This window comes from Apodemus sylvaticus, chromosome 2 (genome assembly GCF_947179515.1).
Source record: "Apodemus sylvaticus chromosome 2, mApoSyl1.1, whole genome shotgun sequence".
Lineage (NCBI taxonomy): Eukaryota > Metazoa > Chordata > Mammalia > Rodentia > Muridae > Apodemus > Apodemus sylvaticus.
The window spans coordinates 149,519,960-149,592,048 of NC_067473.1; the positions used below are offsets into that span (position 1 = coordinate 149,519,960).

The 72,089-nt window shown below is 45.6% G+C and overlaps 1 pseudogene; it reads right to left on the reverse strand.

The window, feature by feature from the left end:
* Positions 1 to 29,572: 29,572 nt before the first annotated feature.
* Positions 29,573 to 30,621, reverse strand: LOC127677603 (eukaryotic initiation factor 4A-II-like; annotated as a pseudogene).
* Between the last annotated feature and the right edge of the window lie 41,468 nt (positions 30,622 to 72,089).

Here is a 72,089-nt window from a genome sequence, read left to right on the forward strand (position 1 = left end):
TCCCTTCCCTACAGCTTTCTTCTCACCTCTAAAAATCCATGAGCCAACTGGAAAGGAACAAAAGAAAAACTTATATACAGGAAAGCAGGGAACAGAGATGCTGAATTCTCAACATTTTTCCACAGGTTTCAGAGAAAAACACCCCCCAGACCACACACGGTCACAACCACATGGCCCTGTGATTCCCTAGTCTGTTCTCAGTTGGCTTGAAGGAGATTGTTTAGGCCAGTGCTGCTAACTGGTCTGTGACACTATCCACTGCTTCAAAGTGGTAGTCCCAGAATACAGAGAGAAGAAACTCTGACTGAGAATACTCATACTTGGAGGCCCGGCCAACTGTTAGCTCATGTTGGCTAACACATTCCACCTCTAAGATGATTGCTAACAATAATCATGTGGCAGAAATGGAGTGTATGGCCTGAGTTGTAACATTTCATATTAGTAGAGCATGCATTTTTTTTAGATTTACTCATTTATATAAATGAATATTCAATTTGCGCGTATTCCTGCATGACAGAAGAGGGCATCAGATCCCATTATAGATGGTTGTGAGCCACCATGTGGTTGCTGGGAGTTAAACTCAGGACCTCTGGAAGAGCAGCCAGTTCTCTTAACTGCTGAGCCATCTGACCAGTCCATGGAGCATGCACTTTCAAACAGGCTCTAAATTAAGCATTTCACAGCCATTAGTACATGCCTATCTCTATGAAATGATCTCTAAGATCATCTGCCTAATGTAGGTGGACTCTTGCTTCTAACCAAGTAGGAAGATTACGGGCTACCCTCTTGTCTGGACCAAAAAAGGTAATGGACCAAATATATTAAATAATTGATTTCAAGACAATGATCCTTATAAGTGGGGTAGCAAATGGCTCCTGTGGTGCCACTCCAGCCACAGGGCATCCATAGCCTCTCCAACCAAAATATGATCTCCTGAAGCTCTAGCTGTGAGGAGACAGGTGGCATGTGTGCTCACATACCACCAAGAGCAGCAGCATGCCCTGTATCGACTAGTTGTATGTCAAGTACACACAAGCTAGAATCCTCTGAGGAGAGGGAATTCAATTAAGAAAATGCCCCCACAAGATTGGTATCTTATCCTACAAGTAAATCTTATAGGTCATTTTCTTGATTAATGATAGATGTGAGAGGGTGCAGCCTACTGTGGGTAGTGCCATCCCTGGGAAGAGGTACTGAATGGTATAAGATAACAGACTGAACAAGCTCCAGAGAGCAAGTCAGTAAGCAGCACTCCTCCATGCACAGACTCTGCTTCCGTCTCTGCCTCCACATTCCTGTCCTGAGTTCCTGTCCTAGCTTCACTTAGTGATGCAATGAGACCTGAGAGTTATGAGATAAACCCTTTCTCCCTAAGTTGCTTTTGGTCACCATGTTTTATCACAATAGAAAAATTTAAGCAGGACAGTTCTGAAGACAGACTGGACAGCCTCTCAATTTTGGGTTTAGGAAGATTGGTTCAGCACTCATAAAGACTTCCTTCCATAGTGGCAAATCATTAGCCCAACATTAAAGCCAGCTCTGTCCCAATATTACAAATATTACAACGCAAGACATAAGAGAACCAAACTATTTCCAAGTAGTTTAATTGCTTCTTGAACAAAGACCAAACATATGGGGGGGGGGCACTGCTGAGATGGCAACTTGTGTGCAATTCCCAAACCCACATGGTGGAAGGACCAGCTCACACTAGTTGTCTTCTGACTTCCACACACAAGCCATGGGACACACCCATACACACATACATAACTGTGATACATGTACATACATAAATGTGATAAAACACAAATAAAGCAGGAAAAAGCTATAGTTCTGTGGTACAGCACTAAGTTCAAATCTTAGGACCACTAAAAATTACAAACTTAGTAAAATAAGATTTGTAAAAAAAAAAAATGACAGAATGCAAAGATATATAGCATACAGTAGAGTGAAATCCACAGTGCCTGGAATCCAAGTGAAACTTAGCAACAGACAAAGAATCACATTATAATGATAAGAAAAATCAGCCAATCAGAATTGTGGTGGTTTGAATATTCTTAGCCCATGGGAAGTGGCACCACTGGAGATATGGCCTTGCTGGAGCAAGTAAGTCACTGTGGGGCTGAGCTTTGAGGTCCTATGCTCAAGTTCTGCCCAGTGTGGAAGAGAGAGCCTTCTCCTGGCTTCCTGGGGGAGAGTCTCTCCTGGTTGCCTTTGGATCAAGATGTAGAACTCTCGGCTCCTCCAGCACCATGTTTGTCTGCAGGCTTCCATACTTCCTGCCATGGTGATAACGGACAGAACCTCTGAGACTGTAAGGCAGCCTCAATTAAATGTTCTCTTTTATAAGAGTCGCCTTGGTCATGTTGTCTCTTCACAGAAATAAAATCCAAACCTAAGAGGGACCTCTGGGTCCTAAGAGAAGCATGGACCCAGAACTGACAAAAGCAAAGATGCTGTAAATTTTTATTAGTCAATTGCCATGTGCTGTTTGAACTCACTAAGAAGCTAACTCTGGATGCAGGGCTGTCGTCCTTCCCCATTTCAGACCCAAGCATGTCTGTCTCAAAGAGTCTTCCAAGGTCCCTTGTATGGGATGCTGGCCCAACTCTGTGATACGGAAGACAAAAAAGAACCCAAGAGTAGATACAGTATCCTTTAGACCAGATAGGAGGTGAACCATTTCCAATAGATGTTATTGATGTTCATGCCATGATATAAATGTATCTAGTAGAAAGAGATGCAGGAAGATCAACCATTAGGAGCTCAGCCATGGAGTGAAATCTCCATCTGACACTCCAGCTTTCTAACCTCAGCTTCCCCAGCTGGTTTCAATTTGGGTGCTACATATTCCTATTTGTTCTTTTGCTTCAACCCTCACCGCAGGAGATACCTGTTCTGCTTGGCACTCTCTATGTTGAGAGCTAGCTGCCCTGAAAGGGTTTCCCAATTGGTTTGCTGGACATTTTGATTGCCTGATTTGATGATGTTTTGATATCTTCTATCTGTTGCATGTAGTTTTGTGATACCCACCTTTGCTCCTGGGTCAGAGTGCTACCAGCCTCCACCCAGTTTCCCTTAAATCCTCCGATAAAAGACACACACAGTTGCCTATTTTCAACTTGCCTTCTTGGTACAATTACTGGGCACTACTATCTCCTGCCTGGAAAAGTGTACCCTTATCAATTCTCTTTACTATCTATGTACCTCCGGCCTGCCCTAAACTTCAGTGGCTGAAGCCCCTGCCAAACTGCCCTGACCACCTACCTGTAGTAGTAGCTGCAGGCCCCAATTCCTCCTGAGACTGCACATGGCTGCTGCGTTCTTCCCCCTCCAAGGCCTGGGAAAAATTCTGTTTTCTGAGTCTCCCCACCTCCTCCAGGGACCCTGAAGTCCTGCCTGTACCTTCTGCCCAGTAGTTGTCCCATGGCTTTCTTTACTGACAGATCAAGAACCAATTGGGGAACAAGACCTTAGCATCAGAACCACCCCCTACATCTATCTGTCTGTCTGCCTATCTGTCTATCTGCCTGCCTGATACTTACTACTTATTATTTTACTTTGGCCTTATGTACACTTAATAAACTCATTCAAAATCAAAATTATGGCTATCATAGTTCATTTCCCAAACCATTCCAAACAGACACTAACACACTTATTATAACTACATTATACATTTTCAAAAGTCACATAGAAAATTAGTTTTAGAATTTCTGAGTTCAGAGTTTGTTGAGCTCTACAATATGTAAATTTATAGTTCTGCTCAAGTTTGGGAATTTCAGTCATTATTTTCAAAATATTATTATTGCCCCACTCTTTGTGTGTTCCATATGTGTATTTTCGTTTTCTTGAGGTGTATTTTAGGTTACTTCTATATATTCATTGTCGCCAATCTTTTCATGCACAGCATCCTGCCTGCTGCTAATCCTGCCCAGTATACTTTACACATCATCTCATCTCTGAGCATCCAACCTCTTCTCTGGAACTAATCTCCCTGCACTCTGTCAGCCACGAAGGGAATTTGTGAGGCAGAAGGAAACTGACACCACACAGAGATCTGGATCCACTCAAGTGGATGAAGAGGATCGAAAATCATAGTCATATATTAGATTTTATTAGTATTAATAAACAATGACAATGTACTCTAGTGCTTACAGCACAGGTAGCCTTAAATGCGTGACCATAGAGCAAGGGGCTGGGGCGGGGGTGGGGGAGGCGGGAGCAGCTGCTCCACTATCCTAACAGTCTGATACTAATGGGAAGGGGCCCAGAGCACTCGGGGCAGACTGGCTGGCCAGTTTGTTCATTCAGCAAATATCAAATAAGCATCATCAAGGATCAGGAACCATTCTAAATGTTTAGATTGCACCAGCAAACAAAAACTACGGTGCACAGCACAGCGGCGCTTCCTTAGCAGCGCCCTGCATTCACAGTGGTTCTGGGAGATTACAAGACAGCTAAAAGAATTCCTAAGCACTCTCACAGTGATGGAAACATCTCAGTCTACCACACGACTTGGAGATTTCTGACGATGCCTGGGTCAACAGTTTCTGCGCTTCCAGACATGTACAGCGGTGCAGGGCTTATGGTGCACGCCTTTAATCCCAGCACTTGGGAGACAGAGGCAAACAGATTTCTAAGTTTGAGGGCAGCCTGGTCTACAGAGTGAGTTCCGGGACAGCCAGGAACCCTGTCTCAAAAAAAGAAATGATCGTGGTTCTGGCTGTGTATTTACTGAACTGCACATTTTGTATCATGTTAGAGTCCACTCCTACTCATTTTAAAAAGAAAGGCTCTAGCAAGTTTAGTAGGCTAGCACGTGCCTGCGCATGCGCAAGGCCCCAGGCTCAGCTCCATAGCACCGAACTGATTAAACCTAACTTTAAAAGAGCCTCGGGAGGATGCTGCAGGAGAATCCCAGCAAAAGAGCTTTGTGATTGTAGAAAGGAAGGCTCCGCCTTATTGCCCTTCCAGTCAGAAGAACGAAAGAGGAAGGTAGTTAACGACAATCCTGACCCTTGTTGACTAAGACAGACATGAACTTGCACTTCACTTAAAAGTAAAAAAATAAGCCGGGCGTGGTGGCACATGCCTTTAATCCCAGCACTTGGGAGGCAGAGGCAGGCAGATTTCTGAGTTCGAGGCCAATCTGGTCTACCGAGTGAGTTTCAGGACACCCAGGGCTACACTGAGAAAGCCTGACTCAAAAAAAAAAGTAAAAAATAAAACTAAAAGAAAATGTGACCACCTATGACGTGTAGCGGAATTGTGCGGTAAGCCGTCCCGTCTAAGTTTGAATAAGTGTGCTCCATGACGTCAGCAGGACAGAAGCACCCGAGGGCGCCTTTCTCTGAGTGTTTGGCTATTGTTGCTGGATTGTGAACCGCTAGCCCTGCCGGTGTCGGAGTATGCAGTGAGTTATAAGCAATGAATGAGCAGAGTTAGAAAGTGCTGAGCACACTGGGAAAAGGAAACTGTGCAGACTGACATTAAGCCACTGCTGAAGGCAGATGTACAACACCAGTGGCAAGCAGACCTCCCCGCTGAACAATCCAACCAGCCCTCAAATCACTCTGCTCACAAAGAACTTCAATATCCAAAGAACCCCTACAATTAAATACAAAGGGGATACATCCAACATGTTTCATGTGTATAGGTGTTTTGCCAGCTTGTATGCCGGTGAACCAGGAGACCAGAAGAGGGCTACAGATTTCATGGAACAGGAAATAATTGTAAGCCACCATCTAGGTGCTAGAAATCGAACCTAGGTCCTCTGGAAAAGCAACCAGTGCTCTTAACCACTGAGTCATCTCTTCCATATCCAAAATCCAATTTGAAAATGAGCAAGTTATTTGAACAGATATTTCACCAAAAACAGTTACAGCATAGCAAATACAAAGCAGTCCCCAAAACATTAATTACTGACGATAAGCACACAGCAGATGCTACAGAGTAGCTGGGATGGCTATGACTAAAGATGAACACCAGAAAGCCCTGGCAAGGACCTGGAGCTCTCAAACATCGCTGGCTGGGATGAAAACAGATGGCCACTCTGGGAATCAAGTTGGAGGTTTCTTAAATGGTAAGCCTAAGCCTGTCCTATGACCCACTGCATATTTTCCCAAGAGAAACCATGATGCCACACATGCAAGTCTCTGCTTTCCAGTCTAAGCCCTAATCTCGATGTGGCAGACTGACCCATGCTAAAAGACTTGTCTCCCAGCTCCAGCACTGCTCAGCCTCACAGTGGTTATCCATCAGTCATCCTCCAACTTATTTGGTTTTTTCCTCTCCAAGGCATTGACATCCCCAGCAGCAGTCACTAGATTCCAAAGGCCTCATATGACCATCTCTGGCCCCAGGAGCCTGAACTGCTGCACCTGCCAGCATGCCTCCTCCCAATACACCTGCCAGGACACTGCCAGCACACCTGCCAGCATGTCTCCTCCCAGCACACCTGCCAGCATGCCTCCTCCCAGCACACCTGCCAGCATGCCTCCTCCCAGCACACCTGCCAGCATGTCTCCTCCCAGCACACCTGCCAGCATGCCTCCTCCCAGCACACCTGCCAGCATGCCTCCTCCCAGCACACCTGCCAGCATGCCTCCTCCCAGCACACCTGCCAGCATGCCTCCTCCCAGCACACCTGCCAGCATGCCTCCTCCCAGCACACCTGCCAGCATGCCTCCTCCCAGCACACCTGCCAGCATGTTTCCTGCCAGCACACCTGCCAGCATGTCTCCTGCCAGCACACCTGCCAGGACACCTGCCAGCACACCTGCCAGCATGCCTCCTGTCAGCACACCTGCCAGCATGCCTCCTCCCAGCACACCTGCCAGCACACCTGCCAGGACACCTGCCAGCATGCCTACTCCCAGCACACCTGCCAGGACACCTGCCAGCACACCTGCCAGCACACCTGCCAGCATGCCTACTCCCAGCCCACCTGCCAGGACACCTGCCAGCACACTGCCAGCACTGTCTCCTTCCGGCACACCATGCCATCACTTTTCAAGGCCTCAGCTTCACACCAAATCTGTCAGTGTCCACCTGCCTAGTGATGTGGTCTTCATCCCTCATCTGCATGGCCCATCTTTACTATCCAGCTTAGGTCACGTTTCTGGGAACCTTGCTGGTACTAAGTATCATGGCACCTTTTCTGGTGAGATTCACAGAACTCTCTGAGAACTGTGTAGAGACAGGGTCTCGGGAACGGCAGGCAGCAGTCACACGTCTAAGGGACCAAAGTTGGACTACATACAGGGTGGCTGCAACAGAAAGCTACAGTGCTGTGAGGTGCTGTGTCTTGAATGGTTGTCTGGTAACCTTCAGACCAGAGATCTGGATCTTTCTGTGTCTTGCCTCATCAAGCAGGTATTAGATGCTGGCTTCCCTGAAGAAGATAGCAGCCCAGGGTAAGGCAGAGGGAATGCGCTGAGAGATATTTAACTGAGAACCATCCGTCCTTACCATGGTCTATTACAGTCTGGAAGGGATGTCTACAACATCCACTCAGCTCGTTTTGTTCTATGAGGAAGCTGTGAGCACAGGAAAGCAATAATTTTACAAGAAGAGGAGAACAAGCACTTGCGAGTGTTTTTTTTTTCCCAGCCTAGGCCTCTTTCCACTGAGCATAGAGAGGGTGTAGAGAGACTCACAAACAAAAGATGATACAATGGCAGGAGGATCCAGGCATCACCCAGCACAAATGTGGGTTTTAATCCGTCACAAGCCACAAAACAGCCCACTACTTGATCAAAATTAATTATCTATTAAGTACTTGTGTGTATATCAGACCTTATTCCAAGCATTGTGTACTTATATGTGTATGTGCATACACATATGCAAATATATACATATATGTATATAAAATTGTGTTCAGGGAACTCTTGGAATAACTTTCTAAGAAAGCACCTTGTACTGGCTAGTTTTGTGTGTCAACTTGACACAGGCTGGAGTTATCACAAAGAAAGGAGCTTCAGTTGGGGAAATGCCTCCATGAGATCCAGCTGTGGGGCATTTTCTCAATTAGTGATCAAGCAGAGAGGGCCCCTTGTGGGTGGTACCATCCCTGGGCTGGTGCTCTTGGGTTCTATAAGAGAGCAGGCTGAGCAAGCCAGGGGAAGCAAGCCAGTAAGAAACATCCCTCCATGGCCTCTGCATCAGCTCATGCTTCCTGACCTGCTTGAGTTCCAGTCCTGACTTTCTTTAGTGATGAACTGCAACGTGGAAGTGTAAGCTCAATAAACCCTTTCCTCCCCAACTTGCTTCTTGGTCATGATGTTGTGCAGGAATAGAAAGCCTGACTAAGACACACCTCAATTATATCATTGCAGATAAGTATGCAGAATATCGAGGTGAGATTAACCTGCCCCGCATTTTCAGAGGTTACTAAACAATCCCATTTCATTATCCTTACCATGGATTTTTCTTAAAGACCAGTTTTTTACTACCTCCTTTTGTACTCTTTGTGACCATCCTTGCTCCTTATGACTGTCCTTGTCCCCAGCATTCACAGTCCTGTCTCCTGTATCTGTCACACAGATCATGGTCCCAGATACCAGGTCTAAAAACCCAATGACCTGGCAAATTTGTCCATATGAGGTGTATGTGTCCAAAGAGATGTATGAATGACTCCAAAAAGTGATCTTACTATGATTTTTCTTCCCCAAAACTCCCTGATCTGTTTCCAATACTAGCAGCAGCACCCAAGTGAGAGCATGGGATTGCCCGGGGTCATTCTTCTGCCATGCTTCCTTCTGCAGGCTAGTAACCCCACTGGCGTCCCATTCAGCAAGAGTAGGGTCACACAGGACAAACTCACCACAGCTATCCCACATTCTGTGCTTCTGATTACCATATCTGGCAACTCCAGCGAGGTCTACAATATTAATTAATAGTGATGATGATGATGATGATGATGATGATGATGATGATAACCTTCCAGGATGAACTCAATCGAGCCAGTTCTCAGGTAATTTTGGTCATCAGCTGGGGCTGGGATGCTGGAAAGGAGACAGCAGTTATAATCAAGACCCACTACCCAGCTGCATATACCCTCAGTCTCAGAACTTGGCACCTCATAGCCAGTGGCATCAGTTGGCACCAGTACAACAAACCTTTGCATGGGGCCAAGATGCCAGGCAAAGCTGGATCTTGGTTTGTTTTGTGACTTTGAGGAGTACTGTGACATGTCAGAATTAAAAATAAATAAAATTAAAGTCAAAAGAACTAAGTTCATCTGCTGCCTTCCCCACTCACCAGCTGTATAAACTTGGAGAGCTGCACTTGAGCCCCGTGATCCCCCTGCATTTATTTTCTTCCCTAAGGAAATGTTTATTGGGGCTTGGGAGATTGCTCAGTAATTAAAGTGCCTGCTGCACAAGCAGAAGGATCTGGGTTCAGATCCCAAGACCCCACATAAAGCCAGAGCTGATGGCCCACATCTCCCCAAGGAGATGGCTGAAACAGGTGCATCGCTGAAGCCAGATGGATAAACAGACTATCCATTCTGTAGCTCTGGGTGAGCCTCTAGTGAGAGGCTGTCTCTAAAAATAACAACTAGCAAAATGAGTCAGTGGCTAAGAGCACGTGAAGGTCAAACCTAGGACCTGAGTCCAACCCTTGGAACCAACTGAGAAAATAGAGAACAACTGACTCCTGGAGGTTTTCTCTGATCTCCACATGCACATGCTCCCACGCATGCAAAAAAGCACATGCACACACATGCATACAGACACACACATATGCATACACACACACATGCATACAGACACACACACATGCATACAGACACACACACATGCATACAGACACACACAGATGCATACAGATACACACACATGCATACAGACACACACATACATACAGAGACATACAAACACCACAATAATAATAAATAATATTTAAAATTAAACAATGTGGAGAGCTTTAGAGAAAGACACCTGATGTTGACCTTTGGTATTTGCATGTATATTCACATATTTGCACTTACACACAAATGCACGCAGACTACATACACATAAACAGTAAAATTTAAAAAGAAATACAAAGGACTAAAGATGATGACTCTGTGGTTAAGAGCACTGGCTCTTCCCCCAAAGGAACAGGATTCAATTCCTATCATCCAGATGGTTGATCACAACTACATACATTCAGTCACAAGGGAACTGAGCCCTCTTCTGGCCTCCACAGGCACCAGGAACACACACACAGTATGACATACTTATAGATAAAATACTCATATTTTACACAATCATGCAAAATAAAAAGAAAAGCAATAAAATAAAAAGAAAAGAGATTTGTTGATTGAGTATTGATTGATGATTGATTGATGGAACAATCAATCAATTTGCATGCCCTTTATTAGTGAGTTCTTTTATTATCCTGGGATAATAGTAGACAAGGTAGGTGTGGTTCTGCTCTCAGGGAAGACACAGATTCTCATGTGAATAGGAACTGTTCAGACAAAAAGTGTCTATGCTGAAAATGTAATGGCTTTTTGTTTGTGTCTTTGAAGATACTACTTAAAAAGCCACTATTGTGCTGAGACATGCTAGATGACAAGAAGTCAAAGGAGCTGGCCATGAGAGGAGCCCGCTCTAGACATCAGAACTGGCAGGAGTCATGAGGCCATGAATATTAATCACCTCTCTTATGCTCTGTACGAAACTTTGCCATCTGGAGTCTTACTGACCCGAGGGCTGCCCATCCCAGGGTTAACCAGTTCCTGTGCGCATCAAACATCTAAGGTGTATGAGGCCTTCTTGTGCAAACCAACCAATGCAGAAGCCACGCCCACAATCCTCCATTATCTGGTTCTGCTTCACTGAACTCCTTGAGGGTTTCCGGGAGGGGTTTGTTTTCAATACCACTTAGATTCTATTCTTTTTTTTATTTTCCTCTTTACAAGCCATGCGTCTTTCTTATCCTTTGTTGTTTATTGCTTTGTGCTAGAACTTCTTGTACAGAGTTGAAGAGAGCCTGCAGTGTGTTCTTGCTTGCCCAGGCTCTCTGATACTCTTCCTCTCTCTGCCAAACCAAGGTTGTCTCTCTTCTATTTCTGCTCTTCTGATAGTTTTGTTGTGAAGAGATACTAGATTTGTGTGTGCATGGTTTTCTTTGTTTCACTTGATGTAATGATGCAATTTTTCAACTTTATCCTGTGTAGAGAGAATATCTTATGTCTGTAGGGATGTGGCACCTGGCAATAATAAATCTGATGGTCTATGGCTTAGGCAGGAAATAGAAGGTGAACCATCCAGATGGCAGAAAGGATTCTGGGACAGAGTGAGGCATGGGAGATTTGCCTGGGGAAGATGTGAGGAGAGGGACTCATGGTACCTGAGCACAGGTAGCCATCCACATCGCAAGATGTAGGTTAAAGTAAACGGATTAAGTTATGACCTAGTCAAAGAAGAGCATCGCTGTATGCAGCAAAGAAGAGCCAAGGTGTTTGTAAATCTACTTTGAGTTTGAGTCTAATTTCTGGGATCATGGGGCTGGGAGGAAAAACCAGACATAACTTCTACAACCAAGAAAAGTAGCATAAGTTGGTTTTGAAATCTTAACTACCATTGTATCCACAAAACGGAGATGGGGGGAAAGGGGTAAGGACTGGAATCACACCTAGCATAGTATATTAACCACATACCTGACATACTCTACAAAAAAGCAGCTTAAGTGGGGAAGGCTTTGGTTTTGGCTCCCGGCTGGAGGAGACAACAGCTCATCGTGGCCTGGAGTATAAGGTAGTCTCATTACATGTCAGGAAGTGGAACCTGGCTACAAAACCTCCAAGTCCGTCCCTAGTTATCCTCTTCTGCCAGAAAGGCCCCACCTCCAAAAGGTTTTACAGCCTTCCAAAACATTGCTACTGACTGGAGACCAAGATTCAGATACACATGCCTTTGACTCTCACACTCAGACCACGCTGAAGAGCTTATAATGCTTTTGCAAACTGCTGAGGTGATTTGCAAATATTTTATACCATGTCTAGTTTGGGTATCAGGTCAGTGTGGTTTTGGGCTACCAGCTTCACAAAGGTGCTGTCGAGTATCCTCTTACGTTTCCCGGGAATGACTGTGTAGAATTGATGTTGAGTCATTCTTCAGCTTTTAGAAGAAGTACCCAACCAAACTCATGACTTGGGGGTTTCTTCAAAGAGTAGTTTAGTTACAAGTTCTATTTTCTTTTGAGTTACAGGAGTAACCAAATTATCTATTTCATGTTTAATGACCTGTGGAAGTTTTGATTTTAAAGAATTGATCTAATTTATGTGTGTAGATACGTTTGGATCATATTGGGGTCTGCAGTCTACTGCGACATACCAGCTTCACTCCTGATATTGGTAATAATTGTATTCATTTATTTTTCTGTCCTGTTAGAATTTCAATTAACTTTATTGATATCAAAGATCTAGATTCTTTGTTTTTGTTTGAGGTTTTTTGTTTTGTTTTGTTTTGTTTTGTTTTGTTTTGTTTTGTTGGTTTGGTTTGGTTTGGTTTCTTTTTTTGTTTTTGTTTTTTCCTAAGAAAAGGTTTCTCTGGAGCCCTGGCTGTCCTGGAATTCACTCTGTAGACCAGGCTGGTCTCAGACTCACAGAGATACACCTGTCTCACCTCCCAAGCGCTGGAATCAAAGGTGCGTGCCACCACTACACAGTGAAGACCTAGCTTCTTTCATAGATTGTTCTTTACTGGTTTTGTTCTTAGCCGCCTGCCATCCACTCTTTCTTCCTTTCCTTGATACAACCTGCTTTCAGAAGTTGCCAAATTCCTAGCCAGAACTTTGTGTCTGACTCCCTTTTTCTGTCCTATGCATGGGAAGCATGGAATTTCCATCACTGCTGTGTTGTGTGGTAGGTGTACCTACAAATTCTCATATGCTCAATTTTCACTCTATCCAATGTTGACCTGAACCCCTTTGAGAGTCCTCTTTGACCCACACATTTTTCCAATATGTGAGTTCCCTCATGTTTGGAATTTTTTTCCTGTTACTTTTCTGACTTAATTATGGTTTTGATTTTGATAAAGCAGAAATAGGACACATGAATTTAATTCCTTTACATTTGTTGAGGTAACTTGGCAGCTTAGGTTATAGTCTATCTGGGTACATAATTGTGGCCCTGTGTTCTGCATGTGTAGCATTTTCTGTAATTGTGCTCAGTGCAGTTGACTGGTGGCCTTATTCCTTTACAGGCTCGCTGGTTATCTGCCTACTCGATGCACTGACTGGTAAGAGAGGAGCACTGAGCTGGGTGGTGATGGCAGTGCACACCTTTAATGCCAGCAGGCAGATCTCTGAGGCCAAAGCCACCCTGATCTACAGGGTGACTTCCAGCACAGCCAGTCTACACAGAGAAACCCAGTCTCCTGTGGCCGGCTGGGGACAGAGGGGTGATGCGACCACTGACTTGCCAACTCCACTTGTGGATGTGACCACTTCCCCTTCTGATTCCATCAGGTTTTACTTCACTCTGTGGTTCTTTTCAGATAACTTTGTTTTCAATTTGTAACCTGTCCCTCTCTGTCTCTGGCCACTATTTTTCTGGAATACACTGCACCTCTTAGCCGTGCTGCCTCCCCTGCTTTCCTTTGATAAATGCTTGTGTAACAAAGCAGTTTTACCTTTGTGGTTCCATTGTATTTGAAGAGAATTTCTTATATACACCACATAGTTAAAGTCCTATTTTGAATCCACTCTGCCAATGTGGTTTTTATTTGCTTCATTGAGATTTCCTGGGTTTGATGTCATTGCCAGCATTACCCGGTTTGATGTCATTGCCAGCATTACCCGGTTTGATGTCATTGCCAGCATTACCCGGGTATGATGTCATTGCTAGCATTACCCGGGTTTGATGTCATTGTTAGCATTACCCAGGTTTGATGTCATTGCTAGCATTACCCGGGTTTGATGTCATTGCCAGCATTACCCGGGTTTGATATCATTGCTAGCGTTGCCCGGGTTTGATATCATTTCTAGCATTACCCGGGTATGATGTCATTGCTAGCATTACCCGGGTTTGATGTCACTGCCAGCATTACCCGGGTTTGATATCATTGCTAGCGTTACCCGGGTTTGATGTCATTGCTAGCATTACCCGGGTATGATGTCACTGCCAGCATTACCTGGGTATGATGTCATTGCTAGCATTACCCGGGTATGATGTCATTGCTAGCATTACCAGGGTTTGATGTCATTGCTAGCATTACCCGGGTTTGACGTCATTGCTAGCATTACCCAGGTTTGATGTCATTGCTAGTGTTACCCCGGTATGATTTCATTGCTAGGATTACCCCGGTATGATTTCATTGCTAGGATTACCCAGGTTTGATATCATTGCTAGCATTACCCGGGTATGATTTCATTGCTAGCATTACCCGGGTATGATGTCATTGCTAGTGTTACCTTGGTATGATGTCATTGTTAGCATGTCAGGGTTTCCAGCTGCTCCATTCATTGTTTTCTGCTTTTCATTGCCCTCCATTCTGTTTAGGATTGCCGTGAGTTACATGAATTTTCTTGTTCTGTGTAGCTTCCTTCTGGTTTTGAGTATCTGCCTGTGTAGCTTTTCTACAGGTGGCTGTTCTTGCATAATCTCACAGATATAAGGCACCACAGCCCTCAGTGCTGTTAGCTCACCAGTCCAAGTGTAGTGTAAGCAATCCTCCCTCAAAGACATTTGTCAGCAAAGTTGCCTCAAGCCACTGCAGCCAGCCCAAGTGGAAAATGAAGTTCACCAAAACCTGGCTCAGATGCTGAGACAGATGGCTCGGCACACCCTCAGAGACAAAACACGAAGTCGTGACACACAGTGGACTTTCCCAGAACACCTAAGAACAGGCTTAGGAAAGCTGGAAAAGGAGTGATCAGGTAAGCAAGGCTTCTTGCCTGGAGCTTGACCTGCAGCCTTTACCTTCCCACCACCAGGAGAAGGCAGGCTTCCTCGCCAGCTTGCCCGGAAGTTGGGAGCAGGGAGAAGAAAACCAGCTGGATTCGACTGTTAGGTCATGATCTCCTCTACATGTGTGTGAAGTTTCTTGTATATTAAATAGATGCTTTCCCATGAACCACTTTAACTCTCTTGCGTCCTGAATGTTTCCTTAACAGATGTGGGTGGATTATAGCCAACTTTTTTAACAGATTTATTTATTTTATGTGTGCTGGTGTTTTTCCTGCATGTATGTCTGTGCGAGGGTGATGCATCACCTGGAACTGCAGTTACAGTCAATTGTGAGCTGCCCTGTAGGTGCTGGGAATTGAACCCCAGTCAGGTCCTCTGGAAGAGCAGCCAGTGCTCCAAACCACTGAGCCACCTCTCCAGCCCTATAACCAACAGTTTAATGTAAAGGTGTAGTTCAAACTAATGCCAACTTAATTTGATACTACATAGAACTCTGCTTCGATGCTGCTCCACTCTTTCCATCTCCTTTGTTGTCATGGAAACAGCAAAAGTCTGTATTCTTTTGCATGCCTATTCACCTACTTCTATAGTTACTGCTTTGCACTCTTTTAAATGAGAAAAACAAGAGAAACACAAAACACAGGCCTTTTGATTTGCATTCCTCTGTTTGTACATTCATATATGGCTGTGTGTGTCTGTGTGTGTCTGTGTGTGTGTATGTCTGTGTGTTTGTGTGTATGTCTGTGGGTATGTGTGTGTATGCCTGTGTGTGTATGTCTGTGTGTGTGTGTGTGTGCTGTTCTCATATGTTTGTGTATGTATGTGTTTGTGTGGTTTTGTATGTTGTTTCTATAATTTTTCTAATTTTTCTATGTTTTCTTTGTGAGACTGTGAGAAGCTACTCTCATTTTCCATCGCAAGCAGGCTTCCATGCACAGTATCTCATTCCTATGTCGGAGTCTTGCAAGCTCACTCACTACCTTATGCTGTCCTCCAAATGGGCCCAGAGTGCTTGATCTAGAGGCTGTCACACAGAAGCTGTGGCATACCCTTGATCAATGGGCAAGCCTCCGCTGTCTAGAAACTGGTGTCCTGTGAGCGCACAGCTCAGAGGGCTGCAGAAAAAGCAGTGCAAGCAAGTGGGCAGAGACCCAACCCAGGAGACAGAAGAGAGAGAGGGCGACAGAGCAAGGCCAGGCCACCCTGACAGACAAGGCAAGCTGCCCCTACAGGCCTTTCATTCCATCCTGAAGACTCCTTGTTTTGATAGGTCCCAGCAGCTTCTGCTTCTCTGGGGCTGATCTAAACCTGCCTCCGTTTTTATTTATTTTTGTTTTGTTTTTTAACATTGTAACAATCATTTTTTTCATTTATTTACTTATTTATTTGCCTTGCATCCTGATAGCAGCCCCCTCCCTCCTCTCCTCTCAGCCCCACTCTCACAAATCCCTTCCCCCCTTATACCCTCCCCTTCTCCTCAGAGAAAGAAAAGCCTCCCCCACCTTGGGTACCCACCCCGCCTTGAGACCTCAAGTCTCAGTGTAGTCATTACATGCGCCTCTCACCTCCATTTTTAAGTGCAATTTTTCCGAATAGGAAATGTTTGGTTGGGGTTTTTCTTCTTTCTACAGCCTGAATATATGTCATCTCACAGTCCCTGCCCCTTCTGATAACACAGCAGCTGTTAGCCAGACTGCCACTTCCTATCACTGCCCTTAAATTGTCTTTGGTTTGGCCGTGTGTATGTGTGTACAGTTTGTGTGCAGGGAGGGAGGAGGGTCTCTGCAGTTATGATACGCAAAGTTTGCTGCGGTTTCTTTAATATGGACAAATATTGTCCATCAGACTTGGGACGTTTTCAGGTAGTATTTCAATTATTCTCTCAGTCCTTTCCCCACTCTCCTCCTGGGACCCCCTTTATTTTGTAGGCTTGGTGGCAACTCCTGGGTCTTTTGAGTTCAGTTCATCTTTATTCCTTTTCTTCTCCACCCCTTCATTGACACATTCTCAGGGGACATCTGCCTGCCACTCCCTGGGTCTGCTGCTGAGCCACTCCTGTGGACTTTTCAATTTGTCACTTTTCAATTTGTCAACTCAAGGACACCTACAGGCTACTTTCCACTGTGACATTCTTTATCTAGTGAGACACATCCCTACACTCTCCCTTAGATGCTTATGTGTGGTCTCCTTAGTTTTATGAACATGTTTTAAATATCTGCTTTAAAACTTAATCATAGGTACAATTATGGCTCTCCTCCAGAACAGTTTTCATTGGCTGTTTACTATGAAAATGGTAATTTGCTGTTTCTTCATGACAAAGCTGGATATTTTAAATAATACAGCCCAGCAGCTCTGAAAAGAAGCCTTTGTTGTGCAACTTGTTGAAGATGGTGCTGCTGTCTGCTTTTTGGGTGACTTTTGTGAGCTCTGTGTGTGACCACAGAACGCTGTTTGGTAAGCTTGGTGAGAGGCCAATGCTCATCCATCCATTTCCTTCACGGCCGGGAGCACTGAGACCATCAGTCTTGATTCTGTGTGCGTCTTGAAAGAAGCCTTCGAATCTCAGCCAAGTGATTGACAGTTTTGCCATAGCCTTCCCTTTTGGGTCCCCAGAATCTCAAGGCCAACCAGAAGCAAAAGATTAGAATTTCTCCAGGTCTTTCTTAAAGATGCACGCATCCTTGAGCATGTGCACAGTCGTGTATGTGCAAGGGGCCTCATAGGCTCCACCAAATGTGCCAGAGCTTTACGAAGGCCCCTACACACACCTCAGTCCTCATTTTCCTTTTCAGTTCTCCTGTTGGCTCCTTCCCCTCACCTGTCGCCATCAGCTCAAGGAGGTGTTCTGCTAGGCTGCCACATGGGTGGCTTTTAACAAATCCCACTAAGAAAAAGACTTTGTGCACTGAGAGCTTAGCTGAATCAGATAAGGACAGCTCTCCTGCGAGCAGGAAGGCATTAACAGGTTAAGCAATTCCTCTAGGGACATTCTTTGAAAGACTGCCAATTCCCTGGAGGAAAGGACAGTTTTCCAAGACAAGCAGTGGCTCCTGGGCTGCCGCTGTGACCTTTATTGTGGCTGTTGATTTTCCAGAAGCTGCAGAGTTGGAAAGAGAAGATGGAAGAAGAGAAGGCAGACAATACTTGATCTTCATTCCAAGTCCATTTGTTTTTCTAGAACATTCCCCAACATTTACTAAATTTTGTGAATTTCCAGAGTAACCAAAGTAAAAAACACAATTAGACACAATCGTAGAACACGGTGGCATGGGAGGACAGAGTTAGGATACTCCAAGTTAAAGGTATATGTATGATGAGAGCAGGTGGGCAGAACACAGCAGGGAGTGCAGGGAGTGGGTTAACCAAATCTAAAGGCACATGAAGAAACCTTGTGCTAGTCCACTGTTCTTTAAGCTGATTTTGCGCGTGTGCGCGCGCGCACGCGCGTGTGTGTGTGTGTGTGTGTGTGTGTGTGTGTGTGTGTGTGTGTGTGTTTGATAGTTTATATATGCTTGGCCCAGGGAATGGCACTATTAGGAAATGTGACCTTGTTGGAGGAGGTGTGTCACTGTGTGTGTGGGCTTTAAGACCCTCACCCTAGCTGCCTGGAAGCCAGTCTTCTCCTAGCAGCCTTCAGATGAAGATGTAGAACTCTCAGCTCCTCCTGTACTGTGCCTGCCTGGATGCTGCCATGCTCAGACCTTGATGATAAGGAACTGAACCTCTGAACCTGTCAGCCAGCCCCAATTAAATGTCCTTATAAAATTGCCTCAGTCATGATGCCTGTTGACAGCAGTAAAACCTTGACTAATACAATCTCTCTCTCTCTCTCTCTCTCTCTCTCTCTCTCTCTCTCTCTCTCTGTGTGTGTGTGGGGGGGGGGGGATCTGTGGGTCTGTGGGTCTGTGTGGGTCTGTGTGTGTCTGTGTGTGTGTGTGTGTCTGTGTGTCTGTGTGGGTCTGTGTGGGTCTGTGTGGGTCTGTGTGGGTCTGTGTGGGTCTGTGTGTGTGGGTCTGTGTGTGTCTGTGTTTTCAGGGCACTCTGCATAGGAGGACAATGCTGCTCCCAGAAGACATGTGTTAGTTAATGAAAATCTCAATGCCCAGTGTGGGAAACCTCTCTGTGAGATTTTAGTTGGAAAGGTTCCAAAGCACCAAGAAACCCAGCCTACTGCCATTGCGCTTGGTTGATCACCATAACTAAATGGTGAGACCTACTGCTGAAAACATTATTTTTTTTATTACAGGACATTGAGAAATCAATCTCAAGCAGATAGAAAAGTCTCTCTGGTCTCTCTGCTGGGTTCCTTTCACAGTGCTGAAGATATAATACAATCTGCTTGTTAAGAAAGGCATCAATAGTCATACTTAGCATTATATAGGACCCACCCTGTATTCTACATGTTGTGTCCACTCATGAAAGGGTGGCATGGCGGGTATGTGGGTAAGCAACCACTTTCTGATTGATCTGAGGCCTGTTGCTCAGGAGGTAAATTTGATACCTGGTACTGTAAACCCAGTCATATCCCATTGCTGGGGAGACCGTAGGCCCCAAAGGGGAACTTACTGATGTTCTTTCACTGCATGGTCATGTTGTCAAACCAGCTCCTTATCAGTTGTGTTTACACTCAGATTTGTGCTGCTTTTCAGGCTGATTCAGAAATCGTCTCTTTATAGCAGTGTGTTGGATGGTAATAAGTTAACTTGACACAGAGTCACTTGGGAAAAGGACCCCTCAATTGAAAAAATACCCCCTCCAGATTGAGCTGTGGACAAACCTGTGATGTACTTCTTAATTAGTGGTTAATGCAGAAGGGCACCACCCACTGTGGGTGACACCACCCCTAGCCAGGTAGTCCTGGATGCTATAAGAAAGCAGGCTGAGAAAGTAAGTGTAGAGAGCCTTACTGAGGTGCCATGCCACCTGGCAGGAACTTGACATTGACCAATATGAAGTTCCTCTCCCAGCCTTTGAGTAGGAACTCCTGTGTGAGCCATAACCCCCTCCACCTAGGGTGAAGTGCTCAGACCAAGGTGAAGCCCATTGTTCTTCAAGGATCTGCAGTTTCCTGAGAAAAACTAGCCACCTGTGGAGCAACGAACTGGGTCTGCTGAGAAGCTTCCAGCCTTTTCCCCTGCCTATATATTTGGAATTCTTCATTAAACTTTGAGGCCTTGAATAGCAGGTATTATTCAAGCTTGGTCTCCGTCTCTTTTTCCCACCTTCCCATACATCCCCAGCAGGTAACCTGTTCGATGTAACTGCAGGCAGTTGTAAGCAGCACCACACCAGGGTCTTGCTCTGCTTGAGTTCCTGCCCCGTCTCCCCAACTGGGACTATTATGCTTACCTGGAAGTGTAAGACAAAATAAACCCTCTCCTCCCTAAGTTGCTTTTGGTCGTGTCTTTATCCCAGAAATAGAAACCCTAACAAAGACAAGCAGGTACTAGTTAGTTAATGCAGACACACACAACTTGTCAAAGTGCTGAGAACTGGTGAGTGTGAGTGCTCAGTTGTAGATGGGCACTCACACTCACACTCATACTCACACTCACACTCACACATGCAGCTAGAGGGTGAGGATAGCTGTGCCTACACAGGGAAGACCTGTCTAAGGCAGCAGCATCCCAGCATGGATAGGGGCGGGGCTCCAGAGCCCCACCCCCAGCTGAGGAACTATTGGCAGTTAATGGTTGGTGAGGATGGGGAAGTCATCTTTTCTTAGGGTTGTGGCTGCTGGTGGATTGCCTGTACCCCATTAGAGAACCCCAACCCCACACCCATTCACCCCAGTCGCATACGGTCAGCAGTGACTGAACTCAATGGGGTTATTAATTAATTACAGTAAAATTTTTAAAAGGACATGAATCCTGAGTGAGGTGGATTAGTGGATCCCAGACAGTTGGTAAGAGGTAGTAGGACGTTGATAAGATCAAACTACTTCATTCACACACATTATGAATTTCCAAAGAATAAATTTTTAAAGTTTTAAATAATTGCTCTGAACATCATCACTTCCTTGAGATTTTCAAAAAGGAGGCAACATTCCCATCACTGGTCCCGAAGACGATGGTGAGAAGCACATGAGCAACTATGTGCTGAGAAAACCCTGTTCTACAGACGCTAATAAAAAGCAATGGCTGTTGCTATCCTGAATGAACAGCTGTGTCCTTACCCATGGAACGCCATTTGCTAGTCCCGAGTTCTTCTACAAGGGACTCTCTCCTCTCCTCCTCTTCTGTGAGCTGTCTCATCAGTTTCGGAGGACACTGGGCAGAGTGGGAGCCACAGAACAGGCTGAGCCTCAGAATAGCTCATGCTAGCGCTCCACTTCCATAATACTGACTTCAGCATAAACTAAGGACCCCCTCGAAGGGGAAAGCAGTTCCCCAAGACACTCAGCAGCCAGGACAACTGTGCCATCTTAGACGGCCTTCTGCAAAAAACACAGTATCTGCAGGGCTGGTGTGCTTCCCGACACTTCCTAAACAGCATTTCACTTGACACCCACCACAACACTTTGTGCTACTTTGCCCTACCCAAGAAATGTGTGGAACACACACCTGCTTCCCTAGAAAGCCCAGGCCCTTCCCCTCCGCACTGCAGTCCTCACAGATGTGATATTCACTCTGGGAGACGGATGTGATATGATGCACATCAGTTAGAATTCATGGCTGCATCTTCTCACTCAAATTTGGCTGTGAATTCTAAGTACTTTCTTAAAAGAAGAGGAGGAGGACGAGGAAGAGAGTAAAAGGAAAGGGAGAAAACACAACGGCAGCCAGGAAGACACGGCAGGCTCTCACTGAGCCCCTCTGGCAGGTGGGAGGGAACCTGCCCACCTGAGAGACTGCAGCCAATCACCTGGTTAAGGTGAGGAATATGAGGGTACCTGGCCTTCCAGCCTGCAAGGGGGAGGGTGACAGGGTGACCTGGGCTCTGGCTGGTGAAACAGAGGCACCTTCCATCGACTGATGAGAAAAGTGTGTTTGTCACCTGGGGTCAAAGGCCACTGGGGACAGGCTGCAGAAACAGGCAGGCAGCCATCCCCAGCTGGCCAGCTGAGTGACATCAACTTCAGAAACCTGGGTATGGACACAACGGAACCCCAGGCACAGGCTCCGGAAGGGGCTGTGCAGAGGGGATGATTTCATCCATCACTACTTAAGGAAAGAGAAGACGGTTTCCCTGAGCTCTGGGGGAAACTGCGCTCAAAAGCCGGGCCTTGTTAAGAGTACTGGATGAATATAATAGTGAGCTCAACTGTAGCTGAAGTCATCGACCAGGACAATGGTCATTGTGGCCTCAAGAATCAGGCCACGTGTTACCTCTAGGTAAAAACTATTTTTAAGGTACTTCATAAATCAGTGCCAAGGTCAGCCACAGCAAGCATTCCAGAACATTCAGGGGAAGTCTCTGTGGGTGTGCCCCGAGCTCCAGGCTGTAGCCATCCATTGTTTGATGGTTTCCTGCAGGAGCTATCCCAGCCAGCCAGTCTGCAGGGCCTGCAGAGACCTGCCAGGAGGACTTCACAGCTGGCCACCAGCCTGCCACACAGGTGTGGAGGGCGCCAGTCTGCCCCGCCACAGGCAGTGGGACAGTCTCTAGGACTCCACCTTGCAGGCTGTGGTCTCCAAATCCCACACGGGAGCACTGCCAGTCTGGGTGCGCTAAGTCACGGAGAAGCAGGGACAGCGACTTTCCATCCTGCTTCTCAGAGGGCCGGTGCAGATGTCAAGTAGAGATAAAAGTTGTTGCTTCTTATCAGGCCACTCGGGCCACCATGCCTCGGTGCTTTAAGCTCTGTGTTCAGCCGAGGCACACTGCTTTTACACATGATTGATATGTTCATGTTGATTCGGTTCATGAATAAGAGAACATACGTGAGTCATGTACTGTGAGTGGGTGAACTCCCTGTTGCAGATACAAAAAGTAAGAATCTGAAAAGCTGTCTTAGGCGCCCTCCTTTCTACAGAGGCGGGTGGCCAAGGGCACAGAGAAACTGTGAGTGGAGAACAAACTGAGGAAGACTGACTGGCTCACACAGCCGGAGCCTTTCCTGCTCCTCTGCCGTTCTTCTATCCAAGGTGAGAACACAGCTGGAATGGCTGGAGCTCCAGCAGCCATCACAAACTCTGAGCTGACAATGAAGATGGATGTCACTTGCTAAGGGATGGAAAAATGCAAAATGTGGAGCTCTCTCTCTCCACAGTATCTGTGTGCCCACCATGTCCCAGAGCACACATCTTATTTTCTGTGACCGCCTGGAGGGTGGCACTTCTCTCTGATATCAACCACTCTTGTCTGCTATACTAGATTTTTTTTTCCATTCTAACTTCGAACAAATTCTCTGTGGTTACCATGCTCCCCTCTGACCTGGAAGTACACCAGCCTCAGGCCTGTGCCTTCCTCAGATCCACAGCCTAAATCGACATGGGGGTGGGGTCAGGGGGTGGTTCGGGCTTCTTCCCAGAGTCCAGGCTCATTTTCCTTTTCAAAAAGAGAGCCAGAACCCTCATCTTTCTGAGCCTGCTCCCCTCTGATACCCACATCAGAAGATGGCCCTGCTGTTGCTAAGACCTTTCCCTCCTGCCATCAGCAAGTTCTCGCTCTGTGTGAGCACGGCCCATCAACCCTCATTCTCCAACACTCCAAACAAGTGTCACTCTTGTTCCTGAACACATTCAGGGGGTCTTGGCTCTGCTCTGGCTCTCTGACCCCACATGACTGAGAAGAAAATCCAGATGCTTCACCATGTGCGCAAGGCTATCTTGTCTGCTCTCACCCACCTCCCTGCCCAGGCCTACACCTTCTGCAACAGTGACTGCCCTGAGACAGTGACCATCTTGCCACAGTGACCGCCTCACCACATGAGAGGGTTCCTATAGGTGTCATGCAGGGAAGGGAACAGCAAGAAGAGATAAGAATGAAAACCCGGTGCAGATTGACTTCATCAACCTGGATCAGCTTTCGGGGAGTCCAATACCAGGCTGATCATTCGCAATGTACTTAAGTCCACTACAATTTGAAGACAGAAAGTTTCCTGGTGTAATACAATCCCTGGTGCACAGTACATTCAAACTCAACTCAGAGTGCATGTCATTTCTTCCTAGAAGATGGGTTCTAGAGATGCACTACCTGTACTAGCTTTAGGACCTAAGGGTCTGGCCTGGTCTCAGTCATATAGATAGAGGTCATTTAGGCTCTTAGCCACCTCGGGTCCTGTGTACTAGTTGGTTTTATATGTCAACCTGACACAAGTTAACCTTGAGAGAAGGAGCCTCAGTTGAGTGAATGCTTCTATGAAAGCCAGCTGTAAGGCATTTTCTCAATGAGTGATCCGCAGGGAAGGACCCAGCCCATGGTGGGTGGTGCCATCCCTAGGCTAATGGTCATGGGTTCTACAAGAAAACAGGCCAAGGAAGCCATGGGAAGCAAATCAGTTAGTGGCATCTCTCCATGGCCTCTGCATCAGCTCCTGCCTCCAGGTTCAGTCCTGCTTGGGTTCCTATCCTGACTTTGTCCAATGATGGATTATAATATCAAAGTGTAAGCTAAATTAACCTTTTCCTCCCCAATTTGCTTTTCAGTCATGGTGTTTTTGTCACAGCAATAGAGACTCTAACTAGGACATTCTGGTTATGGAAACTTGGGAGAGCCTCTGGATCTAAGGGTCATTTAGATTACTAGCTACCTCTGGTCCTGGTTATAGGAGCTTGATACAGCCTTGCCCAACAGCAGATGACCAAACTGTTAATGACTTCCAATTCTCAGCTTTCTGAATGGAAGAACAGGTTTTTTGCCTTTCCTATTGGAAAGACAATCCTGTTTACCTAACAGTCCTGGATTCTCTGGAGATCTGTGGGTACAAGGACCTTCATGCTATGCTCAACAACCACACTGACAACCTCACATGGTGACAATCTCATCGTGCTGACCACCTCTCCATGGTGATAGCCTCACCATGGAGAACACCCCACCATGATGACAGTCCCTCCACAGTGTCAGCCTCACCACAGTGACTGCCTCTCTTGTTCACAGAGCTAGCCCCAGGCCCTACTCACTCTCCACTCCCCGAATGCTTCCCTGACATTACCACCTGACAGACACTTTAACTCCCCAGCCCAGAGCCACCTCAAGGGATGGATCTAGCAGCCTCTACCCTCGCCTGCACCGGCCACCATCTGTTCTGTAACTTCACCACTATCTACAACTGTCCTCTTCACTTCCTTGTTTTCTACTGTCTCTGGAACATCACGCCATCCGGCAGGAAATCTGTTTGTCTTCATCTCCTTGGCTCCAGTCTGTAAGCAGGATCAGAGTGCATGTCACAGTAGCACATCCCAGACTTTGTTCATTCTGTGTCTTTAACCTCCATTCTGCTGGCGGCTCCCTTTTCACCCTGTGTAGACAGTAAGAGTTGACACATCCGGTCCTGGGTGTTTGTGTTTGAGTCTTCCCTCGTTAATGGGGCTTGTGACACTTAGCATCCTTCCAGAGCCCTTGCACACCAAAAAGACTTTCTTGTCATATAAAACTTAAATTGGGGGTAAGTAAAACAAAACATGATTTTTCTGAGAACTTTGAACTTGCCCGCTGTCTTCTGCATTTGCTGCCACACTCCAGCTCTGTACCAACTCTGCACACCTAACTCTAGCTCCCGCCGGCAAAGCTTCTCCGTGCATCTGAATCGATGACTAAATTAACTGGTGAGTTTGAATCTCTCAGCATAGATGACACATCTTCACTGAAGTTACTCTCTGGTCCAAGCCTCTTTGTGCTCAGGTCTGGAGTTTTCAAACGCTGTGTCTTTGATTATTGCTTCTCATTTGTACTTTCTTCCTCGCAATAGCCTGTACCTCTACTTCTTCCCAAGCTCCATAGTGTGATGTATATATGTGTGTGTGTGTGTGTGTGTGTGTGTGTGTGTGTGTATCCTTATAGCTCATAGAAAGCATGAAATGCCAATCCTCAGATCATTGTTTATTTCTTCCTAAAACTAACATTTCAAAACTTGTATTTTCAGCTGTAATCACTGTGGGCAGCTTAGACCATGCTCATTGGTTCAGTGTATCTATCCAACTGACTCTGTAAGGATCTCTATGTGTGAGAGCACTCTGCATGGGGTCACTCTTTGCCTGTTCTCTGACCCCTGGTCCCCTAAAATTCCCCTGGGAAACTACAGCTAAAAGCAAAGCCAGCTCTCTCCAGGCCTGATATCATGGCCAGTGTGTCAGGCACTTGCTTTCTCCATTCCAGAGAACCAATTTTTTCTGACATTCTAAGGGTAAGTGAATCCCTGTGAGTGGGGACACTTGGGGACTGCTCTTTCATGTAAAGTTCTACTGAAAAGCAAAACTAGGTTCATCTGAGCTCTGCTAGCAGCAGCGCACTTCAGGAGTGCCACACCTTTCATCATGCAGTGTGGCCAACCTAAGGTTTCATTTCTGTCTGGATTGCAAGCAGGCTGGGAGACAGGGTCCAGACTCACAACCACCCCACCAGAGAAAGGGACGTCTCAGGCCTCTACTGGACTCAATGACTTCTTTAAACCTTGACTAGAGCCAAGGATTCTTCCACCTCTGGCCAACTGAGCCACTAACAATGAAAATGTCCCCAATTGTCCTTCTGGCTCCCTCATTGTTGCTGAAGATAATGGGAGTCCTGGTCAAGGCTAGCAATTGTTGATACTATTCCTGGGCAGTGCTATGTTGCTTTTTTGGCCATTTTCAGTACTTCCTTGTATATTTTTAAGTATGAGTTTGAAGAGAGATCACTTGAGGCTAAGTGATTTCAGGTCCCAGCTATCCTCATTCTCTGAATTCCCATAGTTAAGCCTGAGACCCTGGAGCAGCATAGGTTCTAAGTAAGTAAGTTTCCACTAAAATATCTGGGACCAGAGATGACCTGGAACCAGGCTAGAACAGGCCAAGGCAAGGGTGTTGGAAATATATAAGTCCCAAGAAAAGAACAGCAATACAGAGTCTCTACATATGAGAAGCAAGGACAGCAGGCAAGAAGGCAGCCAGATGAGAATTTGACTGGGAAAGTTGGCTGTAGCAGGTATTCCAACTCTGTATGAGCTACATGCGTACATGGGCATTAAGGAGGACTGGGATTCCCTTGTAGACTCAGTATGTCTCCCAAGGTCCATGTGCTGTGAGCTTGGTCCCTAGCATGGTAATGTTGGGAAGTAGTGTGTGTGTGTGTTGAGGTAGAGCCCAGCTGGCCACAGAGAAGATGGCCTTGTTGAACATCAGTGGGAGGAGAGGCCCTTAGGCCTGAGGGTGTTCAATGCCCCAGTGTGGGGTAATGCCAGGGTGGGCGGATGGGAGCAGGTGGGGGGGGCACCCTCATATAGGCAGGGGGGAAGGGAGATGGAGTAGGAGGGTTCCAAAGGGGAGACCTGGAAAGGGGACAACATTTAAAATATAAATTAAAAAATATCCAAGAACAAAAAAGAAATGTAAATAAAGAAAATATCAAATTATATATGTGTGTGTGTGTGTGTGTGTGTGTGTGTGTGTGTGTGTGTGGTAGAGCCTAGTGGCAAATAATTAGGTCATGGGGAGTTGCCCTTGGGAGGAAGGGATAAAATTCAGATGAGACCCTGACTTTTTTTTTAATTGAATATCATCTTCATTTACATTGCCAATGGTAAAACCTTTCCCGATTTCCCCCTCCCCAAAGATCCCCAACCCCTCCTCCCACCCCCTGCCTCCACGTATATGCCCCTCCACCCGACACACTCCCACCTCGCCCCCTCGATTTCCCTTTGTTGGGACCTCTAGTGAGCCTTTACCTGACCAAGGACCACTCCTCCCACGGATGCCCAACAAGGCCTTCCTCTGCCACATTTTTGGCTGGAACCATGTGTACCCCTTGGTTGATGGTTTAGTCCCTAGGAGTCCCGGGGCGCCTGGGTGGCCGAAATCATTGTTCTTCCCATGGGGCTGTAAACCCTTTCATCTCCTCCGGACCACTCTCCAGGTCCCCCATTGGGGATGCCACGCCAGTCCAATGTTTGGCTGCTAGCATCTGCCTCTGTATTTGTAAGACTCTGGCAGGGCCCCTCCAGAGACAACCATAGCATGCTCCTTTTGGTATACACTTCTTGTCCTCCATAGTAGTGTCAGGGTTTGGTGACTGTTTATAGAGTGAATCCCCAGGTAGGGCAGTCTCTGGGTGGCCTTTACTTCAGTCTCTGCTCCACATATTGTCTCCCTTATTGTTCCTGTGAGTATTTTGTTCCCTTTCTCAGAGGAACCAAAGCACCCTCACTTAAGTCCTCCTTCTTCTTGAGCTTCCTGTGCTGGGTGCATTGTAACTTGTTTATTTTGAGCTTTTGGGCTAATATCCACTTATTAGTGAGTGCATACCATGTGCGTTCCTTTGTGATTGGGTTTAAGAGAGGTTGTTATGAAAGAGCATGACTGACCCTCCCTGATTACCCTCCAGCTTCTTGTCTCACCATGTGACTCTCACACACTATTATGATGTCATCAACTGCATCATCTCACCAGAACTGAGCCTATGCTGATGAAGAGCCACGCCCCTTGAACCTTTGGTTTTCAAGACAAGGTTTTTCTGTGTAACCCTGGCAGTCCTGGAACTCACTCTGTAGACCAGAGATCTGCCTGCAGAACTCTGCCTGCTGAGTGGTAGGATTAAAAGGTGTGTGCCACCCAGCCAACCCCCTTTTCTTTTCAAGCCTTGGATTCGTTGTTGTAGCAACAGAAAACTGAATGGTTCAGGAAACTTGGGTCTTCCTTCAGGTCCTCCCTGATGATAATGGCTGATGAGGATGAGAACTCAGCAAAGAGAGCCACTCAAGCTGATAAGCTTGGGGCTGTAGCATAGGAAAGCTGAGTTTAATAGCCAAACCCATGGCTTCTCAGAATGTTAACCTCCATACATGAGCTGCCAATTCCATGTGAAATCCTCAGTCCTGTTCCTGGGTAAACAGCAGGCCTTGCTTACTTCTTTTTGTTTGTCTGTTTGTTTGCTTGTTCTCTTGTTGTCGGTTTTTTAACGTGAATATACAATTTTATTTAACATTCAAACTTTATTAAGACGTGGAATATGGCAATTTACTGGAAGGTTAACTCTACCTAGGACGATTGCTTACTGAGGCTTAGCAACCGGGTGCAGTTCACACTTATCACAAATTAAATACTTTATTGAATAAAATACAATACCAACAGAATGCATTCAAGTTTTCTCTAAAAGAAAAATCACTTTTAAAGGCCTTTCTAGTCCAGCTAATGACAAACACAATAAAAGCAGATATGCTAATTTAATATAACTGGCTGATTTTATACAGCACTTATATCTTTCAATCCACAAGTATATTATTAAATGATAGTAAACATCTAATACAACCATTTCTACATAACTAGTAAATGAATTTCTAAAAAAAAAAAAAAAAAAAGATTTTACAGACCCCCATCTTTTATACCCACCCCAACAGTCCAACTCTAAAGAGGATAAAGCCAATTCCTTTCCTCACAAGAGCTCAGGACTAAAGTCACTTTGCTATCAGAATCTGTATTTGTGATCCATTATGAGAATTGAGACAAGATTCAATATCCTCAAAGAAGCACAATGTGCATTGTGATCACCTATTCAGCAACAGCGAGCCCAGCATTCAAAACTATCTCATCCTAGAAATTAAATTATGTCAGCCACATTCATGGGCATTTCATCCACTGTAGTATTGTAGAAAGTCTCAATGTCACAAAGAGTTCTCTTGTCTTCTTCAGTAGCAAAGTTTATAGCCACACCTTCCCTCCCAAATTAACCCCTCTGCCAATTTGGCTCGCTCTTTATTCAAACAGTGTGCTGTTTCTCTTATGATTTCACATCCTAAGTTATGTCAACACCATTTCTGAGTGCCATCTCGTCATCAACTGTCACTATCAACTCCTGTGAATATAGTTTTCACGATTGGTAGGTAGATCGTAGTTTATAACCAAGGATACTTGTTGCATGTCAATTCCACAAGCCAACAAGTCAGTAGTGATCAGAACACGGCTTGACCCTGGTCAGAATTCCCTCATGATGACATCTCTTTCCTTCTGGTCCATATCACCATGCAGAGCAGAAACAGTGAAGGCCCTGGCATGCACTTTCTCCATGAGCTAGTCCACTTTGTGCCTTGTATTGAGAAAAATAACTGCTTCTGTGATAGTCAACGTCTCCTACAAGTCACAAAGCGTGTTCAGCTTCTGCTCCTCTCACTCAACATTAATATAAAATTGTTTAATTCCTTCAAGGGTCAACTCTTCCTTCATCACCAGAATTCAAATTGGATCTCTCATGAATTTCTTGGTCACGTCTAGCACATCAGTTGGCATTGTGGCGGAAAGCAACAAAACCTGAATGCTTGTATTTAATTTTTGGAAAATCTCATAGATCAAATCCTTAAACCCTCCGCTCAACATTTCATCTGCTTCATCCAAAACAAACATTCTGATCCATTTTGGAGAAAGGAATCTTCTGGTTAGCAAATCAAACACTCTCCCTGGAGTACTAACAACAATATGAGGGGCTTCAGTCTGAAACTTCTGCATTTCATTTTGAGCATTTGTTTCTCCAACGCAAGCATGACAAGTTGCTCCCATATAATCTCCCAGAGCCAAAATTACCTTTTAGATATTTAATACAAGGGATAATAGCTCTCTGCTGGATAGCTGAAGGCTTCTCAAAACCATAAGCATAGGTACCTCAAAGAAGGGACTCCTTTAAATTCATATTATCAAAGTTATGAACAATTTCATTCCAGTTGCTCTTGATGATACGGTTCATTTCCTCTGGGCCGCCATGTTCTCTGCTGTGGTAATCCATGGAGCCACCAGACGATCTGAAAACCGACTCAGCTTACTTCTAAGCAGTAGTAGTTACAGCTGCTGTTCTTAGTTCCACGTGTGACAAGTTTCTAAGGCTGCTTTACCCTCCACCTTAAATTTTTCAGGCTAAGATCATAAAAACTGAGCTGTCTCATCTTTGTGCATAAGGCAGGTCTGATGGTTTAATTAAAAATGATCCCTATAGGTCTATAATGTCCATAGGGAGTGGCAGTATTAGGAGATGTGGCCTTGTTGGAGGAAGTATGTCACTGAGGGCAGGCTTTGAGATCTCAGCTCAAGCCAGGCCTAGTGTGTCTCAGTCTCTTCCTGCTGCCTGCTGATTCAGCAGACAGATGGTGCTCCTCCAGCACCATGCCTGCCTGCACGCTGCCATGCTTCCTGCTGTGAGGATAATGGACTGAACCTCTGAACTGTAAGCCAATCCCAATTAAATGTTTTCCTTTATAAGAGTTGCTGTAGTCAAGTGTCTCTTCACAGCAATAAAACACAAACAAAAACAGGCTTAAACAAAGCCCAAACTAAGCAAGGCTTCTAGATGTCCAGGCTCTTCAGCGCATCTCATAGTGTATGCACACACTTGATGACAGTCAAGGACAATGCCTAGAGCTAGCTGTAACCAAGCAAGATGGAAGCAAAGTAGAGGGGGCTGACCGGGGGAAGAACTAGAAGAAGGGTTCTCATTTCCAGTCATGGGGGGAAATCACCAAGAAGAAAGAAAAAAGTCTAAAAGAGCCAGAAGTCATCTATTTGTGTGATGGAGAAAGTGTCTTTCTTCAGGCAGTTGCCCCACCCCCACATGAGTATGCTTCCTTGTCCCTCCCCCTTTCCCTAGAGAATAAGCCATTCCCAAGCAACTGCTGCACATTCTGTTACTACGAACTCTAGCAAACATGATCAAACAGGACAGTTAACACTCTGGATGTAGGCACCAGCCATACATGACCACCACTGTGTCTGGCTCAGCTGAGGTCTTGTCAGCAGGGACCTGCCCCAAGCTTCCACGTCTACACTACCCCACCTCCTGTAGCAGTCCAGAAGCATTGGTCCATAAGTGCTTCCATGACAGACTAATTCTTGAGACCCAGTGCTGATTGTCCATTTGTGCTGTCCACATTTCCATGCCTCATCTAACCTCTCAACCCAGCCAGGTCTGCTCATCTTGCGCTAATTCAGCCAGGTGAGCCTATCTGATCCTCTACTTCATAAAATTCCCCAAACCTCCAAATTTATCCCTGGACCCAAAGCCAGTGCCCCAGCCTGGTCTGGATAGCTCTGTTTGCTTCTTCTATAGCTTACTGGCCTTTTGCATGCCACATCCCACCATTTGGCCCAACCAGATCCTATACATCTTGAGCCAGCGTCTAGACATATTGAGTCAACCTGATTCTCCCCTCCAAGAACACTCCCCAATCCCCAGACCTGCCCACAAAGTTCCAGGCTGGGATCAGGCTGCATATCCTGTGTGTCAGCCCAGTCCCCTGTGCCCTCCTGACTTCATCCTACCTTAGCCCCATCCAACCTTCAAGCCCAGCCCAACCTAAACGTGTTGTGCTCTGTCCCAGTCTGCTCTGTCTGCATCAGACAACAGACTAACAAGAGGAGTCTATATATCCAGAGCTCATAAACAATATGCAGACAATAATAGATCAAGGCAGTAACTCCCTCCCAACATCCACCAGTCCTAAAGAAATGTTTTCCAATGAGAATTGCCTAGGTGTTTCACCTAGGTAATTACCTAGGTAACCAGAACATAGAATTGGAAAGGGCAATTGTAAGCCTACCAAAGAATTCAAGGAGTTTAAAGGAGAAACAAAGAAACAGCTAAACAAACTTTAAAACAATTTACTTAAAGAGAATAAATGAGTATTGCTCAAGAAAACATAAGGTTGATTGAAATGAAGATACAGCCTGGCAGTTGATACACACCTTCAATTCCAGCATTCTGGAGGTAGAAACAGGAGGATCTTTTGAATTCTAGGCCAGCCTGGTCTACAAGAGAGTTCCAAGACAGCCAAAGCTACAAAGAGAAACTGTGTCAGGAGCTGAAATAGTCATTTGAGCTGAAAACCAAATGTCCATATATAGAAGAATGAAATTAGATACATCTATAATTCTCATTTTGCACAAAAACTAACTCCAAATGGATCAAAGATCTCAATGTAAAACCTGAAACACTGAAACTGCTATGTGGCGGTTTGATGAAAATGGGCCTCATATGCTCATTAGGAGGTGTGGCCTTGTTAGAGTGGGTGTGGCCTTGTTGGAGGAAGTGTGTCACTGGAGGTGGGCTTTAAAGACTCAAATGTTCAAGCCAGGCCCAGTGTCACTCTCTTCCTGCTGCCTGAAGATCTGGAAGTAGAGTTCTCTACTCCTTCTCCAGCACCAGGTCTGCCTGAGTGTCACCATGCTTCTTACCATGATAATAATGGACTAAACCTTTAAAACTATAAGTCTCCTCCATTTAAATATTTTCCTTATTAAGAATTGCCACAGTCAGGCTGTCCCTTCACAGTAGTAGAAAGCCTAACTAAGACATGCTAAGAAGAAAACATAAGCAGTGAGTGTGTTGTATCCTGTATGACATATGTGTAGGAAAGGACCTCCTGAGTAGGACACCATCTGCCCTAGAATTCAGACCACAAAATGACAAGTGGAACTTCATAAAACTGAAAAGCTCCTGCACAGCTAAAGAAAATAAAAGGTGAAGAAGAAACCCATAGATCAGGAGAGAATTTTTGCCAACTATACACCCAACAGTATAATACCCAGAATATATAAAGAACTTAAGAAACAAAAAATAAGAGAAAAATGAACAGAGATTTCCCAGAAGAAAAAATAAAACTGGCTAAGAAAAAAATTCAAAAATGTTCATCCTCAGCAAATCAAAACATCTCATCCCAGAAGGCAATGCTGGAGGGGATGTGGGGAAAGGGGAACCCCTCCATTCACTTCTAGTGGGACTGCAAACTGGTCCAACCACTGAAAATCAGAAAGCCTCAAACAGCTAAAAAATAAATCTACCATATGGTACGCTTTGGCATGTACCCAAAGGACTCAACATCCTACGCCATAGGTTCCTGCTCAGCCGTGTTCATTGATTCCCTAATTCAAATAACCAGGAAGTGGAAACAACCTAAATGCCTCTCAGTTAATGAATGGAGAATGAAAACGTCATACATTGAGCTATAAAACATTATTCAGCTGTACAGAAAAAATAAGTTTTCAGGCAAATGGATAGGACTGGAAAGGACAATACTGAGGACATGTAACCCTGTGTCAGACAGACAAATGTTGAACGTTCTTTCTCCACTGTAGTTCCTAGTTCCAAATCTTCAGATGTGAGTGTATAACCTGGAGTAACTCAGAAAGCAGGAAAGTAGAAAGGGACCGTGGCAGAGGAAGAACAACAGAGAGGCACTACAGCAAGGTAAAAGTAATATGGAGCAAGAAATGAGAAACAAGAAAGCGGTTAACTGGGAAGGAGGGGATCAGCACGGCAGGGAGGGAGGCGGGAGGGAAAAAGAAACATAAGGATGTCTGAAAAGTCATAAAGACTTGTATCATCTATTTATCTAAAATTACACCTAATGCATGTAAGCCTGTGTGTGTGTGTGTGTGTGTGTGTGTGTGTCAGAGGAGGAAGGGAAAAGGAGAAAGAGGGGGAGAGAGGGAGAAGGGGAGAGAGGAGGGAGGGAGAGGGAAAGGAGAGGGAGAGGGGAAAGGGAGAGTGAGAAGGAGGAGGGAGAAGGGGAGGGAGAGAGAAAGAAGAGAATGATAAAAAAAAGAGGACAGAGGCTGTGAATTTGAACTTGAGAGAGAAAATGCAGGAAAGTATGGCTACATTTCAATTTCAAAAATAAAAAGAATAGTTCTTTACTGACTTGTAAAGAGGCTGGACAAAAGGATGGTGACACAGGTCTTCATGGGACAAAGTGGGATGTTGTGGAACATTATCATCACTGCCCAGGATGATATGGAACCTAATCTCGTAGATTATTGGTCTCGGGAACTTTCCCTAGCTTTTAATCAAGCCAAGGTTGACCTTGAATGACTAAAATAATGAAAAGCAGAATCTCAGATATGAGGGCAACTCTAACACTAATGCCAGAGACATCAGTGTTCCCTTTGGTTGTCAGCTCCTGGAACTTACACACCGCAGTTCTGAGAGTGACTGGAAGAGTTGAGCGGCATGTAAGCTCTCCACCCAAGTGATTCCCGTCCCCATAAACATGGCCTGGGGGATGAGCTCAGACACTTTTGTGAGAAGGATGAAGAGGGCCGAAAGCAAAACTTTAGAGTGTACTGAAGTTATCACTCAACTGTTGGCCCCAAGAGTTATGGAAATCTGCCGGGAGCCACTCTTTCCCTTAAGAGACATACATGGGGCAAAGCAATCTGACTCTAAACTTCACCGGCAGAGGCAGAACAATGTGCTACTCAAAATTCCTCTCTGCTTGCACAGAAAGAAATTCCTGCTTGGCCCACAGAGGCTAAAACCAGAGTGTCCTGGGGAATACTGAAAAACAAGAGGGTGACTCTCCCAGGGCACAAAGGAAGCCATGCCCCTCGCTCACTCATGGTTAAGGAACTTTGCTGCCCATAGTTGAGCATAGGACATTACTACAATTCCCAGTGGGCCTTAGAGCTCACAGGCTGGGTGCTGGGGACTTAACTCTACAGTATGAAGGGATGCTATATGGGACAGCAGCCTCCACTTTCTGATGGAGTGGAGACGATGGTCCCTGCTTTTACTGATCTGCAAAAAACATGCACACAATTTGTGCATAGACCTGAGCGTGCACGTGCGCATACGAACACACACACACACACCACACACACACACACCACACACACACACACACACACACACACACAGCTTAGCAAGACTGCCGTGACCGAGCAGGAGCACCACATGTTTATCTGGATCACTGAGTAGACATGAAACAGCAGGCAGCACTCCAGATCTGCACCTGACCCTGGGTCCCCTCAGAGCCTGTCTCCCTAGGGACTTTGACCTTCCTCACAGGGCCTGTGTGTGTCCGCGCACAGAAATGGCCCCGTGCCTACCCATCAGGACCTTGTGAGGCCATTTGCAGAATGATTAAAAGGCAGAGGGAAAGATAATGTATAAATAGCAGAGAAAATGGAGCCTTATTTACTTTTACAAAGGAAAGCTTTTGCCAGTACCTCCAAGCCCCCATTTCCCTGAAGAATTCTTTCTACAAATAATCTGTGATGAACTCCCAGTGGTTCTCTCACAAGGCTTTCCAACTGCTTTAAAGAAAACAGTCAAGCATGCTCCAAAAGAGCGTTCCAGCAGGACACTGGGCCAAACGGCCTTCTGCTGAATTTTGGGAGGGAATGAACAGGCAGGAAGGACAGCATCTGGTAGCTTCTAAGTAATATTAAATAAAGGAGTATGATCCTTCCTGTCTTCAAGACGTGTCATAGACTAGTCTAGGCAAGCACAAATTCAGCATTCACCCTTCCCTAGTGCATCTGTACCTAGGCACACAAGAACACAAGCAGATCTGCGCATGACCACATCCTGGTTTGGCACGCCCACAGACACTGAAGACATTATGGAGTAAACACACCCATGGTACTCCAAGACTGAACTATGTCATCTTCCTGTCATGCCGTGGAAGTGTAGGTCCAGACTCTCAACCGCCTCTCACAGAGACCTACTGTCTAGCTTGAAGCAGAGATGTAACGGTGTCTCAGCTTCTGAGCCCACAGAGAGAGAGGCCACCTTATGGGTCTCCTCTCTGCCCTCCTGTCTGAACACTCTCAGGAGTCCACAGGACATATGCCCCATGGGTTCTGTCCCTAAAAAGCATAAATCATTAAATGCCCTTGGGCAGCCTGCAGAAACCCAAGCCTGACAAAATGGAGGAAGCATCTCTGATATACCTCATTAGGGATTTCTCATTAGGAACAAGCAGTTTGAGGCAGCTGCGATCTCTGACACCCAGTCTCTCCTTTTCTTCTCATAGACACCTCTACTACAAAGGTAGTCAACTTACAAAAATAAATAAATAAATAAATAAATAAATAAATAAATAAATAAATAAGGCTTTTCTGTGTGCAGCTTCACAAAGGTCAAGGATTCCTTCCCTGTGCTTCCAAGGAAGGCAGCTCTGCGATCCGTCAGTCAGAAATGGGGCAGCTACTACTGTGGGCAGACAAAGATGGTTTGACAAAAGATGGGCAAAACCACAAAGGACTGTGCTCAGGCTGAAGGTGTGCGCCTAATGCAGATCCAAGAGCACAGTGGCCATTAAGAAGTGGGAGCATGGGTCTGGAGAGATGGCTCAACTGTTAAGAGCACCAACTGCTCTTCCAGAGGTCCTCAGTTCAAATCTCAACAACCACATGGTGGCTCACAACCATCTGTAGTGAGATCTGATTCACTCTTTTGGTATGTCTGAAGACAGTTCACATATATAAAAAGTAAATTAGAGAGAGAGAGAGAGGTGCAAGCATTCAGAACTAAGAGGAGAGGGCCAAGCGATCCAGTTCTCAAACTTGTGTTTTCTGAGAGGAAAATACTGAAGCATTAGAAAATTTACCTATTAGGAAATAAAATTATTTTTAGTCATGCCTTAAAAAAAAAAAAAAACCTTAAATATTACACCAGGTGTGGAGGTACGTGCCAACAATCTCAATGGCTAGAAGGCTGAGGTAGGAGGATCTTGACTTCCAGACCATCAGGGCTACCTAGTGAGACCACCTCAAAAAAAAAAAAAAGACTAAAACTTGGATATGTGGCTTTAGAAAATAAATAACTTTGCATAGGACGTGATTCCAATTGTCATTCTCTGTTCCACGTTCCTTCTCTCTCCTGCAGGAAGGTAAATCTGTGTCTCCTATGGCTACCCCAGACTGTTATCAGCCTTCAAGAGGGAAAGGCATAACAAAGATACTGAGCAGAACAGAGGTGGTGGTGACTGCTGGAATCCTCACAGCCAGCCATTTATCCTTACCATTGCTTAAAGCAGATAAAGCCAAGTCCAGGAAACTAAGGCTATGCATCTAATTGTTAATGTCACATCTCTCCACTGGAAAATCAGGGATTGGGATGGCACTGGAAAGTTCTTTTGACAGGAGAAAGGATGGGGTGCAAGTGAAAGGGCAGATGGGCGAGGTGGGACTGTCTCTCGAGAGCCCAGCCTGCACCACACTGCAGCATGGCTCTGGCAGCAACAGCACTAGGCCCCTGCAGAGGTTGGCTCGCATCCTCAAGGAGGGCCTGCCTCTTGGCTGGGCTATGACACGGAGCCTGCAGACATGGCCCTGGTGCCATCCAGGAAGGCACGAGCAGGCAAGGCAGAGGTGCCTCCCGCCAGCATATTCATCCTTCTCTATTTCCTTCTCTATTTAAGGATGCAGTGCTTAATTTGGTCTATATCCCCAAAGATGCATCTCCAAAGAATAGAAGACTGAAGTGAAGACGTGCACGCCATAACGCAGACCGAGCATGGGGCGTCTCACATGTGTTCATCCTAGATGCTTAAATTCCAAATAAATCGAAGCAAAACCTAACCTTACAAATTCAATGTGTTCCTTTTCTCAAGATAGTCACCATTAAATCTTAGGAAACCCTCCTGTGTTGTTACAAGTGGAAAGAGTGGGGATAAATTGTCTTAGTTTTCCTTGGGAAATAGTTGCTGGATTTTAGGAAAGCACACTGAGCCCCTTTCAATTATAGAGAATAACCGGATGAGACAGGAACCAATTTTCTTCAAAGCTGGAAAGACCAACCTGAGACTCTAAAGTCACCAGCAGAAAGTGCAGGGCAAACATTTCAAGATGTTGGTTTGGGAACGGATTTTCTGGTTAAGAACCCAAAACAAACGTGGGCAGATGGTGTCAGATATGCTAAGGAGCTGCTGCACTGCAAAGAAATCAGTCAGGCAGCAGAGAAGAGCGGGCCCACAGGCCGTGGAAGCAAAGTCATTGCATAAATGTTAGCAGCCAGGGAACAGCGCTGGAGGTGCTGAGGAAGAGAACTTGCTGGCATGGGCAAGGCCTTGGGTCTGATATCACAGCTCCAAGGGGAAAAAATAAGAGAAGAAATAAAAGGAGCTTTAAAACTAACAACAACAACAACAACAACAAACTATATAATGCAACCTCAAAGCAAAGTAAGTACAAAGCTAGACACTTGTGAGAAAAGAAAGTCACGTGGTTAATATATGAAAAATGTTCAATTTCATTAAACATCAGGGAAATCCACATCAAATGGCAATGAGCTATCTAGCTGAGTAGGATGGTTATTATCAAAAAGACAATATAAAGCCGGGCAGTGGTGGCGCACGCCTATAATCCCAGCACTTGGGAGGCAGAGGCAGGCGGATTTCTGAGTTCGAGGCCAGCCTGGTCTACAGAGTGAGTTCCAGGACAGCCAGGGCTATACAGAGAAACCCTGTCTCAAAAAACCAAAAAAAAAAAAAAAAGACAATATAAGAGGTAACCATGGGGTCTCAGCCATAGAGGGGGTGCCTGGACCATGGAGGAGCCCCGCAGCCTGGACAGCAGCACCAGGGGGAATCAGAGTGCATGGCAGTTGTGCAAGTCACTTGGGGGCAGCTATAACTCCACAGAGAAATAGTGCCATCTCAAACCCTAGCCCAGATTTCCTGTTGCAAAGGAACTGACCCTGACACAAGCAGGCCTCTGACTAAAAGCCAGTAATTAAACTTATGCATAAGAGGCAGTGGAATTAATATCATTTACCATGTGTGTGATGAACCTAGGGATTTCAAACTCATCTGCCGCTTAAGAAAGGACAATGGCACCCTTCTACTGGCGGGAGTGTCCAGTCTGTTGACACTATGACAAGCACTGTTATCTAGGAATGAGTTAGGCCAATTCACAGCTATCCTAGGAAGTGTGCAGACCTTGGGCCACAGATTGGACACACTGCAAGTAGACTGTGAGGTGACGATTTCATTCAAGGATAGAGGCTGGATAAGAAATGGATGGACCCTGAAAACAGATACCTACAGCTCAGGGAGGAGGAAGGGGTCAAGGGTCAGCAAGATTCGAAGCATCAAGATTCAAGAATTCAGCCAGGCAGTGGTGGCGTACACCTTTAATCCCAGCACTTGGGAGGCAGGTGGATTTCTGAGTTCGAGGCCAACCTGGTCTACAGAGGGAGTTCGAGGACAGCCAGGGCTACACACAGAGAAACCCTGTCTGGGGAGGGGGGATTCAAGACTTCAGGTATAGAGCACAGCAGCTTTGTCTCCAGAGAGTACACCACCACGAGGCATTATCCAGCAAATGTCCTTGTGAACAGCCATCACCTCTGCCAGTTCAGAATGAACTTCCAATGCAGACCAACATGGGAATTGTTCAATAAAAAGTCCTCTCAGGAGATTCATGACAGCACCCTTTGCCTGAGAAAGCAGAACAATAACAGATGGGAAACTATTGGTTTTGTATCAGCCAGACCCAGGGAGGAGATGGAGTCTGTGGTACAAGAGAGCATCAGGAAGAGCTACCACAATAACGGCTGCTTCAGCTAAAATCAGATGCTTAAAAAGCCCCATCAGCTCTGTGCTGTGCAACCATAGTTCAGGCTAATAGACCCATGGCCTCTGAGGAACTCCTTACACAGGAAAGACACTTATGACTGCTGATGATGTGGTTGGCAGGGCCATGGGGGTGTGAGGAAGAAAGCCGTGTCACATCCAGACCTTGGGACACCGAGTTCCTGCGGCCACAGCTGGAATGAAGGGCTGCCTACTTCTCAGTGGATGGACTTAAAATATTTCACATAAATAAATAAATGACCTTGGGCAATCTCATTCTGACTGACTTACAGACACCTGTCAGCAAAATGGGCCAACCAGCCCCTGATATGTCTCATGGTGACAGTCCCAGGACCACACTTGCATGCAAATAAGTGATTTGGACTTACAAAGCTTTTCTCCTTACATCTTGAGGATCTTGAGTTTCCTTCAGTATCTGAATGTGAAAGAATTGTGTCTCACAGACACAGATGGAAGAGGAGAGAAGAGAGAGGAGAGAGGGAGAAGGAAGGAGAGAGAGGTTTCTATTTGTACTTTTCATTTATTGTTTTCCTACATTGAAGAAAGTCATTGAACTTTCCTCTAACTAAAATTAGTGGTGTTCAGCCCTTGCATCCTGCCTGCACCCCAGGATGGCTGTGAATGAGACCCCCACACATTTGTAGATGGAATTGCACTGCAGTGTCGAGATGTTTGATGCCCTCCAACTAGATGCCCCAAACTGTGAGGCACTAAGCCCTTTTCCCTTTATGAGTTGACTCTAATATTTTACTGCAGGTGGCCTCGTGTGTATGTTTTGTAGTTGACCAAAGCTTTGGACTAAGTTACCATAGTTTAAGTCAACATAAACTCAGACAGGATAAAATTGGAAGTGAGAGATTTTTATCCTTTTCATTAGTGGTGGTGGTGGTTGGCTGGTTTGGCTTGGGATTTGGTTTGTGGTTTTGCTTTTTTCAAAGCAGGGTCTCGCTATATAGCTATATATAATGTCCTGGAACTCACTGTGTAGACCAGGCTGGCTTTGAACTCACAGAGATCCACATGCCTCTGCCTCCCAAGTGCTGGAATTAAAGAAGTGTGTTCCTGTGTCTGGCTGACTTTCTTCCTTTTCCTTGGAGATTTTGCCCTCTTACACATCACTGTGAGAACTAGAACATGATGCAGCTAGCCCAAAATCCAGGAGAAGGGCAGCAAATGCATCTTTAAAATGGGATGATTTTCAAAGCAGTGTGGCCATTTTTAGTGCACACAAAGTAGGTAGGTACCCATTGTCTGATAAGCTCAGACCCAAAGGGTTACCTAGTGTACTGGCTAATTTTGTGTGTCAACTTGACACAGGCTGGAGTTATCACAGAGAAAGGAGCTTCAGTTGGGGAAGTGCCTCCATGAGACCCAGCTGTGAGGCATTTTCTCAATTAGTGATCAAGGGGAAGGGCCCCTTGTAGGTGGTACCACCTTTGGGCTGGTATTCTTGGGTTCTATAAGAGAGCAGGCTGAGCAAGCCAGGAGAAGCAAACCAGTAAGGAACATCCCTCATGGCCTCTGCATCAGCTCCTGCTTCCTGACCTGCTTGAGTTCCAGTCCTGACTTCCTTTAGTGATGAACTGCAACGTGGAAGTGTAAGCTCAATAAACCCTTTCCTCCACAACTTGCTTCTTGGTCATGATGTTTGTGAAGGAATAGAAACCCTGACTAAGACACCTAGTTATCAAAAGCTTTGGGCTATACATATGGAAATTGCTGACCTGCCATTTGAGTAGGACTGTAATACTGGTTTGCTTCGTGGAGTCATGTGGAAGCTAGTGTAATCACTTCATCTCATTCATGAGGAGTCTGAGGGGTGGAAAGGCCATGTGGCCTGTCCAAAGTCATGAAGCTTGTTGGGCAAGAACTTGGACCAAATGCAGTTTCCTGCCTTCCAGCCATATGGCCTTGATGTTCAGGCTTCCACAGCAGATGGCCAGGGAGCCAATACCCCTGGCTATGATGTATTCACGAAATGAAGGGGGCTCTATATGCCCATGAAGATGAGCCAATAGGGCTTCAATCAAATCCAGTCTTGAGTCATTAAATGAATCTCAGGTGCAGAAGATACCATAGAAAACATTGACACTACAGTCAAAGAAAATGCAAAATGCAAAATTCTCCTAACCCAAAAGATCCAGAAAATTCAGGATACAATGAGAAGATCAAACCTAAGGATAATAGGTATAAAAGAGAGTGAAGATTACCAACTTAAAGGGCCAGTAAATACCTTCATCAAAAATTATAGAAGAAGCCGGGCAATGGTGGTGCATACCTATAATCCCAGCACTCTGGGAGGCAGAGGCAGGCAGATTTCTGAGTTTGAGGCCAGCCTGGTCTACAGAGTGAGTTCCAGGACAGCCAGGGCTATACATAGAAACCCTGTCTCAAAAAAAAAACCAAATCAAAAAAAAAAAATTATAGAAGAAAACTTCCCTAACCTAAAGAAAGAGATAAACATATAAGAAGCCTACAGAACTCCAAATAGACTGGACCAAAAAAGAAATTACTCAACCAGACACACTGAAACTAATAGAAAAGAAACTGGGGAAAACCCTTGAGGACATGGGCACAGGGGAAAAGTTCCTGAACAGACCACCAATAGCTTATGCTCTAAGATCAAGAATTGACAAATGGGACCTCATAAAATTACAAAGTTTCTGTAAGGCAAAGGACACTGTTAAAAGGACAAAACGGCAACCAACAAATTGGGAAAGGATATTCACCAACCCTACATCTGATAGAGGGCTAATATCCAATATATACAAAGAACTCAAGAGGTTAGACTCCAGGGAACCAAATAACCCTATTTAAAAATGGGGTACAGATCTACACAAAGAATTTTCACCTGAAGAAATTCAGATGGCTGAGAGGCACCTTAAGAAGTGCTCAACGTCATTAGTCATTAGGGAAATGCAAATCAAAACAACCCTGAGATTTCACCTCACACCAGCCAGAATGGCTAAGGTCAAAAACTCAGGAGACAGCAGGTGTTGGTGAGGATGTGGAGAAAGAGGAACACTCCTCCACTGCTGGTGGGGCTGTAAGATGGTAAAACCACTTTGGAAATCAGCGGTTCTACAGAAAACTAGACATGACACTTCCGGAGGACCCTGCTATACCTCTCCTGGGCATATACCCAAAGGATTCCCCGGCATGCAATAAAGACACATGCTCCATTGTGTTCATAGCAGCCTTATTTATAATAGCCAGAAACTGGAAAGAACCCAGATGTCCCTCAAAGGAGGAATGGATACAGAAAATGTGGTATATTTACACAATGGAATACTACTCAGCAATTAGAAACAATGAATTCACAAAATTTTTAGGCAAATGGTTTGATCTGGAAAATATCATCCTAAGTGAGGTAACCTAATCACAAAAGAATACACATGGAATGCAATCTCTGATAAGTGGATATCAATTAACCCAGAAGCTCTGAATACCCAAGGCACAAATAGCATAACAAATGACTCCCATGAAGAAGTATGGAGAGGGTCCTGATCCTAGAAAGGATTGATCTAGCATTTGAGGGGAGTATAAGGACAGAGAAAAAGGAAAGAGGTGATGGGAGAATGGGTGGAGAGAAGAAGGTTTATGGGACATATGGGGAGGGGGGATCTGGGAAAGGGGAAATCATTTAGAATGTAAACAAAGAATATAGAAAATAAAAATATATTTTAAAAAATTACTCCCATCATATAATAGTCAAAACACCAAATGCACAAAACAAAGAAAGAATATTAAAAGCAGTAAGAGAAAAGGGTCAAGTAACATATAAAGGCAGACCTATCAGAATTACACCAGACTTCTCACCAGAGATGATGAAAGCTAGAAGATCCTGGGCAGATCTCATATAGACCCTAAGGGAACATAAATGCCAGCCCAGAGTACTATACCCAGCAAAACTCTCAATTACCATAAATGGAGAAACCAAGATAGTCCATGACAAAGCCAAATTTACACAATATCTTTCAACAAATCCATCCCTACAAAGGATAATAGATGGAATACACCAACACAAGGAGGGAAACTACTCCATAGAAAAAGCAAGGAAGCAATCTTCTTCCAACAAACCCAAAAGAAGATAGCCACACAAACATAAAAATAACATCAAAAATAACAGGAAGCAACAATCACTATTCCTTAATATCTTTTAACATCAATGGACTCGATTCTCCAATAAAAAGACATAGACTAACAGACTGGATATGTAAACAGGACCCAGCATTTTGCTGCATACAGGAAATGTACCTCAGTGTCAAAGACAGACAGTACCTCAGAGTAAAGGGCTGGAAAACAATTTTCCAAGCAAATGGTTCTAAGTAACAAGCTGGAGTAGCCATTCTAATATCAACTTTCAACAAAAAGTTATCAAAAGGGATAAAGAAAGATCCTACTCATCAAAGGAAAAAAATCTACAAAAAAGAATTCTAATACTGAATATCTATGCTCCAAATGCAAGGGTACCCACATTCATGGAAAGATCTCCCATGCTCGTGGATTGACAGGATTAATATAGTAAAAGTGGCCATCTTGCTGAAAGCAATCTACAGATTCAATGCACTCCTCATCAAAATTCCAACTCAATTCTTCACAGAGATAGAAAGAGCAATTCTCAAATTCATTTGGAATAACAAAAAACCCAGGATATCAAAAACTATTCTCAACAATTAAAGAACTTCTGGGGAAATCACCATCCCTGACATTAAGCAATACTACTGAGCAATAGTGATAAAACCTTCATGGTATTGGTACAGTGACAGGAAGGTAGATCGATGGAATAGAATTGAAGACCCAGAAATGACCCCACACATCTTTGGTCACTTGATCTTTTACAAAGGAGATAATACCATCCAGTGGGGAAAAAAAAAAAGACAGCATTTCCAACAAATGGTGCTGGTTCAACTGGCAGTCATCATGTAGAAAAATACAGATTGATCCATTCTTATCTCCCTGTACAAAGCTCAAGTCCAAGTGGATCAAGGACCTCCACATAAAACCAGATACACTGAATCTAACAGAAGAGAAAGTGGGGAAAACCTCGAATGCATGGGCACAGGGATGTTCATGAACAGAACACCAATGGTTTATGCTCTAAAATCAAGAATCGACAAATGGGACCTCATAAAATTGCAAAGCAATTTGTAAGGCAAAAGAAACTGTCAATAGGACAAAACAGCGACCAACAAGTTGGGAAAAGATATCCCACATCCAATAGAGGGCTAATATTCAACATGTACAAAGAACTCAACAAGTCAGACTCCAAAGAATCAAATAACCCTATTTAAAAATGGGGTACAGAGCTAAATAAAGAATTTTCAACTGAGGAATATTGAATGGCCAAGAAGCACCTAAAGAAAAGTTCAACATTCTTAACCATTAGGGAAATGCAAATCAAAACATCCCTGAGATTCTACTTTACACCAGTCAGAATGGCTAAGATCAAAAATTCAGGTGACAGCAGATGCTGGCAAGGATGTGGAGAAAGAGGAACACTCCTCCATTGCTGATGGAATTGCAAGATGGTACAACCACTCTGGAAATCAGTCTGGTGGTCCCTCAGAAAATTTAGCAAAGTCCTACCTGAGGACCCAGCTTTACCACTCCTGGGCATATACCCAGAAGATGCTCCAACATGTAATAAGGACACATGCTCCACTATGTTCATAGCAGTCATATTGATAATAGCCAGAAGTTGGAAACAACCCAGATGTACCTCAACAGAAGAATGGATACAGAAAATGTGGTGCATTTACACAATGGAGTGCTATTCATATATTAAAAAACAATGAATTCATGAAATTCTTAGGCAAATGAATGGAGCTTAAAAATATCATCTTGAGTGAGGTAACTCAGTCACAAAAGAACATACACAGTATGTACTCGCTGATACATGGATATTAGCCCAAAAGTTAGGAATACCCAAGATTCAATTCACAGATCATATAAAGCCCAAGAAGGAAGACAAAAATGTAGATGCTTCAATGTTTCTTAGAAGGGTGAACAAAATACTCACAGGAGGAAATATGGAGACAAAGTGTAGAGCAGAGACTGAAGGAAAGGCCATCCAGAGACTGCCCCATCTGGGCTTCCACCCTGTACACAGCTACCAAACCTGCACGCTGTTGTGGATGCCGGGAAGTGCTTGCTGATGGAAGCCTGACATGGCTGTCTCCTGAGAGGCTCTGCCAGAGACTGACAAATACAGAGGCTGATGCTTGCAGCCAACCATTGGACTGAGCATGAGGTTCCCAATGGAGGAGTTGGAGAAGGAACTGAAGGAGCTAAGGGGATTTTCAGCCCAATGGAGGGAGCAACAATGTCAACAGGCCAGACCCTCCCCCAGAGCTCCCAGGGACTGGACCACCAACCAAAGAACACACATGGCTCCGTCAGCGGCATATGTAGCAGTGGATGGCCTTGTTAGACGTCAGTGGGAGGAGATGCCCTTGGGCCTGAGGGTGTTCGATGTTGCCCCAGTGTAGGGGAATGCCAGGGAGAGAAGACAGGAGTGGGTGGGTGGGTAGGGGAGCACCTTCATAGAGGCAGGGGAGAGGGATGGAATAGAGGGTTTCCAAAGAGGAGACCTAGAAAGGGGAAAACATTTGAAACCTAAATAAAGAAATATCCAATAAAAAAAAAAGTATACAGGGGGGACAGTAAAACAGAAAGTAGTGTAGGGAGAATCAGGGTGGGACTGACACAAGAAAGCTTACACTCTCACAATTCAGCTCTAAAATATGTGCTTGAAGGGCACTCCTTTGATCCCAGCACTTAAGGAGACAGAGGAGTTTGAGACCATCCTGGTCTACAGAGCAAGTTCCAGGACAGCCAGGACTACACAGAGAAACTTTGTCTTAGAAAAAATGTAGCTAAAGAGATAGAGAAGCACACAATGAAAGGAATGGGGGGATACTGGGGATTACAAGAGGAGAGAGTGGGGTGAGAGAGTGAAGAAGAGGAGGGGCAGGAGGTGGGTGATCCAACTAAGGATTATGTAAAGGCCTATAGAGGTCCGCTCATTAGAGAGCTATTGTCCAGAATGGGTGGAACCACATTGCCCCCAGAGACATGAGTTAGAAATGAAAATGGCAATACAAAGCCTGGGGGGACCCGCCTAAATAATTGTTCAGGAAAGCTCTAGTGTCCTCCAAACAACACAAGCTATTGCTATTGTCCTTAGGTAATCTCTGTAACTATTTACAATGCTATTGCTAGGGCTGGAGAGGTGGCTCAGCAGTTAAGAGCACTTGCTGCTCTTACAGAGGACCTGAGTTCAATTCCCAGCCTCTACTTTGGGGGCTAACAACCACCTGTTAACTCCTGTTCCAAAGGATTCAACACCCTCTTCTGGCTTCTGTGAGCATTGCATGTGTGTTGTACACATACAAGCAGGCATACCAATTAACATAAATAAAATTAATTAATCAAATTGTTTTCTTTACTATAAGAGACTAGAGAGATGACTCTGTGGTTAAAAGCACTTGTTGATCTTCCAGAGAATATGAGTTCAATTCCCAGCACCTATATGAAAGAGTTTAGTTCCAGAGGCCCCAATACCATCTCTGACTTTTGCTAGCACCAGACATGCACATGGTACCCAGACAAATATGTAGGCACCCATACACATGAAATAAATTGATTTTTAAATAAAATAAATGTTTTTAATTTAATTTTCAAAAACTGCATTGCTGAGTTCACCATACACATTGGCCTCAGAACATAGAGAAATCAGTGAAGCTGAACAGGAAACATATTCGCTGCCGGCTGACTCTCAGTGCCAGGGCTGCCATCCGAGCTGCTGAGAGAGAAAAGACATAAATAGTCCTGCCCAGAACTAAGCCCTGTATGCAGCGATGCAGGCATGCCAGGCAAGGTGCGCCCACTGGTTCGTTAGAAGCAGAGTTTCTATGGGGTAATTAACATAGATGTAAATTTGATGGGATTTTAAGGTCTGCATTTCAGGAGGGAATTCCACACTTGTACTCTAATCCTAGTCAAAAGCCTGTGGCTAGGGAAGTTAAAGCCATCTTATTTACTTAGGCTGTGATAAGACACCATGACCAAAGAGGCTTACAAAATAAAGTGTTTAATGGTGTTTATGATCTCAGAGAGTTACAGTATATGACAGCAGAGCAAAGGCATGGAGGTTGGAACAGCTGAGAGCTCACATCTTGATCCACAAGTAGGAGGCAGAGAGGGAAAGCCCTAGGAATCTCAGTCAGTCTTTTGAAATCTCAAAGCCCATCCCAGTGATGCCTCCTCCAGCAAGGCCACACCATCTAATCCTTTCCAAACAGTTCCACCAATGAAGACTGTCCTAATTAGGGTTTTATTACTGTAAAGAGACACCATGACCATGGCAACTATTATAAAGGGCAGCATTTAACTGGGACTGGCTTACTGATTCAGAAGGTTAGTCTTTATCATCATGATAATGCAGAGTTCTACATCCAGATTGGTAGGCAGCAGGAAGAGAGCACGGTCTGGCTCGAGCTTCTGAAACCACAAAGGCACACACTTCCTCCAACAAGGCCACACCTCCTGACAGTGTCATTCCTTATGAGCCTATGGAGGCCATTCTCATTCAAACCATCACAGGCCTTAGGGTAGAACTGCTATTAGTATTTCACTTAATGGTGGTCCTGACATCAAATTGCCTTCAAAATATTTATGCTTATACCCATAGACCTGAACTACGGCCAAGAAGTTTCTTTCGAAGTGGGCAGCAGTCAGGGGAAAGATGTGAGGCTGGACAAAGTTCAGACTGAGACTTATCCTAATCCACCACCAAGGCTCAGGGAAGATTTCAAAAACAGGAGGTGGAAAGACTGTAAGAGCCAGAGGCTGGCAAGGAGGACTGCGAGATGCTGTCTAAGGTCCAGGTGTAACTCGAGCTGAACTGAGACTGAAAGAAAAGGTCAGAGGTCACAAAGAGGATTCTCTCACACAGCAGAGGCAAGGCTGAGGCAGGAGACTAGAATTTGCTAAAGCTGCAAGGGGGTTGGAAACAGGCAATTAACAGCAATTATCATCATTAACAGAAATAGAGAGAGGGAAGAGACCAAAAGCCCCCTAAGAAATTAGTTATAGAGAGCAAGCAGGCAGCCTTGGAGGGAAACCCTGTCGGCTATAGCAAGTTAGAACTTGAGGACTCCATTATGGCTTTCCTATACTCATCTAAGGAACACCGATTCACTGCAGAGCAGATGCCGCTGTGTTCCCACAGATATGACGACTGTGGTGTGTGAGTTATTCTGGTGCATACATCTGGGTGTAGAGAGCGGGAGAACTGCCTCAAGCCATTTGTCACACTGCCGCTGTTGCCTCTGCTCCCAAGCCACCTAACTCTTCCTTCAGGCAAACCCTTCACCAGTCCCCGGTGGATCCCTGCCTGGAGTTTGGTCACAAGGAGCCCTTCAGACACTTCCTGTTGCCTTGACATCCCCAGAATTCCATCTCTGGCCATGACTTGTCCTTATTATTCTTTCTGGGAATAAGATGGCTCAGTGTGACCAGGCAGAGTGTTTATGGTACAATTTCTTCTCAGTGACCCTGCTGCTGAAGCTTCCCTACCATTGGACACTGTTAAAGAGCTGTCAAGTGTGTGAAAGGTAAAATCCTGGGAGGATTGAAAGGCCAGCCAGGGAGTCAACAAGAGAAGAAGATGGAGGACTTGTCTGGGAACCAGGACAGTAGATTCCAGAGTCCATTGTGAGTGTGGAGTCTGCATTGCCCTGTTTCCAGACCCTTTCTTATCACCAAAGGGCTGGCTGGAATTCATGTATACCAATTCAGCAGTCAAGAAGCAGCAGTTGGTGAGGAGAGAGGGTCTCCAGAGAATTAAAACTTAAGTAGGCCGGGATTAGGAGACTGAACCAGGAAGGGTGAACCTGGAGAAGCACACAGCAAGGGGATAAGAAAAGAAAAGAAAACAAAAGAAAAGAAAAGAGAAAAGAAAAACAGGAGAAACCATGCAGCCAATGCTCTGTGTCTCCGTGTGCTTTCTGCTGCTATGACAAACAGCATGATCAGAAGCAAGTTTGTGGGGGGAGGGTTTATTTCATCTTACAGCGTATAGTCCATTATGAAGGGAACCAGGGAATCAGGGCAGGAAAAGAAGCAGAGACCAGAAAGAAACACTGATTCCTGGCTTGTCCCTGTGCCTTGCTCAGTTTGCTTCCTTATACAACCCAGGGTCACCTTCCCAGGGATGGCATTCATAACCCACAGTGAGCTGGTTCCTCCCACATTGATCGTTAATCAAGGAAACGGCCTGATGGAGACTTGCCTACAGGCCAAAGTGATGGAGGCATTTTCTCAGTTGAGGTTCCCTCTTCCCAGATGAACTCTAGCTTGTATCAAATTGACACAGAACCTAACCAGGGCACTCTGCATCCCCTGCTTCCCTGTTAGAACGTGAAACAGTTCCCCAAGAGAGACCCTAGGTCTCAATGCTGCTACACCATTCACACAGGCAAAAGCATATAGCTGCCAGGAATTCTCCCCTCGTAGAAAATTAGTTATTCATTCTGTTCAAGCCAACTGACAGGTGGTCCAGGATGAAGGTCAAAAGTGTTTCCACTTACAATACCACCAAGTGTGATAACATCACCTAATTTGTTAGAGTCACAGGTCAACATCCATAGAGGCCATGTATTGAATGTAACTTTCATCTTAATAAGCATGGTGTTTTAGGGTTTCCATTGCTCTAAAGAGACACCATGACCAAGGTAACTCTTATAAAGGACAACATTTGATTGGGGCTGGCTTAGACTCTCAGAGGTTCAGTCCATTATCATCATGGCAGGAAGCATGACAGCATGCAAGCAGGCATGCTGCAGGAGCTGCTGAGAGTTCTGTACCTTGTCCCAAAGGCAAAACAGGAGAAGACTGCTGTCTCCAGGCAGCTAGGAAGACAGTCTCAAAGCCCACCCCCAGAGTGACACACTTCCTCAAACAAGGTCACACCTCCTAATAGTGCAACTTCCTGAGACAAGCATATTCAAACCACCACACATGGTTTGGGATAAATGCATATTTTCCTAGAACTAAGTCATCCAGAAGGGTGTGACCTCTAGTGGCCAGAGACTTCCTAGCTATAGCTATGTGCACTTGAGAGAGGTGAAGAGGACATCAAAGCACACAGGTCTAGTCCACCCAGCCCAGGAAGTACCAAAAGGAATGGTCTAAGAAGGGACATAGGCAAGGATGGGGCTAGCAGGTGAAGATTTCTGGGCAGAGAAAAACTAGGAGCTAATTGGCTTTTGTGCCAAGGACAAGAGTGTGAAGAATTAAATCAGGGAATTAGCAATATGAATGAAAACTCATCGAAGGACTGTGAATCCCCTTCTACCTACGAGTGTGAAGGCCTTCCATGGTGGGAGCTCAGGGCAAAGGCATGGCCCTTAGGAAGTGGTGTCAGTGAACTGGCCAACAGAACAAAGGAACAGGTGTTAAGGAGGAAATAATCTCTGTCCTGACCCTCTATTGAGTAGCTTGCAGAGCTCCTTGACACTAGGGGATAGAGTCTGCATGAAAGTTCCTGAGTGTGCGTGACTCAGAAGAGCATCTGTGGGGAGAGCTATGCAGAGCAGAGAGTGAAAATGTGTTTAGTAGTTGTGAGCCAAGAAGAAAGATCTGTTTGCTAGGGCTGATGAAGAAGATGTGAAAAACCTTCAAACAGGGAAACAAGACTCAGACCTGTAAGCATTGCAAGCACCAGATGGAGGACGGAGAACAAAGCTCATCCTGGATGGCACCTGCTCATCTCTAACACCTCCTCCACCATCCCAAACACTCCGGATTAGTCGCTGCCTTCTATATTTGAAAGATGAGGAAAGTGAGCAGCCGAGCAAATACGTTGGAAGTCCAAAGTCACACAGTTGTCCCTGGTGGGGCTGCCATTGAGACTGAGCCTCAAACACAGGCTGTGTGTATCAGCATCAGGATTGCCACAGAAGAACAGACATCATACCTCCAGAATCTGGCAAGACATCAGGTATCTGTAATGGTGGAGATGGAGGTTGGAAGGTAGGAGCAGGACTACACAGTCTGATAGAGGGGCTAGAAGTGGAGGTTTGTGGCTGCAGCTCCACTGTGAACTTGAAGCAGGCATCAACACAGTCTTCCTAACAAGATCAGTTGCTGCTGTTAGCATCCTAAGCTTTGCTTGCCCATCACCTGCAGGGAAGGCGTTGAGGAAGGAAACATGGGGTTTGAGAAAGCAGGAGCATAGAAAAGAATCCGTATCCAACAAGAAGTGAACCTGTCAAGATCCCAGCTGGAGAGATGATCCGAGGATGCGGTGGTGTCTTTGCCTTGGAGCCCAGCAGAGCAGGAAAGGGCATTCAGAGATGTTGAGACAGAAAGATGACATATAACACTAGGAAGACTTGAGAGCAGATGCTGGGATGGAGGAGGAGGTGGGGAGAGTCGGGGCGAATGGTAACAGGAAAATGCCAGACCGAGTCCTGTGTGCAGTAGAGCTTTAAGGCCCCATGCTGGCCATTGAAACAGCAACATAGCTCTCCTATCTTCTCAGCAGCAGGTGATCAAGAGGGGAGAGCAGCCGGCCCTAGTGAGACCCAGCGGGACGCTGGCAGAAGGTCAAGGGGAAGACTGGTTAGCTGAGTCCGGAGTGACCTTGAGAAGGCACTTACAAGAAGGAATCCATGATACAATGTGTGATGTCTTGGGACTTGGAAGGAAGACCTTTGTATCACCAGGATCTGTTTTCAATAGATTAGCTCAGCAATGGTTTGGTCGAAAGGGTCCCTGATCATTTCCTCCACCCACATCTCTTTCAACACATCATAAATAAATATTAAAGAGGCATCTTCCAAGTCAGCCTGTTGAGAAAGTAATCAAAGACTCTTGGAGAGTTTGTGAAATGCCCACATGCACAGGAAGTTCCTGGTGCCCTTACATGGCCCTGGGTCCCTGGGAACTCAGTCAAAAATACTAATAATGTCCCCTGCCAGAATTGGGAATACTATCCTTGTGGGACTCGGCTTCCTTGAAACCCTCTTGATTCATAATCTTCTGGAAACGACTTTGGTTCTATTATCTGAAATGGGTGTCCTGTCCCTTCTTGACCCAATAGTTATCATGTGCTGTGCAGCCTGGGTGGGCTGTTCTCTACCTGGACAGAGCTACTGTGGATCTGCCACCTGATCCGTCTGTCTTACACCAGGAGACGTGGCTGCTTTCTTTGTATCCACTGAAGATACAAATTCCCAGAGAACTGCAGTTTGCCCAAGGCACGAATGAGCTTGAGGGTAGGCAATCAGCTGCCTGTAGGAGCACCATCAGCAGCCTATAGGAGCACCATCAGCTGTCTGTAGGAGCACCATCAGCTGTCTGTAGGAGCACCATCAGCTGCCTGTAGGAGCACCATCAGCAGCCTGTAGGAGCACCATCAGCAGCCTGTAGGAGCACCATCAGCAGCCTGTAGGAGCACCATCAGCTGTCTGTAGGAGCACCATCAGCTATCTGTAGGAGCACCATCAGCTGCCTGTAGGAGCACCATCAGCTGTCTGTAGGAGCACCTTGCTTGGCCAATGAGGAACAGGGATGCTAGTTGAGACAGGGGCAGTGCCCCAGATATGTCCCACTGTTGTCCCAAAATACCTAGAGCCACCAAGCCAAGGGAGGTTTTGGCCCAAAACGTAGGAAGCCTGATGCAGGATGACCTACAACAGGCATGAATAAAGGATAGCTCGTTAGATGCTCCTGGTGGAGTATCTCTCTCCCAGAGGCTCCTGTAGGAGTATCTCTCTTCCCGAGGCTAGGATGTTAGAAAATCATTTCTGATACTCTTCTACGTTTACAGATGAACTCACTTCCCTATGAACTGAGCCATACAAGGCAAGAGAGAGTAGACAGAGAAAGAGGCCAAAATGGAAATTTCAGAAGAGCTACCTGAGAGCTGAGATGTGTAAAGTGCACACAGACAACAACAACAACAACAAAAAAAAAAACCTTTCAAAGACAACCCAGTAATGAGGAATAGAGGAACAGAGGCCTGCCCATTGCACAGATGCCACCAAAAGGCCCAACATGGAGTGTTCCTCAGGCCACCATTCTGAGCCTGCATCCCATTGTGATAAAGGGAGATGGGTGAGGGGGGAGAGCATTGGCTTCCTCCATAACTTAGGGCTGTGCTGGAACCAGCAGAACTGATGCAGGTGGCCTTCCTCTCCTAAGAAGCTCAAGTAGCCTGGTGGTGCTCACCCCCAAGACTTCCATCCTTACACACCCCAGCTCCTACAAATGTATGAGCACACGATTTTGTCCTGTACCACAACAGTCTCCCCCTCACTGAGAGCTTCATTCCACAGATCTACCGCTGACCCTCACCCCTCCCTTCACCTCCTTCCCAGCTTGAATCACATGATCTTTTGACTCAGTCCCTTTATTAGGCTCTTGGTGACCTGGGCCTACTGGGGAACTCTGGTAGCACTTTAAACTAGTGAGCATGCACACCCTCAAGGAGGGTCAAGGGCTACCAGGAAAGAACTTCTCTAAAGTCCTTGCACCTTTCAATCCCCCACTGTCCTTGGCAACTCTCGATACCCTGGCCTTTCTCAATCTCCCAGCATATCTTGGCCTTGGGATGACATCTTCCTTCATATCTCCCTAAGAAAACAGAACAGGAGAGGTTCCCTGTCTCTCCTCCCCTGCATGGCCTTGGGTGAGAAGACACCTGGGACATCCCCTAGCCTCTTCAGTCTCCCTAAAAGACCCTCTCCGCCTCCCACTCCCCGTCCTTTACTAAACTCTCCCCATAAAGCCCAAACACAGTAGGACTTAGGCTTCTTGAACAGACCCCTTTGGTCCCACAGCCCTGCACACATCAGACTCACAAACCAAGGGAAGAAGTCCATACTCCCAGGACTCATGAGGAAAACAAAAAGACCTGCAGGCAATCAATAGCGGCAAAGAGAGGAAGACTCAATCTCCTTCAAGAATAGACCCCCTGACAGGTTATTCAATCACAAGAGGTCAGCCCTAAACACATGTGCATATGGCAATGATAGATGGACTCAGCAGGTTGTCTTTATAAATGCATAGGTATAAATATATGTGTCAATAGTAATTAAAGTAAAAACATAAAAAATAATAATTAAAGGCTGAGGACATGAATTTGAGGAGTGGGAGGAACACAGAAGGAGTTCAAGGGAGGAGGGGGAGCTGGAGGGAGTTGGAGGGAGAAGTGAGAGTTGGGGGAGTTGGAGGGAGGAGGGGGAGTTGGGGGAGTTAGAGGGAGGAGAGGGTGCTGGGGGAGTTGGAGGGAGGAGAGGGAGTTGAGGAGGAGTTGGAGGGAAGAGGGAGAGTTGGGGGAATTGGAGAGAGGAGGGGAAGTTGGGGGAATTGGAGAGAGGGGAAGTTGGGGGAAATTTGAGGGAGGAGGGGGAGCTAGGGGGAATTGGAGAGAGGAAGAGGATCTGGGGGGAGTTGGAGGGAAGAGGGGGAGTTGGAGTCATGTGTAAATACAACACTTATGCATGAAATTCTCTAAAACTATTAAAAATACATTTTAAAAAAGGAAACCAAGTAACTACAAATCTGGTAGGGATTAGATGTGGGTACCCCCGCCATGGCAGTACAAGTGACACTGGAACCTTGTCAAAAGGCTGGTGAGGTCGTCAACCTCACAGGTGGAGCCTTCTACTGTTGTTCTGTTACATAGTCGTGCCATCAAGCTGCTTCTAGATGCCTGAGTTTATAGCTTTCTTAGTTTATAGCTTTGCCTCGGGGTTACTCAAAGATGCTTCTCTCTGCGGTGGGCAACAGTTAACATAGGGACTCATAACTGGTCCAAGTGCTGAGGACAGGGACCGTTGAGTGTGCAACCCTAAATGGGACATCTATATCACACCCTCTAAAGCTCAGGGACCATCACAGAAGAGGGAGCAAAAAGAACATAGGGGCTGGAAGATGGGAGGAAGTGCTGTGACAACTGTCTTCTGGAAATGACATGGCCACCATAGTCCTGAACTCATAGCCATGTGGTTACCTGTGCAAGACCTGGACAGCTTGGCAGTCACTGTGCCATCCTGAATAGGGAACGGATTCTTGAAGACTGCCCCCTCCTTATATAGGTATTGAAAGTCAATGGTTGCTGAGGGAAGGGGAATTTTTCCCCAGTGGTATAGCCAAAGGTAAGATGCCACACTACAGTAAATAATCCACCACTCATGCTTATCCAAAGTCAAATCATACTCAGGCAGTCCTGCACAAAAGTGAAAGGAGCACTTCCTGGGAGAAGGGAGTTGAGTGGGAGTGGGTAGGAGATGCACGCTGGTAGCGGGTGGATGTGATCAAAATGCATTATATACAGCTATGGAGCTTTCAAACATAAATAAAACTCTTAAAAAATCAAACGACTCTGAATCCATGAACAACTGCACCATACACATGACAGTGGTAGTCACTCTGAATGGGAGACTGAGCCAGGTGTGAGGGGCATGGCATCCTGGGGACGTGTCTTGGCACATTACCAGGACAAGCATCTGAGTAGATGACTTATAAAGAGCAGAAATGTAGAGAGAGAGCCTTGTCACTGAGTCATCCCAGGTTGCAAAGTGGAAGGATAAAAAGAGAGGAAGCAGAGAGAGAAAGAGAGATGGAGGAAGACGGACACTACCGCAATCACAGCATTCCTCACTATGTGAGAATCTTCTAGGTAGTACCGGCTTAGTTTTGAAGGCATGAAGAGGTCATGGAGAACAGCTGAGGTTTGGAACTGGGGGAGGCCAGGAGAGGCCATTGGTGAAGATGCTTCCAGAATAGCAGTAGAAGCCCCAGGATTGAAGGTCCAGGGGTCTTAGAAAAGCTGAGGCTTAACACCATGAAGAGAGGCCATTGGTAAGATGCAGCCCAGTTGCAGTAGAATACACCAGCATTTGGAGATGCTAGGACCATGGGACAACTGACCATCAGGAACAGTGGCAGCAGTGGAAAGGAACCTGCCCAAGCTTAGAAGACAAGCTGTGTGTACTGCAAAGAGCAGAGCCAGAAAAGTGACCCAAGCCCTGTGAAGGAGCCCCGAGTGTGAGTGGATCTCAGACACTGGATACTGAGTTAATTATAGTTGGAACTTGGTTTTGCTTTGATTGTGCCTGTGCCCCTGGTTCTTCCCTCCTGAGGTAAGGAAACATTTAACTTAATTTTTTTTTTTTAAGATTTTATTTATTATTATATCTAAGTACACTATAGCTGTCTTCAGACACACCAGAAGAGGGCATCAGATCTCATTATGGATGGTTGTGAGCCACCATGTGGGTGCTGGGATTTGAACGCATGACCTTTGGAAGAGCAGTGAAAGCTCTTAACCGCTAAGCCATCTCTCCAGCCCCCTTAACTTAATTTTAATTTTGCAGAAGCTACAGCTGAAAGATTTTGAACTCTTAAAAGAAATTTTGACTTTTTAAAGAGATTGATTGAATTTTTATGTAAGGACCGTGGGACTTTTAAAGTGATTATGTTTTCAATTGTGGTTTTAATATTAATATGCATGCCATCTTGGAGATAAATAAGAAAGGAAAGGTTCTAATTGAAAAGTGGTGTGTATGTATGTCGAGGTGGCAGGGCGTCAGTTGTGCTAGATAGTTTTTTGTCAACTTGACACAGGCTAAAGTCATCTGAGAGAAGGAAACTCCAACTACTTCCAGAGGACCCTGCTATACCACTCCTGGGCATATACCCAGAGGATTCCCCGGCATGCAATAAGGTCACATGCTCCACTATGTTCATAGCAGCCTTATTTATAATAGCCAGAAGCTGGAAAGAACCCAGATGTCCCTCAATGGAGGAATGGATACAGAAAATGTGGTATATTTACACAATGGAATACTACTCAGCAATTAAAAAACAATGAATTCATGAAATTCTTAGGCAAATGGATGGAACTGGAAAATATCAATGTAAGTGAGGTAACCCAATCACAAAATAATACACATGGAATGCAATCACTGATAAGAGGATATCAATTAGCCCAGAAGCTCTGAATGCTCAAGACACAATTACCATATCAAATGATACCCAAGAAGAGGGAAAGAGAGGGCCCTGGTTCTGAAAAGAGTTGATCCAGCATTGTAGGGGAGTACCAGGACAGGGAAATGGAAGGGGGTGATTGGGAAATGGGCGGAGGGAAGAGGGCTTATGAGACCGGTGGGGAGGGGGGAACCGGGAAAGGGGAAAGCATTAGGAATGTAAACAAAGAATATAGAAAATAAAAATTGCCGGGTAGTGGTGGCACATGCCTGTAATCCCAGCACTCTGGGAGGCAGAAGCAGGCGGATTTCTGAATTCGAGGCCAGCCTGGTCTACAGAGTGAGTTCCAGGACAGCCAGGTCTACACAGAGAAACCCTGTCTCAAAAAACAAAAAAATAAAACAAAACAAAAAACAAACAAAAACAGACTGGGCTGGAAGGAGACCTGCAGGGCATTTTCTTAATTAGTGGTTGATGGGGAAAGGCCCAGTCCTTTGTGGGTGTTAGCATCAGATGCCCCTGTGTCAAAAGCTCTTTATAGCCAGCTCCCAGACCCAGCTACAAGACATGTCATCTCTAGGTGACAGCAGAGCTCCCAGGTCCATTGCCTTGGCACTCACCCCACATCCCTTTGCACATGCATCACAGCCTGGATAAAAGACAAGTATCCTGACCCACAGCCCCCTTCTTCTCTTCTTCGTCCCTCTCACCCCCTCACCCCCTCAGAGCTCAGCTCTACCAATAAAACCTCCCTCCCCCCCCCACCCCCGTGTGATCTGTCTGGGAGTGCTCCGTGTATCCCAACAGTAGATGATGCCATCTCTGGCCTTGTGGTCCTAGTTTTATAAGAAAGCCAACTGAGCCGGACAGTGGTGGCTCACATCTTTAAACCCAGCACTCTGGAGGCCAAGGCAGGCAGATTTGAGTTCAAGGCTAACCTGGTCTACAAAGTGAGTTCCAGGACAGCCAAGGTTACACAGAAAACCCCTGTCTCAAGAAGAAAAAGAAAAGAAAAGGGGGGGGGGGAAAGCAAGGAAAGAAGGAAGAAAGCAAACAGGCTGAGCAAGCCAGTGAACAGCGCCCTCCCCGACCTCTGCATCAGCTCCCACTCCGGGCTCCTCCCTGATTGAGTTCCTGTCCTGACTGCCTTCAGAAATGGATCCTTTCCTCCCCAACTTGTTTTCAGGCATGGTGTTTCGTCACAGTAATAGTAACCCTAACCATGACAGTGGCAATTACCTGTCAGGTGAGTTTTAAAAGAATCCAGTATTTCAAACAGTGAAGGACCTGAGGAGAAGACCCTCTGCTGCCCCTGCCCCTCAGCAGACTTCTTTCCATTAATCCCATGGAAGCCAGGACCTGAAACGGCAGAGAGCCCTACCATGTCCCCAAAGGCATGAGGACACAGCAGCACAGACAGAAGGGAAGGGGGTGGGGGAAAGTAGGGGGGGAGAGTGCAGGGGGGGGAGTCCCAGGCCAAGTCTGACCACCAGTGCCTCTTGTTCCCAAGCTCCTAAGCAGGACTCCAGCCAAAGCCTCTCCAAGGTTCAGTTTTCAGCAATTAAAACATTTGTCAAAGAAGATTTAACCCAGCATTGTGAAGTGTTCTGTCAAACAGATTTGGCTCAGTGCTTTTTAAAGTTCTGCAAATTGGCTACTCCCAAAAGTAATTCAATTATGTTACCATGGCTTTAAACAAAAACAGTAACTAAAAAGATGTTGATGGACCAGGAAAAATCATTTTGAACCACAGTCATTACTTTTGAAAGAAAAAATCTTATGTCTAACATGGAGACTCTGAAAGCCCAAAAGTCAAAGGGACAAATGCAAATAAATAAATAAATAGATAGATAAATACATAAATAAATAGATAGATAAATACATAAATAAAAATAAAAAATTTAAAAAACAACCACAGTCAGGGTTCTAAGCCAACCTCCATAGACAGCATCTGCATTCCAGCGAAGCACACCTTGCCCCTTGAATCAGAGTCTGAAAGCGCTTATGTAAATCTGAACAGGATGAGTCCTGTGTAAGCCGGATGTACTCCCTGCTCTGCATTGGACTGACCTTGGCTGAAAGCTGTACAACAGCCAAAACAACGAGTTGCACACACATGTGCGTTATGTGTGAAAGTGCTGTAATGAAACCCTTACTTTGTATGTATGCAGACTTCATTGTTAATGGTGGCCTGAGGAAAGGGATGGCAGAGAGCGGACAGGAGTCTGAGAAGGGCTTGGGTGGGCGTCCACCCTGAGGATGTGAGGGCAGCCCACGTGGGAGGAGGGGTAAAGAGCAGGGGAGCCTGTGGGGATGGGAAGGGAGGGAGGGGTGCGGAAACGGAGACGACAGAGAGACCAAAGGTGAGGAACTGGCAGGAGGCCAGGCAGGAAGAATGGTAGCCCAGCACAGTGGGCAGAGAGCTCAGCAGAGGAACCAGGACCAGGACCAGGACAGGTCGGGAAAGAAGCAGGAGGAAGGGAGGGAAGACATTGAGATCCGGAATGAAAGCAGAGAGGTGAGTGAGTTCCCTGAGGGTGGTGAGCAGGAAGGCACAGCCTGCACTGGGGCCCAGGTGGAGGCAGCTGTGGCAGCTGTGGAACCTGACCGGTGAGGAAGTAGTAGTGCAGTGGGCAGACCGGCTCAGCCCAGACCGGACCCACGAAGGCCGAGACTGTTAGAGAACCTGGCTTCTCTGATGAACTGGAAACTGATGACCACAGCATGCAACCTCACAAGGCAGCCCTCCCCTGAAGCTCTGTCTCCTAGACATCACCTCATGCCTCTCGCACCACCGCCCAAAGTGGATCCTGCCACTTTAAGGTTTCCCTAAGGCCACCCTCCTCTCCTGTCTCCAGGAAGGCAACAACATTACCTCAGCCTCTAAACTGAGGCCCTGGGCACTTCTGCTGTCATTGCTGACTAATAAAGAATTAACTTAGCCGGGCAGTGGTGGCGCACGCCTGTAATCCCAGCACTCTGGGAGGCAGAGGCAGGTGGATTTCTGAGTTCGAGGCCAGCCTGGTCTACAGAGTGAGTTCCAGGACAGCCTGGGCTATATAGAGAAACCCTGTCTTGAAAAAACCAAATCCAAAAATAAAAAAAACAAAAACAAAAACAAAAATAAAAGAATTAACTTAAACAATCCATTAAAGGATATTTTAGTGAAGCTTGTGTTCTTCATCCCAAGTCAGCTCAGGAAAATCTTTAGAGTTCAATTCCCAGCATTGACATCTGGCAGCACAGAAGTACCTGGAACTCTACCTCCAAAAGATCTGATGGACTCTTCTGGCCTTGGTGGGCACCCACATGCATGTGAACACACTCAGATATAGAGACAAAGATATACACATAAATAAAAATAAATCATTCTTTAAAGAATATCAGTAGATTGTAATAGTATGTGCACATGGTGTAAAATTCCTGAGTGGGACAAAAACACACAAGGATACTGTGGTGATTTAAATGAAAATGGCCTTCATAGGCTTACAGATTTGAATGCTTGGTCCCAGTTGCTGGAACTGTTTGGGAAGGTTCGGAGGTGGAGCATTCTTGGAGGGTGTTTGTCACTGGAGGTGGGATTTGAGGTTTCAAAAGCCCACACCATTCCCAGTTAGCTCAAGTCTCTGCCTCCTGCTTGTGAATCAAATGTGAGCTCTCAACTACTGCCTGCCTGTCTACTTGCCTGCCTGCTGCCTGCTGCCTGCTGCCTGCTGCCTGCTGCCTGCTGCCTGCTGCCTGCTGCCTGCTGACTGCTGCCTGCTGACTGCTGCCTGCTGACTGCTGCCTGCTGCCTGCTGACTGCTGCCTGCTGACTGCTGCCTGCTGCCTGCTGCCTGCTGACTGCTGCCTTGGTGGTCATGAAAGCACACTCTGAAACTGTAAGCTCCAATAAAACTCTTATAAGTTGCCTTGTTTGTGGTGTTTTATAACAACAATAGAAAAGAACCAACACAGACAATGTGACTGAAGACACCAGGACAGGGACATGCATGCTACCCTCACTGCTGTCTGGGGCTCCCACAGAATCAAAGGCCAACACACAAGTCCCACAAGAACTAGAGTGAAGAGCAGAACAAGTGCCCTGAGATGCCCTCACATGTATGGCAACAAATAGTACAAAATGCTCATTTTGACAGTAACAGTCCCCAGTCTATTTCAGAATCAGTTAAATCATGGACACAATCATGGAGGACTGTTCATTCCAAATTCTCCCCACAAAACTCACTTCTGCTTAGTCTAGAGACCATACAGGGAGCCTATGAGGTGTCCAGGCCTGAGACCAAACTGAGGCTGCCTGCATGCTGTCTGGTCATCTGTGCCTACCTTCTTATGGCAAATACCCATTCTGACCTTGGAGCTTTACCATAAGCATTACAAAGAAAGAGACAGACACAGTCAAGAGAGTGCCCAGCAGGCAGGAGAATTGCCATACAGAGCTGTCGCTATTGTTATTAAGGCGTGGTCTTAGATTTAAATACAGGGTTGAGGGTTGGAGAGATGGCTCAGCAGTCAAGAGCACTTGTTGCTCTTGCAGAGGACCCAGCCATTTGATTCCCAAAACATGGAAAGCTCACATGTATAACTCCATGTATAACTCACATGTATAACTCACATGTATAAGCTCACATGGAAAGCTCACATGTATAACTCCAGCTGCAGGGATCTGACCCTGTCTTCTGACCTCTATAGGCACTGCACACACAAGGTGCACATGCATACATGCGGGCAAGGTACTCATAAAATAAGTAAGTTCATCTAAAGAAATTGTTTAAGTTAAAAAGAGGATTAAAAAGGAAAGGCAGGCATATACTCAAGTGGTAAACACATGATTCGCATATATAAGACCCAGAGGTCTAGCACCAACATGCCTGTGTGTGTGTGTGTTTAAAAAGAAGCAATTCAAAGAAAGAGACAGATCTGTACATTCCAGGCTGCGAGTGAGGGAGCATTCATGAAAGCAGAAGTAGAAGAAATATTCTGTTCTGTTCTGTTCCGTTTTTAAGGTAGGGTTCTGCTACATATCCTGGGCTTCCCTCCCTACTATCTTGACCACTCCAGAAGAGGGGATTACAGATGTGCATTCCATGCCCAAATAGAAAAAATATTAAGTTAGAAAATTACAAAAACCATGTCTCACTATATATTACTCAGGATCGTTCACAGTACACAGAAAGGGAAGCCCAGGCCAACCTAGCCTAAGAACAAGTGGAAGACATAGCTAGAATTTCAAGAGTCAACAGAAATTTAGACCTGGCTGACCCAGGAGCTTCCCTGTATCATAAAGTTAGAAATGTCCTTCTCCGTGACCCAACAATAACTCCAGCTCTTTCACTAAAATCCAGCTGCCTGGGAGAATCAGACTCTACGTTCCTGTACCCTTGCCTCAAAAGAGACCCCACGTTTCCGATAGTTTGCACCTCTGCCTGAGAATCATGGTCAGGAGAGACTGCATGTACTCTGGTAAACAAGAACCTTCCACGGAAAGAACTCAGATGGGTCCTCAGTCTCATCCCAAACAGTAAACAGCGGAAGAGTGGAGAAGTTCAAGAGAACGCGTGGGCTGGCCACTGGTGGTCACCGACTCCTTGAGTGTGGCTTTAAGAACAGCTACAGCCACTCGATAGTTAACTGTGTTAACCTCTGCACACTTGCCACTTGTGTTCAGGTGAACAGGACTAAGTGTGTGCCGATCTAATCAACCGTCCAATGTGACTAGTTGGCTTCTCGCGAGATCACTTTTGAGCCAAATGCTTGGATGCCACATGTGACGGAGAACCAAGCTGATTGCTCCAGGGGACTCAAGATGAAGATGGGACTCAAAAGGCCGTGTCCTCTCTGAGACTAAGTGGGGGTCAGGAGGCCACACGCTAGGCTCCCTCAGACTGACTTCCTCATCTCAGCCATCCACATCCCGATTTCTCAAGCTACCCAGATGACTAAATTCTTCCAAAGTCCTGACAAAACATTTTTTTTAAATCCAAGTCTGGTTTATTTCCAGAGGTGAAAAAGCCGAAATTATAAAATATTGCAGTGTCTCAAAGAAAGTAAACATGGGAGAATTAGGTGAAGTATCATGAATGTTTGTAAAAACCCCTTCATGGAATGAAGGAGTCCCAGGAGCATTTTGTCTGGTTTAAATTAATAACTTATGCTATGATTAAAACCCTGGTTGTATGACTCCTCTAGTTACTCTGTATCTGTGAGAGAGACTGGAGTGTGGCTGTGTGTGTTGACAGCTTGGTCAACTGCTGCCCTCACCTGAGGCCCTGAGGCCCTGAGCCACCTGTACAGGCCTCTTGGAATCTTAAGAAACTTCAGTTCCTCTTCTGCCCTGGACTGAGTGTCAGCATGGGTTTGTGCGTGTGTTCTCGTGCACAAAAGGGAGGAAGCATGGAGAGGGAAGGGTGGGAAGATGGGGGTGTTGAGCGGGGTGTGGCTCAGGGGACAGGTGGTGAGGGTCAGCCCTCTCTTTTAACTATGAGGGTTCTGGGACCTAACTCAGGTCATGAGGCTTAGCATGAGCACTGAGTGCTACAACATGTGATTTTAATGTTTTGTTTTCCATTCGATGGTACCGGAGAATAAACCCCAGGACTCGGACGTGCTAGGGGATGCTCTACCACTGAGCTATACACTCAGCCCAGTCCTAGCCCTCTGCCTTATCTTTAAAATACCCAAGACAAAGGAGCCAAAGACAGAGTAAGAAGATTCATAGCTGACTTGGGCAGTCTCTCTTGGACTTCTATTGAAGGGCTATTGTCACACTGTTTAGTGGTGTTGGGTTGCTTTGTCAAGCTCCTCCTTCCGTGATACCTTTCAAGGAAGGATTTTGTAATTTCTCAAAACATTTTCCTTTTTTATTCATCCTTTGATAATTTATCCTTTCCCTTCTGTATCCTCACCTTCATCCTCATTCTGTTCTTTTCCACTTTTCCAGTTAGCACAGCCAGCTAGAATGTTCTAGCTGGTCTCATTCAGCCAACGTTGTCCTTAAGCATGTAACCAACCACAGCTACAGTGAGTTCCTAAGTGTATCAGTGGTGTCATGTCCAGAAGACAGCATTCCACAAAGCTCCCCCAGAAGATAGCATTTCACAGCACTCCTCGTCATCACAATGCTCCTCCCCATCCCAGTGCTCCTCCCCATCACAGTGCTCCTTCCCATCCCAACAGTCCTCCCCATCACAGCACTCCTCCACATCACAGTGCTCCTCCCAATCACAACACTCCTTCCCATCACAGTGCTCTTCCTCATCAGAGAGCTCCTCCCCATCACAATGTTCCTCCCCATCACAACAATCCTCCCCATCCAGTGCTCCTCCCCATCACAGTGCTCCTCCCCATCACAGCACTCCTCAATCCTCCCCATCCTCCAGCTCTCTCATACTTCCCACCCTTTCTTCCTAAATGTTCCCTGAGTCTTGGGTGGGATGTGTTGATATAGTTGTCCCATTCAGGGCTGAACACTCAAAATCACTTCCTTTCTGCACTTTGACCACTAACTGCCACCCACTGTAGGGAGAGGCTTTCTGGCCTAGCCTGAAAGCAGCACTAATCTGTGTGTATAGGCATAAATATTTAGAAGATGATTTGACAACATATCCATTTAGCAAGACAACAGTGGTGACCTATGACCTCAGTCGTGGCCAGGCATGAATTCCCTCCTGTGGGACAGGCCTCAGATCTACAGCTGGTTGGTCAAGCCCGCTCACCGTTGTGCCAGCCTCTCCACAGTCTCCCACCTTCACTCGGAAGATTGCTTCGTTCCACCCCAGGCCGCGTGACCATCTCTCAGCTCAGCTGTCGTCACAGCGCTCCGTTTTCTGTCGAGCGGTAGCTCTTCGACGAGCTGCTCATTTGATTTGCTCGGTGTTCACCGAGATCCTCGGATCTTTGTTTTTTAATCCAATTAACCTGTGTAATTTCCTTTTCACGGGGTTCTTTTTTCTGATGTGAACCGGGGATGTCTACATCAATAGGAAACATGTAGACTGTTTTCTTCCTCTTTGACTGAGTTTCTGTTTGGGTTGTTTTGTTTGGGGTTTGGTTTTTTTGTTTGTTTGTTCTGTTGTTTCTGGGGCAGTTTAAATGACAGAAATTAACAAGTCCTTTAAAGGCAACAACTTTTTAGGAGCCATGTTGGTTTCCTAGTATTATGATAAGTCACCCTAAATAATTGGCTTAAAGGTACAAAAGCTAATTTGGACGCACAAATTCTTTGGTTTCTGCCCATAGACATTTGGTCCATTACCTCATGGGTTGAGCAGCACAGTATCTCATGGAGGGTGCATACCACAAAGGAAGCTGTTTGGTTTGTGATGGGCAGTAAAAGGAAGAAGGAAGGAAGGAAGGAAGGAAGGAAGGAAGGAAGGAAGGAAGGAAGGAAGGAAGGAAGGAAGGAAGGAAGGAAGAGGAAGGGAGGACCAGTGTCCCAGTGTCCTCTTTGGGCGTGCTCCCCAAAGGCCTGTCATTTTCTTTCCTAGTAAAATCCACTTCCTACTAGTACAGTAGTACAATGGTCTGGGGACCAAGCCTTTGACACTTGGCCTTTGAGGATATTTGGGATCCCAACTACAGCAGACTCTATTGGCAGAACTTTGGGACTCTGTGTTAACTGCAAGAGTGATTCTCCTATGAGAACATAAGGAAGAGCCCACACGAGGTTCCTCTAGCATTGATGAAGGATTATCCACATTCAGACCCTGCTGGGTTTTTTGAGTATTGTCCCACTTGAGACTCTGATCTCAGCTGTTTGCAAGGCTCACACTAGTTTAGTAGCATTGACCAGCGCTTCCTGATCATCACCACTTCAACTCAAGTGGAGAAGATAAAAAATTGTAGAACCCTAGAACGCCAAGGATAAGGCGGTTTCCCAAGATGCACCTGACCCTGCAACTCCAGAACCTAAGAACACTGCGGTCTCACCGTATGGAAAGCTGGGCCAAGACTGGAACAAAGGATAAATGAAGGGAAGAAATGGCCTCAGAGACACTGGTACCAGGGCGTGAGTTTCTTGGAGTCTATCCGGAAGGAAATGGGAAGCCACTGAAGATGAAGCCGTGGGGGGAGGGGCAAATTAACAGCAGGCTGGCAAGAAGAGAAAGCATGGTCGAATTTAATTGAAAGAGACTGAGAGGCCTGCTGGCCTTCAGGAGTTTGTGCCAAATGTGATGGTTTAGCAAGACAGGAAACTACTATCCACTGCCAGGAAGGGTCTCCGCTGTGTTGGCAGCTGTGTCCTTCCTCTGGACAAACTTGACAATAGACTCATCTCGAACATCCTCACCATCTTGAAAATCCCCTGACCCTGGCACAATGTCATTTCCCAGTTGACTCTGTTTCATCGTCCCATGTGTTTCTAAGGAGAAGCTAATAGCTTCTCCCACTCGCACATCTACCATGGATATCTGTTACTTGTAAGTGGGAGGACATTTACTAGCCACATGTAAGCCATACACTTAAGACATGATTTGAAATATGTACTGTTAAGTAAGTGTTCGAATTCGCAGTGAATTTTTCTATTCCAGCCATCCAAGCTGTGTGTGCATATACTCTGTCACATAGAAAATAATATTACTTCCATTTGGTGTGCCAAATTAAATGAAATAGGCCAAAATATTATACTTGTCATGGTTGTCGTGCTGAAGTAGGCTGGTTCTAATGAAATAAGCCAATGCAGAGCACTGCGGTCTTTAACCCAGTCCTCGCAGCCATCCACGTTACCTTGCCAACAGTTTCCCCAGTTTGAAGACCAGAGTCTTAACCATGATTTAATTACAGCTACACTCAAGACAGGTGGCACTTACAGCATTTCCAGGTTCGTTTCATAAGTGACTTTCCAACACACCCCTGCCAAATGATTCTTAGCTTGTTATACTGAGAAAAAAACAAAACAAAAGCATATTAAATGAGCCCACTTAAATATCCCAACTTAAGAATGTTGGCCAGGAATTAAAATAAAACCCAGCCTGAAAAACATGTTATTTTATGTTTACTTAAAATATATACATATATAAAAGTATACACACATATATATGTGTGTATATATACATATATACACATATACATATATACATATATACATATATACACATATATAGACAGACAGACAGACAGATAGATATAAAATGTATGTGTAAACACACATGGGCATATAGCATGTGTATCGTTTGAATGAAGTTACTCCACTTGGGGTGATAATGCTGCCCCCAAGAGCCATAGACTATCTAGCAAAAGTTCCAGTGCCCACACAGGAAATCTGCCTTTGAGTCATTGGCCAGTGGCATCAAAGAGACTTTCAAGAGAGTACGGGCTTCCACCATTACCCTTAGTTGCCTCCCAGGACTTGACATCCAGGCGCCATTGCAGAGGACTCAAGCCTCCAACTCAGGGCTTAGAGGACTCAAGCTGGAACTAACCTGGAAGCCTCCTCCTCGACGACTAGACCTCATAGTACCAGGAGGTTCTCCGGAAGCTGCCAAGGGAGAAAAGCAATGGATAGTCCTCCCACCTGCAAAGCCTATAGACCACAGCAGTGACCAGCATGGCAAGATGTCCCCAAGGGCAGTACTTATTTATAATCTGGGGACAACCAACAGTCATCTAGTTGGATGTAAGACCCACTCGTAAGAGGGAATTCATGCCTGGTACTGTAAGCTCAGCCAGCTGAATTGGGGGATCCTAGAGGAGAATCTATACCGATGCTCTCCCAAACCAACATAATTCCTAACTGCACTCAAAATACTTACCCGTATACCCATGGATAAGTGTAGCCCTACCCTCATCAAAGAAGCATCTATCTGGAGCAGACAGACATCATTGCAGAAAGCCACAGTGGTCAAACAGATCTCAGCTCACTGGAGTGTCCCACCTCAGATGATTCTTCTATAGCACAGCCCATAGGCCTAAGGCTCAGGGAACACCACGGAAAGACAGGGAATGGGTGTTATAAGAGCCAGAGGGCTGGAACATCTGCTGTAAGACAGTGTCTTCTATACATGATCTGTACCCACAAAACTTCAAAACTATGATTACCTAAGCAAGACCTACATGAGACAACACCCGCTGACATGTCACTAGGGATAGGGAAATCACACAAAGCCCTTTAGACGAAGAGCTATAGGCAATGAATGGCTGAGAAAACACAGAGAATCAGTCTTTTCCAAGAATGAGGTCCCTGGTAGATTATCCAGTCTCAAGCGGTCAGTCCTAAACACATACACATACACAAGCCAGTGACACTAAATGCACTTGCAGACTGTATTTTGGAGGAGGGAAGGGGGTGAATAATAGTTAAAGAATAAGATGTCCTAAATTTGAAAGGAAGTGAGGGAAACACAGGAAGACTTGGAGGAGCAGAGGGAGGAAAAATAATGTAAATACAACACCCAAGTATAAAATCCTCAAAAAATACATTTAAAAAATAAGCATAAGTAAACAAAAATACATTTTAATTTAAAAAGGAAACCAATGGCCAACCTTTTTGAGATAATTTGCCAATTTGTGTCTTACCTCTTAAGAAGCCACTTGATCATTCACTCAATAAATACGTGCTGAGTACCTGGTGCATGGTAGACATTGTTCTAAGCCCCTTGGGATAGGTGATTGGTGAACTGAACAACCCCGACAGTGGGGACAAATGTCACAGGATGAGAAACAGCAGACCAGGGCAGTGGTGCAAAGGGTAAAGGACAAGTTATAATATCACGGATGGTGGAGATTGGCCCCAAGATGAAATTTACATCAGAGCAAAGAATTGAAGGAGAAAAATCTAAGAGTGGTGTCCCCGACCAGCAGCCAACAGTGTGATGTTCTCAGTGGCGTGCCCGGCACTCCAGCAGGCCACTGGGATCATGCAGTGTAACTGCCCGCAGTCACATGGAACGGGTTACCTGGAAGGAAAGCTGGGGATGTATGGGAAGGCAGCGAGAGAAGAAGGCCAAGACAGCAGTTGCTGATCGAGGGCTGCTGAATAAGGCAGACATACAAGCATCAGAGGTCAGAGAGAGGTGGACATAGTGCGGATCACTGAAAGGTCTCCAGTCTCTGCTTTCAGAGTCTAAGACCCTGCAGGATCCTTAGCAAAGGAGAAACATAAGATGGTGGGCACACGGGCAGCCACCCCAGTCCTGGGCTAGTCTGCAGCTGGAGGAAGCAAGCACCGTCAGGGCCTCTCAGAAGCTCTTCAGGAATCTTCAGGAGCAAGGTGGACAACAGCAGGAGGAGGGGAGGGGTTGGGTTCCAGACATCTCTTCAAAAGAAGAGTTCTCAAAGTTCCTGACAAATGAAAATGTTATCAGTTGCTATGGGCGTACCACAGAACATAGTACAGGAAATAACCATTCTCCCATGGAAACACCTTCCACTGAGTTGGTCTGTTAGAGATGCTTCTACGGAGAACTCAGGAGCACTGCACAGGGGTTGCAAGCACAGGTTTTCAGAATACAGTGAACCCTTGTCTAAGTTTATTACCTATTATCCAGAATGCCATAAAGTATTTCCCTTACAAAATTTTTAATCAGCTGGGATTTTTTTAAATCAACATATAAAAAAAAAAACTGCATGTTTGTGAAATGTCATGTGACATTTTTATACACAAATATGTTATGTAATGCTCACAGTGATGTCAGCTCAGCAGGAATTTTAGACAGAGCTAAGATGTTAAGAGATGCTCAGCTTGTCACTAGGAGTTTGAAGGTCAAAAGCATTCTTTTAACTCCAGGGTCAAAGTTAGTACATGAACCCAGACCCTTGGGGGATTTGAGCAAGAACACATCCTTGGAAACAACCACAATTCCTGGAGCCAGACCCCTGCCTGACAGGACCTAGCATCCCTAAGGATGCTCTCTGGATAGAACTGAAAGAGAGAATCAATCACTGCCATCTCCCAGGGTTCTCAGGGACCCACAGTACACCAGCAACCCTTAGTACTCTCCAAAACTATCCTGACAGTTGGGAGTCCACAGACGTCCTTGGCAACCGACGCAGCAATGTGCAACACATTTCTGTAAAGAGCAGGAGAGAAAACGCTTCAGGCTTTTCACTCATACAACATCTGCCGCAATTTCTCAACTTTGCCATTGTTAGGTTAGCTACAGGAAAGGTAACCGGAAAATAAGTGAGCACAGATGTGTTGAAATCAAACTTTATTTATAAACACAGAAACTTGATTTTTGTCTCATTTTCAGCTGTTGCAAAATGTAATTAACTATTTTCTTTTTCGGGGGGGGGGGGGGGGGGGGGCGAGGGGAGGTCGAGGCAGGGTTTCTCTGTATAGCCCTGGCTGCCCTGGAATTCACTCTGTAGACCAGGCTAGCCTCGAACTCAGAAATCCGACTGCCTCTGCCTCCCAAGTGCTGGGATTACAAGCGTGCGCCACCACGCCCAGCATAATTGACTATTTTCAATCACACAAAAGCGACAGACTAAGCAATCAATGGCCGTTACTGCTTTCGCAGAAGGCTTAGGTGGCTCCCAGCACCCACGTCAATCTGCTTCCAGCTGCCTGTGACTCCAGTTCCAAGGGATCGGATGCCCTCTTTTGACCTCTGGGAGAGCACATATGCATAAATTAAAGATAAATAAATGTTTTCTAAATTAATTTTTTATGTAAAAATCATTTCTGCTCTTGCTGCCAAACATAAGCTGAACCTGGTTTTCCAGCAGTAGTTTGAGGACCCCTGGGACCAACCCTGGGCCCCAATTAAGTGGGTTGGAAAGGAGACTCTGTCACCCTGCTTCCTTGCTCTC